General features: G+C 31.1%; 9 protein-coding genes across 23 annotated transcripts; 2 read left to right on the plus strand and 7 right to left on the minus strand.

Annotated features, from left to right (window-relative positions):
- Positions 1 to 1,756: 1,756 nt before the first annotated feature.
- Positions 1,757 to 4,028, minus strand: LOC137829779 (uncharacterized). 7 transcript variants are annotated; one of them, XM_068636686.2, is made up of 7 exons: positions 3,928 to 4,028; positions 3,728 to 3,831; positions 3,519 to 3,640; positions 2,988 to 3,123; positions 2,827 to 2,882; positions 2,544 to 2,742; positions 1,757 to 2,008 (listed from the first exon to the last, which is right to left on the minus strand). In XM_068636686.2, exons 2-7 carry the CDS (start codon positions 3,786 to 3,788, stop codon positions 1,899 to 1,901), a joined length of 684 nt encoding a protein of 227 aa, XP_068492787.2. In that variant the 5' UTR covers positions 3,789 to 3,831; positions 3,928 to 4,028; the 3' UTR covers positions 1,757 to 1,898. The 7 variants fall into 7 exon arrangements, with proteins under 7 accessions (XP_068492787.2, XP_068492786.2, XP_068492791.2 ...); XM_068636685.2 differs by having other exon boundaries at positions 3,920 to 4,028; XM_068636690.2 differs by having other exon boundaries at positions 3,728 to 3,794; positions 3,882 to 4,028.
- A 3,525-nt stretch (positions 4,029 to 7,553) lies between these two features.
- LOC137829793 (phospholipase A1-Igamma1, chloroplastic) lies at positions 7,554 to 10,827 on the plus strand. Its single transcript, XM_068636708.2, has 2 exons — positions 7,554 to 9,068; positions 10,433 to 10,827. The coding sequence occupies exons 1-2, from the start codon at positions 7,759 to 7,761 to the stop codon at positions 10,674 to 10,676; spliced, it is 1,554 nt and encodes a 517-aa protein (XP_068492809.1). The 5' UTR covers positions 7,554 to 7,758; the 3' UTR covers positions 10,677 to 10,827.
- A 1,238-nt stretch (positions 10,828 to 12,065) lies between these two features.
- Positions 12,066 to 17,614, minus strand: GR (glutathione reductase). Its single transcript, XM_068636707.1, has 11 exons — positions 17,184 to 17,614; positions 16,203 to 16,428; positions 15,814 to 16,092; positions 15,555 to 15,731; positions 15,017 to 15,070; positions 14,772 to 14,920; positions 13,589 to 13,652; positions 13,311 to 13,481; positions 13,090 to 13,227; positions 12,594 to 12,689; positions 12,066 to 12,369 (listed from the first exon to the last, which is right to left on the minus strand). Exons 1-10 carry the CDS (start codon positions 17,534 to 17,536, stop codon positions 12,648 to 12,650), a joined length of 1,653 nt encoding a protein of 550 aa, XP_068492808.1. The 5' UTR covers positions 17,537 to 17,614; the 3' UTR covers positions 12,066 to 12,369; positions 12,594 to 12,647.
- An 8,874-nt stretch (positions 17,615 to 26,488) lies between these two features.
- On the minus strand, positions 26,489 to 27,265 carry LOC137829795 (photosystem II reaction center W protein, chloroplastic). Its single transcript, XM_068636710.2, has 2 exons — positions 27,115 to 27,265; positions 26,489 to 26,885 (listed from the first exon to the last, which is right to left on the minus strand). The coding sequence occupies exons 1-2, from the start codon at positions 27,206 to 27,208 to the stop codon at positions 26,575 to 26,577; spliced, it is 405 nt and encodes a 134-aa protein (XP_068492811.1). The 5' UTR covers positions 27,209 to 27,265; the 3' UTR covers positions 26,489 to 26,574.
- A 707-nt stretch (positions 27,266 to 27,972) lies between these two features.
- On the minus strand, positions 27,973 to 34,482 carry LOC137829794 (putative galacturonosyltransferase 5). Of its 3 annotated transcripts, XR_016522887.1 has the most exons (9): positions 34,093 to 34,482; positions 33,932 to 33,966; positions 33,373 to 33,414; positions 33,104 to 33,251; positions 32,708 to 32,990; positions 31,624 to 31,981; positions 30,674 to 30,898; positions 29,554 to 30,069; positions 27,973 to 29,047 (listed from the first exon to the last, which is right to left on the minus strand). XR_016522887.1 is itself a non-coding variant. In XM_068636709.2 (8 exons), the coding sequence occupies exons 1-8, from the start codon at positions 34,202 to 34,204 to the stop codon at positions 28,784 to 28,786; spliced, it is 1,758 nt and encodes a 585-aa protein (XP_068492810.1). In that variant the 5' UTR covers positions 34,205 to 34,475; the 3' UTR covers positions 27,973 to 28,783. The 3 variants fall into 3 exon arrangements, 2 of the variants coding, with proteins under 2 accessions (XP_068492810.1, XP_090160393.1); XM_068636709.2 differs by lacking the exon at positions 30,674 to 30,898 and having other exon boundaries at positions 34,093 to 34,475; XM_090304267.1 differs by lacking the exon at positions 30,674 to 30,898 and having other exon boundaries at positions 32,695 to 32,990; positions 34,093 to 34,403.
- A 3,704-nt stretch (positions 34,483 to 38,186) lies between these two features.
- Positions 38,187 to 43,446, plus strand: LOC137829780 (E3 ubiquitin protein ligase DRIP2-like). The gene is made up of 8 exons (XM_090305208.1): positions 38,187 to 38,429; positions 38,540 to 38,771; positions 39,425 to 39,524; positions 40,846 to 41,176; positions 41,321 to 41,763; positions 41,898 to 41,948; positions 42,803 to 42,875; positions 43,046 to 43,446. The coding sequence occupies exons 2-8, from the start codon at positions 38,654 to 38,656 to the stop codon at positions 43,217 to 43,219; spliced, it is 1,290 nt and encodes a 429-aa protein (XP_090161334.1). The 5' UTR covers positions 38,187 to 38,429; positions 38,540 to 38,653; the 3' UTR covers positions 43,220 to 43,446.
- A 3,018-nt stretch (positions 43,447 to 46,464) lies between these two features.
- LOC137829788 (PRA1 family protein F3) lies at positions 46,465 to 47,412 on the minus strand. Its single transcript, XM_068636701.2, has one exon. The coding sequence runs from the start codon at positions 47,256 to 47,258 to the stop codon at positions 46,680 to 46,682; it is 579 nt and encodes a 192-aa protein (XP_068492802.1). The 5' UTR covers positions 47,259 to 47,412; the 3' UTR covers positions 46,465 to 46,679.
- A 536-nt stretch (positions 47,413 to 47,948) lies between these two features.
- On the minus strand, positions 47,949 to 51,302 carry LOC137829786 (GABA transporter 1). 3 transcript variants are annotated; one of them, XM_068636699.2, is made up of 7 exons: positions 50,817 to 51,302; positions 50,279 to 50,401; positions 49,948 to 50,042; positions 49,566 to 49,752; positions 49,316 to 49,446; positions 48,828 to 49,043; positions 47,949 to 48,456 (listed from the first exon to the last, which is right to left on the minus strand). In XM_068636699.2, the coding sequence occupies exons 1-7, from the start codon at positions 50,980 to 50,982 to the stop codon at positions 48,067 to 48,069; spliced, it is 1,308 nt and encodes a 435-aa protein (XP_068492800.1). In that variant the 5' UTR covers positions 50,983 to 51,302; the 3' UTR covers positions 47,949 to 48,066. The 3 variants fall into 3 exon arrangements, with proteins under 3 accessions (XP_068492800.1, XP_068492801.1, XP_090161083.1); XM_068636700.2 differs by lacking the exon at positions 49,948 to 50,042 and having other exon boundaries at positions 49,566 to 49,748; positions 50,817 to 51,129; XM_090304957.1 differs by lacking the exons at positions 47,949 to 48,456; positions 48,828 to 49,043 and adding an exon at positions 49,074 to 49,203 and having other exon boundaries at positions 50,817 to 51,129.
- Positions 51,303 to 53,188: 1,886 nt separating this feature from the next.
- LOC137829785 (Pentatricopeptide repeat (PPR) superfamily protein) lies at positions 53,189 to 57,502 on the minus strand. Of its 5 annotated transcripts, none has more exons than XM_090304954.1 (5): positions 57,297 to 57,456; positions 54,865 to 57,119; positions 53,862 to 54,006; positions 53,734 to 53,781; positions 53,189 to 53,327 (listed from the first exon to the last, which is right to left on the minus strand). In XM_090304954.1, the coding sequence occupies exon 2, from the start codon at positions 56,965 to 56,967 to the stop codon at positions 55,393 to 55,395; it is 1,575 nt and encodes a 524-aa protein (XP_090161080.1). In that variant the 5' UTR covers positions 56,968 to 57,119; positions 57,297 to 57,456; the 3' UTR covers positions 53,189 to 53,327; positions 53,734 to 53,781; positions 53,862 to 54,006; positions 54,865 to 55,392. The 5 variants fall into 5 exon arrangements, with proteins under 5 accessions (XP_090161080.1, XP_068492798.1, XP_068492799.1 ...); XM_068636698.2 differs by lacking the exon at positions 53,189 to 53,327 and having other exon boundaries at positions 53,677 to 53,781; positions 54,865 to 55,075; positions 55,207 to 57,119; positions 57,297 to 57,435; XM_068636697.2 differs by lacking the exon at positions 53,189 to 53,327 and having other exon boundaries at positions 53,419 to 53,781; positions 57,297 to 57,502.
- Between the last annotated feature and the right edge of the window lie 11,921 nt (positions 57,503 to 69,423).

Genomic DNA, 69,423 nt, shown 5'->3' on the forward strand with positions numbered 1-69,423 from the left:
ATTGTAAGTTTTTTTAAAAATTTGCAATATAGAATTAAACCTAAGTCGATTCTCAAATTTCACGTATAGATTGTATTTAATCTTTAGTATTTTTTTTTCTTACAAATTAAATTTGGAGGTTTAATTGGTGATTTTTTTTTTTGGAATTCAGTATTTTCTCTTTAGTGATTTATGATAACTATTATTGTTATTAAGCATGCTAAAGAGACTGATTATAGACGTTTGTGTCTACTGATTATATCTTAGTTTGCCTTATTTTTTTTCTTCTAGACATTTCATTCCCTAGTCTATTATCGGTAGATGGAATATATGTTTGTCCTTTTGTAAAAATATTAAGTTTAAAGTATATTCTTAGAAAGGACAATCACTATGCTAATAAACTTGTTTCTTTAATATGGAGTAATATACTTGAATATGTTTGGTAAAACAACATGTCATCTAATATCTCTTTAGATTTTTTCACAATAAGAATTTTTTATTTATTTTCTGGGATGTATTTGGTCTAATCTTTTCATATTTATTTGTTATGTTTCATGTCACATGCCACATATAAGTGATGAAGTTTGAGGTATCAGTTATAACAAGAACAAATTTGTTATGTTTCATGTCACATGCCACATATAAGTGATGAAGTTTGAGGTATCAGTTATAACAAAAACAAGTTTCACGAGTGTTATAAAGTAGAAAAAAACATAAATAAAAGATAGAAGATGAAAGGTCAATATAAAATAGCACCTAACATATATATATATATATAAAAAAAAATTACTTCCTTAAGTATTGTCTTAATTTAAGAATTTGCTAAAAATATTTTTCACATGTAAGAATTTAGATGAACAATATGTTTTTAATATTATTCTCATCTTAGAAATTACTTCCTTTAACAACAGGCTTTTAGGTATAGACGATCAAGAACTCGATAATTTGATTATCGAACTATGACTTATAAACAATAAATGAGTTTATTTGTATAAATAAAATTTGAAAATATTTATTTGTATAAATTTAAAAAGAAAGTTTGTTTCAAAAAGAATTATGAAGACATTTAGAACAAATAAATAAAATACAATAAAGTAAATTCTACCAATTTTTAAAATTATTTCTTTTCTCTTCTAACCATTCTCTCGTCCCCGTCCTTTTTGCTCCATTTAACAAAACAGCATAATAGTGAATATAGATTTCATACACAGATATAACTTTACTTCAATTGAAAGTGTCTTATTATTTAAATCATAAAAAAAATATACTTTCGGTACCATGACAAAACTTATTAACATCCAAATCATTGCAAAACAAATTATGTCAATAACTAATATCACTTGATAAAAAAGAACATTTTAGTAACTGATTTCTACTTCTCTCTATTTTTATATATCAAATTCCAATATCTAAGAACTCACTTTCACCATCGAAATACTTTAATCTCTTAACTTTTAAGTTCTAAAAATTAAATTATCAACTATTTTAAAGCTCAAATTTAAATTTATCATTTTAAACTTCAAGGACCAAGCAATACCCTGCCTGAAGCCAGAATTAAGGTCTTCTGAACACACCTTTAATAGAAGCTTAATGCATCCTCAACCATACAGCAAACACCAGACAACAGAAAACTTAATACAAATAGTTTGTCACAACCTCGTTTATTCGTTAGGGGGACTGGTTCGAGGGTTTCATTGTATTTTCTTGGGAAAAGTAGGGGTGTGTGTGGGTGTCCGAGAGAAACCAGTTCAAATCAGAAAAAATAAACTCAGACAGATTTTCTAGCCTGAACTAGAAAAGAAAATTCAAGAATCAATATCTTTAAAATATAAGTACACCCTATTATTTTGCATTTAATAATGAGACAAACTTTAACATTTACAGATTTTAAGGTACTATGTTTATGTAGGATTACCAAATCAATCATATTTGACTTGGTTTTGGGGCTGCGAAAAGAATTCCTTTGCGTTATGAGCTACCTCTGCCTCCAAAATTGCTTCTAGAACTATGTCAGATCCTTTCACATCATCTGTTAATGGAATAACAAAACTTGTTTCATATCAGATATCGTTCTAAAACAAACAGATTCCCATCAATCATTGAGACAAGACAAAAAACTATCAGGCATTCATAAAGAAGAAAAAGGAAAAGCAATTTGCAATTTTCACAATGAAATAGGATAACATTTTCTATAATATCCTAGCCTATGCCAAATGTGCCATAGTATAAAAATGAATGAAGCTCGCAAACAATCTTTACTTCCGGGGGTCTTCGAGCAAACCAAATATAGTCCAAATGAAAAGAGTTTACAGATTAACAAAATCATATCTGAAAACGTCACAGTGTGTGTAATGTGTAAAAAGAAGCTACATATTTTAGTGCCTTTACATATGCCTGTATGGCTGGCATACATAGATAGGAAGCCAAAAACATCACATGACCAATGATCACAATATATAGTGCACAAACTGTAAACATAAAAATACCAAGTAAAAAATTCTGTAATCGTCCAACTCATTAGAAAATCTTGATAAGAAAAGCCAACAAAACAAAAAATATCATACCCCCTCGATTTGGTAACAGTCCAGCGCTTTCAGCAGAAATGGGTAAGACAGTAGTAAGCTGCAGGTTGTCATCTATCTTCTCCACTTTAGGACTACTTGCTGACAACTCATTCTTTATGGCAGGAGATTCTGCCAATCTGGCATAAATGGTTGCTTGATTTTGCATATTACATGAATTAGATGACACTGGAGTTGAATCCTGGAAATATATATAGACATGTAAGCACACTCAGTTTCTATACCAGTATATAATTGTATCATTTTGTGGGTTAGGTCCATAAACCTTGATAACAGTGGGTTTCAAGTGATTCTCCCCAGAATCTTCTGGTTTGCTATTGTCTATATTATCAACAAAAGATAACAGGATTAAACAAAATCTCAGCAGCTGCATCTGTAAAAGTTTATAATGCTACTACACTCCAAAACAAATCTTGTAAATAATACCTTTTGGCACAGATGTCTGGTCAGGATTATCCACAAAACTCCTCGTCAAAGGGCCAGGATTTATGATTGATATTGTTCGAATTTCATGACGAATAGCATCTAGCTGAGCCATTGTGTCTTGCAGTTCCTTATGAACCTAAGACAAAATAGGCAAATACAATTAAAAGTAGTTTTTCATCAGAACCAAGTCCTAGCAATGGACAAAGATTCCTCAATGAAGCATAGATATTTCGCTAACTTTTATGTTCATATTTGCATTATTGTCCAAGAAATTCAAAGTAAACCATATGTTGTTAAGATTATACAATGCCAAATCGTCTTTTCTCCAATTAAACAGAAGACATTTACAATCAATATTATGACTTTGGTGTGTGTTTGGTTTTCTGTGGAGAAAGTATTTAATGTGTATTTACCTGGAAGCAACTAGGTATTGCCTTCATGCAACAAAAACACACACAATCTATAAAACCCCAACGAAACTAACTCATGTGGGTTTTATAATACTGATGGTAAGTTGGAAAATGGAAATACCTGGCGAGCTTGGGATTGTTGCATAACATTTTCAAACTGGCCACGAGCCAATTGTACATATCCAATAGCTCTACCAGCAAGTCTACCTGCTGTTCTGGATATGATTGGTAAATCCTTTGGACCTATCACACATAACAATTCACATTTGTACTATAAATAATATAAAACTTTGCACATGATAAACAGACGTAAGAATAGCATGACCCAACCTATCACAGCAGCAGTGGCTCCAAGCAACAACAATATTTCTCCATATGAAAAGCCCAGCATTGCTCACTGTCTTCTTCAAGAAAAACTGAATTCATTCGAAACCCTAAAGAGTTCAATCAAAGGAAAAATTGGAAAGTTGAATTGCTAACTAACCTGAAAACATAAATTGAAAATAATAGAATTAGCATGACATTGTTACTGTTTCAGTGCTTCCCACAGGAGAGTTAGATGATGAATGAACATTGGTAAAAGAAAAGACGAAGAAGAAACACCTTGGGGAATTAATTTGTATTCCCAGCAGAATAACAAATCTGGGAATTAAACAGCCCACAGCCTACCAGATCAATTGGGCTTTCTTTCATATATTTTCTTTTTACACTCCCGTCTGACTAAGTTCACTCTACCCTTTCAGACACATGTGTTTTTACCTTCCTTTATACAACATGTTTCGTTATTAAGTTTATTGAAAATAATTAGTTACTAAAAAGAGACAAGGAAATAAGTTATTAATCAGTGAACTCATTTTGTTATTCAATTTGGTAGAAGATACAAATACTTGGAGAAAATTGTTGCAATAATGAAATGCAGAATAGAGTAACTTTTAAATTTTATAAATTAAAGGTCTTAATATTCAATTTGGTTGAGGTAAATAAATATTTTTTTCAACAAAATTATGTTCAATGAAAGCTTCCAGGAATATTTTGATTTCACATGTTTGTAGGATAAAGCTTAAGTAAAAAAAAAAAAAAAGAATTCACAAAAATTATAAAAGAGGATATCCAAGGAAGATATTTGTAGAGCTCTTTTGGTAACAATTTGAAGCAGTTTCACGTTATATGTTAAAATTGTTCAAAATTTATTTCATTTATTAATTTCAGACCAGTAAAAAATATTATTTTATTTATTAAAATAAGAAATATTATTATGTACAATAATTAAATTTAAATTAAAAAATTAAAATTGTGATTTGTTTTAAGTTTTTTAAATTTTCTTCCATTAAAATAAAATTAAGTATAACTTATTTATTAATGATGTCATAAGGACCATAAATTATATTTTCTAATATTTGAAGCAATTCTTTGAGGATATTCATTTATTCCATTGAATAAAATTGAGTATAACATTAAGAACTATTTATAATAATAGAAATTAATTTAAAAATTAATAATTTTTTTAATTTTTAAAATGATTTTTAATTTAATTAGTATATAAAATTATTTTATATTTAATAAATTTATTGCAGTGATAGAGGGTTTGAAAGCATTAAAGAAACTGGAATGATACTTCCGACCAAGTTTAAAGTTAACTCGTATAAGATGAATAGTTTGCCATATTTGTATTATATTTTTGTTAGATTTTTTTTATTGTTTAAAGAATTAATTAATTAATTGTAACATTTAAGGAATACAAATGTTTTTTTTTTATCAGCAATAAAAAATAAATAAATGGGAACCACTTCAGGGGTGGTCCAACCCTTGTATATAAAGAGTTAGCACCTTATCAACCTACTACAAAGGGACACCTTCCAACTTAAAAAAAAGGAACAACCAAACCAAACTCAAGAAAACATTAAACAACTAGCCTCATACAATCCACTCGGTTCAAAACCCTACCTGTACTAGTGCGAATACTTCGAGCACATCTACCACACCCCTGTCGAAGGTCACAGAGTTGGGTTTTTGACTATGATGGGGTTTTTTTTTTTGTTTTTACCAAAATGGGGTCCGTTTAAAAAAAAATACAAATTTAGGTAAGTCGTGTCAACTTGACACGACTTCTGTCCTGTCATACTAAAGTCGTGCCAACTTGGCAGGACTTCTGCCATGTCATACTGAAGTCGTGTCAACTTGGCACGACTTCTGCCACATCATAATTTTTTTATTTATATATTGGGTAGTAAGTTATGTAATGTTAAAAATTAATTTGATACATAATTTTATAAGAGTGTTAGATGTAAGGAACAAAAAATTGGATAATCGTGTATGGATCATGTTTGACGGTAATGTAATACAATAACTTAATTATTTGATTAATTAAAAAATGAAGAAAATTGTTATTGAATTTGAAAATATATAGATAAATGAAAATTTATTGTATTTGAAAAATAAATAGATAATTATTGTTGTGAATTAACAAAATAAATAGCTTGAGAAGTAATGATTATTAGCTGACTTGACCCATGTCGCCATTTATAATCATTACTTTTCAAGCTATTTATTTTACTAATTCACAATAATAATTCTCTATTTATTTTCCAAATACAATAAATTTTCATTTATCTATTTATTTCCAAATTCAACAACAATTTTCTTCATTTTTTAATTAACCAAATAGTCAATTTATTGTATTACACTACCGTCAAACCTGATCCATACACGATTATCCAATTTTTTGTTCCTTAAAACTAATACTCTTAGAAAATTATGTATCAAATTAATTTTTAACATTACATAACTTACTACCCAATATAAGCAATAAAATTTTAAAAAAAATTATGACGTGGCAGAAGTCGTGTCAAGTTGACACAATTTCAGTATGACATGACAGAAGTCGTGCCAAGTTGACACGACTTCACTATGACAGGGCAGAAGTCATGTCAAGTTGGCACGACTTCAGCTTGACATGGCAAAGTCGTGTTTAATTGGGACGATTTGTGCATATGTGGCACGACTTGCCTAAATTTGTAATTTTTTTTAAACGGACTCCATTTTAGTAAAAAGCAAAAAAAATAACCCCATGATGGTAAAGAAGCCCGAAGAGTTCCTATGTCTCCAAATTCCACTCACAACACCAACCCAAATCACCCCCCAACGTCATTAACCACATCAGAAGCCGAACACAACCTGAATTGTTGGAAGTTTACCGAAGGGTTCTTGTGAATAACAAACGACACTCCAAACCACTCAAAACAAAGACACCACATCCGCTAGCTAGGTAGACTCACAGACTGAAAACAGATGACTGAACGACTCTTCCACCTTCCCACACAAACCACACACCAGATTCTCTACGAATGTCTCTAATCCTTATAAAAAAACAGGTAAAGTTTTCAAAATACATGTAAAATTTATACGCATTCCTAAAAAACACATTTTATTCTGCTACATATAGGACAAATTGTTTTGTTGTCTGACTAAGATGAATTTATCCTCAAAAAAATAGAATGGTTAAAAGTTCATCTGGTTTGATTCTTCTGCCAACCTTCAGTGGAAAAACTTAGGAAACAATAAGCAGAATGTTTCAAGGTTGATCTGGTTTGGTTTCACTGCCAACCTGCAGTGGATAATCTTAGAGATCAAAACCCCCACTAGTAGCCTCCCCTAGTCTTTGAATTGGCCCATGTGAAATTGTTATGGATTTCACATGTATTCTTTAATTCCCCTCTTCTTCCATGCTCTATTTCCTACAAAATTACATTTAACAATTTGTCCCAGCTTTCACCAAGGAATTAACATTATACTAAATCCTAAATGATAAACCCAATAATTAACTAAATACTTGGGTAAAAATATTAACTTATTTGTTAATAAAATTTTGTGTTTTTTTTTTATATATATACTCTGTTTAGATCATCAAAAATTATTTTTGATTTTTGCTTCTGAACTTTTTTGTTTTAAGTGAAAAATCTTTTATGCTAAAAGTTAGCGATTGTTATCCATCTCTAAATATAATTAACCCACTTGTTATTTAAAATGGTTTAGAAGATAATAAGATTGGAAGGTGATTAGAGAGGGTGATTGACCATAAATATAGTAGTCTCGTGTTGTTGAGCAGTTATTTTCCATTTCCATTTGCTATATGAATAACACAAATTAATTAATAATAAAACCCACTCCAATCCGATTCTCCAAATCCACCAGGCTGTACACACTTGTATTATGAAAAATATTACAGGGTGGACTTTCCAGTTTTCATGTTGCAAGTAAGAAAATAAATAAATAAAAATACAAAAAGTGTCCATTTTAAGGTAGAAATAAATAAATAATATTATTAGTATAAAATATTTGTAGGGTATGAATAGTTTATATAAATGGTTTATAGAGAGGAAGGGTTCTTCTTCCCCAACAAGATGGCTGCACCTTCAATCTCAAACATGTTCATTTCCTTCAACAAACCGCACCAACTTACCTTCCCATTAGGGCACTCCAAATTCCAAACACCTTTCAGACGAACCCAGAACTCAATAAAACTAGCCACAGGTGAGAAGTCCTCAACTTCCACCGTGAGAGAGCAAGAGCATGAGGAAGCAACAACGCTTCACACGCACACAAGCAACTACAAACCCAAGCTAGAGGACCACCTGGAACGCCTCCCCGAAGCCTGGCGCCAAATCCAAGGTGAGAGCGACTGGGCCGGGCTTCTGGAGCCCATGGACCCTCTCTTGCGGATGGAAACCATCCGCTACGGCGACATGGCCCAGGCCTGCTACGACGCCTTCGACTTCGACCCCTTCTCCAAGTACTGCGGCAGCTGCAGGTTCACGCCCCGCAACTTCTTCTCCTCCCTCGAAATGCCCCTCGTCGGCTACACCGTCACGCGCTACCTCTACGCAACGGCCAACATCAACCTCCCCAACTTCTTCAAGCACTCGCGCTGGTCCAAGATGTGGAGCAAGAACGCCAATTGGGCGGGGTACGTCGCCGTTTCTGACCACGCCATGACCACCCGTCTCGGCCGACGCGACATCACCATCGCCTGGCGCGGCACCGTCACCTGCCTCGAGTGGGTGGCGGACCTCATGGACTTCCTCAAACCAATCTCGTCAAACGGGATCCCGTGTCCCGATCAGACGGTGAAGGTAGAATCAGGGTTTCTAGAACTTTACACAGATAAAGAAGAGAGTTGCAGTTACTGCAAGTTCTCCGCGCGGGAACAGGTTTTGACGGAGGTGAAGAGATTGCTGGAGATTTATAGAGACGAGGAAGTGAGCATCACAATCACTGGGCATAGTTTGGGGAGTGCGTTGGCGATTTTGAGCGCCTATGACATTGCGGAGACGGGAGCGAATACTATGAGGGATGGTAGGGGTGTGGGGGTTACGGTGATGTCGTTTTCCGGGCCGCGGGTGGGGAACGTGAGGTTTAAGGAGAGGTTGGAGAGGCTGGGGGTGAAGGTGTTGAGGGTGGTGAACAAGCATGACGTGGTGCCCAAGGCTCCCGGATTGTTTTTTAACGAGCAGTTGCCGGCGGCGGTGATGAAGGTGGCGGAGGGGCTGCCGTGGAGCTACTCGCACGTTGGGGTGGAGCTGGCGCTGGACCACAAGAAATCGCCGTTCCTGAACCCCAATGGTGATGCAGTATGCGCCCATAACTTGGAAGCTCTTCTGCATCTTCTCGACGGGTCAGTTTCAACTTTCAACTACTTTCATTTCTTTTGACCTTCTCTCCACTGCATGCATTTACGTGTATCTAAATGTTATTTTTTTAAATCAACTAACTATAATTATTAAACTCTGTAGTGCATTAGTTGAATGCAATTTTTAATTATCCAATTAAAATCCATATATAAATTTTTTTTAAACCATAAAGTCAAACTACAAAGTATTGTATTAGTTTCAATTTCACATTACGCTTAAATAAAATAAAATAAAATCGTGCAATATATATATGTTTTTTAATGATATATTATCGAAAGGAAAAGAGAGAGAAAAAAAGTTGTGTTGTCAGTTGAACATAGAATGGTATATAGTTGGCAATGGGACGAAATGAAAAGTGAAGAAAGGTAGATGAGAGATCAGCTGTTTAATCATGTTCGTCTCCGTTAAATCTAGGTCAAAATTTATTGTTATGATGCAGGTTAGGGAAGAATTTCAACATCACAAACTAAATTTTTAAAGTTCCTGTTTGCGTCGGCTCATGCATTGTTGTTGTAGATCAAAATGTGAGGATTTATGTAGTTTGTTTTCAATGAATTAAAAAAGAATTGTAAGAATAGAAGAGAGATCAGCTTTCATTTATTAAAGCGTGATATTTAAGAGGAAAAATAATAAATATAATTTTTAATATATATTTTTTTTATTTTGAAATATAACCTTTTCATATTTATTTATTTTTCTTTAAAATTGATTTTTATTGTAATAGTGATATAAATATATAATGCTGATAAAAAAAATATAAATATATAATGCTGATAAAAAAATATAAATATATAATATTTTTAAAGAAAATGAAAAACACATTTTGTAAAGAAGAATAAATAACATAATATATTAGTTGCAAGTTAGTTGCTATTAGGTGAGATAGTAATAGATTGTAGTGTGCATTGATTATTTTAACATGCAATAACTCATCACGATAAGAGCAACCTAATATATAATGGTAGAGACACTTATTAAAATAGTGATTTGGTGGAGGGAAAGGGATAGATTGGTATTGTAAGGATTCAATATTTGAATTAATCAGTGAAGCATCGTCCTCAACATTTTTTTGTCTTCATAGATATGTACAGTGGTAATAAAATAGATGGAAGATAAGAATCATAAATTAGTAAGTAAATAGTGGCATTGGCACGTCAAGAGTTTTTCCCAGTCAATATAATTTGTTGCCATTGGTGTTTATATTACTAGTTATAGTTGTTTGGTCAAACCTAAGAAACCACGTATTCTTACAGCCATAAAAATATTAGAAAAAATGATGTTGAGCAGAAGTGTTTTTGAAGAATTGAAAAGATAATTAAAGATGATGATGATGATGATGAATTTGCAGATACCATGGAAAGGGTGAAAGGTTCGTGCTAGCGAGTGGAAGAGATCCTGCTCTGGTGAACAAGGGATGTGACTTCTTGAAAGACCATCACATGATTCCACCAAACTGGAGACAAGATGCGAACAAGGGTATGATCAGAAGCAATGGACGGTGGATGCAGCCTGAACGACCAAAGCTTCAGGTTCACCCTCAAGATATGCATCACCATCTCACCCAACTCGGTCTCACTTCATCTCATACCTGAACATTATTAATGCTTCCAACAACATTCTGCTATGTGCCTGCATCATCATTAACAATTAATCTGCATAAAATTATCATTGTAAAACTGTAACTCAGCTTATTGCTATGTAAGTAAATATAAGTATTAAATAATAGTTTATATTTTTAAATTATTTATATATGAATTAAATTTCATATGAAAAAAATATAATTGAAATGTGTTATACATTATTTAATCATTCTAAATATATAAACATATATAAGATAATTAATTATTACATAATAAAGTATTATATAAACATATACAAAATAATTAAATATGACATAATAAATTATTATTATAATTTAATTTAATTTAATATATAAATTCAAAAAATTTAAACTATAGGTGTGTAATTACTTGGAAAAAAAGTTTGTAGTTACATACCAATATATCTTAAAATTAAAAATAATCATTTATAGTTTTTTCCTATTACTTGGCATGGGAATTGTGTCGAATACTAAATCATATACTTTAACTTGGTCAGATGCAAGAAGGATTATGAAGAAAATATTTCTCTCATTAGCTTTGTAAAACATTTGCTAAGGAATAATTAGTTGCTAAATTAAAATATTATTATCTGGACTTTATAATGGATTGGCGACAAAATATTTCTCTGACGACTTAACTACAAAATTGCCATCAAATGAATAACTCTAGTTAAATTAAATTCTAGAATTTAGAGATGAATTTGCAAGGAAATAAAAGTTTTACTGTGTATGTCATGCCTCTAGCAAATTCATCGCTAATGTGAGAAATGAAAATGTTATTTAGTTATGATTTACACTTGAACAACTTAAGATTATGTTTACTTATTTCATGTTATGATTGGATGTTTTTAATATCGTGTTTAAATATTTTTAATATATTTTGTTTAGGTGATTTAAGACTGAAAAAAATTAGTTTTGTAAAGGTAAAAATAATTTTTTTAGAATGTGATACCATGTCTAAACATAAAATATGGTTGTTGATAAATAAAATATGGCCAAAATGGATAGAAAAACTGTTAATACATAAATTAATATTTAAATAATGATCCAGAAATTAATAAAATAATCACGTGTTAAATCTGATCTCATAAAGGTTGAATTACAACATTGTTATGTGGTGATGGAGTTTGACAATGATCAAAGATTATTGCACTCATAATTATTTTAGTGTGAGGATGATTAATGCTGTTGACGAAGGGTGACAACCTCCTGAAACTAGAGAGGTTCCAGAGGTTGCAGAGGAAGAAGAAGTGCAGTGTTTGAGGAAGTAGTTGAGAGGCACCTATATCTAATAACGATGATCATGAAGATTTAGACAATGATAGAGGAAAAACATCATACCCATATAGAGATTGCAAATATAGAGATGAAAAACGTCATGTAAATTAGAAAAGAGAATTATTATTCATGCTGATCATTGTTTTTTGTCTCAATTCCCACTTACAGAAAGACTTTTAAAATGAAACTCTCTAACGGAATTTTCTCTTATTTTTGTACGTGAAGGGACTGGCAAAGGAAAAATGATTTAAATTACAAAATGGAAAAAAATGGCAACGAAAATTTCACTCTCCTTTTGCGGGGTCGATTCAATATTGGATGTACTATGCTGAAAACTCAGTTGCTGAAGATCGTCCTGAATTTCTTCCAACAATTTGACAATCACGATAATTTCAGTGACAACCAGCCTGGTTAAGAATCAGATCAAAGACAACTAACCCTGTCAGTTACTGAAATCACATCATTTCGTAATTTTTTTGTCCACGTGTGATATGGCACCACTGCACAAACAAAATACTAATATCTACTGACATTAAAATAGTGAAGTCCTAACTCACCATTAAAAAAAATTAACTCAGTACGTGCCTACGAAAAATATGTATTCTTTTAAGAAACAGAAATTCATTGATACCTTGAGTCACCGACTGGTTTTTCTTAAGTATAACAATTAAGCAGAGCACAATTGTTAAACTCCTGCTGCAGCTTTTACGTCAGAACCCGACTTTCCCTGGTATTAAACAGAACAACCATTACTCATACGGCAAGTTTATTATAGAAATTTACAAAACTAGCAATTCGAAATTGTTAGAAGAGCACGCATCATCAATGTTGAAAATTACAGACTTTAAAAGCCCAAATGAATGTCATATTGCCAGACCTAGGAGGGGAATACAACAGCCAGACTTTGGATTCGATAGTCAGTCGTGCATGGAAAAAACAGGGCAGCCCCAGCTATGTTTTATTGTTATTTTTCATAAATGTACTGTCCTTCAATTCTAAAGATCAAAGTATGGTTGATGTATTATTCATTACCACTTAAATCACTTAAGTATTCATTTTGTTGACCAAAATGCATGACCTTCTGGACAAGAAATCAATGAAACACAAGCTGAGAATCTTCTACTTACCTCAGATGATTGACTCTTTCTAATCTTCCTAGTAGGAGTCCTCATGGTAACAAATTCCTCAGCTGCACTTGGGTGAACGCCTACAGTGGCATCAAACTCAGCCTTGGTCAAGCCCGCTTTAATAGCAATTGCAAACCCCTGGGCATCAAGCAAATGCATATCAAGTGAATTGAAATTTCACGTATAACAAAGCAATACAGAGCAGCTGTAGCAACAAAGACCTGTATAATTTCAGGAGCATCTTCTCCACACATATGCAAACCCACAACTTGATTTGTTTTTGCAGAGACTAATAACTTCATAAACGCCCGGTCTGGAAGCCCAGAGAGAGTAGCTTTCAGCGGCCTAAAATTTGCAGTGAAGATGTCAATATCTCCATATTGCTGTACAGCCTGGAAAATCACAAAAAAAATCATAAAACATTAATCTGCACAACTGATTAAAATATGCACAAGGCCTTTTGCATGTATGAGAATCAGACACCACATAATTCTCTCACCTGTTCTTCAGTGAGACCAACTTGTCCAATTGGTGGTTGAGAAAATACAGCGGAAGGAACAGCTCTAGATAAAGAGGAAAGAAACAGAATCAGTTGGGAAGGTATGAATTTACTAAAACACCAGCAGTGTAAAAGCTACCAAGATTAGCTTCCGATATTATGTGCGCATTCAGGAATGAGTGATTCTTTACATTATGGAAACGGAAAGCTAGAGCATAATGTATGCACTAGTAAATTACTGAAGAGAGGATTTACTAGCAAGACAGTGTTTGGCATTTTTCTTTTTAACAGTTTCTCTATTATTAACTATTGGGTGAAATTCTATTTGGTTGGGTCCCAACAAATAGAAAGTATGCTAAGGAACGAAAATTTCAAACTGTTTGAAATACAATAAAGATTTTCGTTTCTTCACCTTTGCTGAACTACTCAAGCTCTATCCTCAATATTTACAAATAAGTTAACGGAATTCAAAGTAGTTTGACCTTTTAACAAATGGTTTCATTAATTCCATCAGAAATGTAATTCAGATACATTGTCAATTACTTCTTTTATAATCAAAGATTTATGAACAAGCTTTAAAACAAATAAAAATATTTCAAAATTGTAATGTGCAAGATTGGCAGAATAGATACCCATGATTCAATAGTAGGATTTTCTATAATGACATTCTCTGTGAACAGTCCCAGACCAGCTATATATATGAAGGCTATATATGAATTTCTTGCAATTCTAACACTGGTTTCTTAAAATATATCAGCAAATCTTGAAGATTCAAAATAGTAGAATATGGAGTCTTTTAGCACGTGTTGAAGGTTAATAATTACACTATATAACTGGCTAAATTGACATCTCAAAGAAATGTTTTCTGAAGTCCAGCGGGCAGGATATTTCATTGTGTTTTTAACATTAAAAAGTAAGCAGTTAAAATGATTATCCCAGGATTGAATAGCAATAAATGGACAGATTATATTTAATAGGTATGAAGCAATAGTAATAATACAAAAAGTCAAGCTATGTTTTATACAAACTTTATAAGCAATCGATATTGTCACAGGACTACTTTTACACACTATTCAGTTTTTTTACCAATTATTATCAATGATATTTTGTTTAAAAAATCCATCTGAGCTCCAGCATATTGCAAATAAATACCTAAAAACATGATGCATAATGTATATAATACCTATAATCAGGTTTTGTTGGGTTATCCTGAAACAGTGTTTTCACCAATGCCCCTCCCTCCATCAAAGCAACTGGGGTCAGATTTATTCTGTTTGTAACATCTCCAACTGCCCAAATTGAAGGAACTGATGTTTGAGAGTATTCATCAACCTGGGGCGAAGAGTGAGACCAGATTTAGGAAGTATAAGTAAGACCAAAATCATATGAATATACACTAAATAGAACAAATGATAAAGCTTAAATTACCTCTATTGCTCCATCTTTAGCTAGTTTCACACCAGCAGTCTCCAGCCCTAAGTTCTGCAGTGAAATTGCAGTTGATAAATATATTCACTATGCTTTTGTCTCTTTCTGTTCAATGTATAGAAATAAGATGTTTGCAAAGTAAAAAATTTAAATATTAAATTTGAAACATGTAACGTAACCCTTAAGAAAACAGGGCCAACTAAGGAGCAAGGGCAAATAAACCGGAGTTCAGAAGTTCCCAACCTTTAATAAAGACAGAAACTAGCATGCAGCAATTATTCAAAGAAAATTAAGCACATAACTTGGGGAAAATATTGGCACATAATAGACTAAAACAATAGTTAAAAAAAACTACTTCTATTGATCTATTCAATAATGTTAAGTTGTTAACATGATTTTCAAATTGAAAGTCAATATTGGCAAGGTCCATCAAATTCCTCACCTCTAAATCATTTTCTAATCTAAAATATATTGGCACATATTTGGATTTCAAACAGGTAGCTACAGAAAAGTAAAACTATATAATTGAAAATAATACCTTAGTATTAGGTCTTCGTCCAGTAGCAAACATAATATGTGAGAAACCGTCCACTGTACCTTTGTTGGTTTTTAAAGAGAATGTACCATCAGCTGACTTTGTGATAGCTTGGGGAGACTCCTCGTTATGGAATTCAATACCTCTCAGAGACATTTGTTCTGTAATAAAATCTCTTATCTGCGGACATAGTTTGCAATTTGAATGAGATAGTTTATTAAGCAGTAACAATTCTCCAATTATATCATTCATGATTGCATACCTCTTCGTCAAATCCCCTCAGAACCTTCTTTTGCCGTATAAAGACATGAACCTCGCTTTGCAAACCATTAAAGATACCAGCAAACTCCAAGGCAATGTAACCACCACCAACAATAGCTATTTTCCCAGGTTTTGATGGTAAATCAAGGGCAATATCTGAATCTATTGCATATTCCTTCCCAGGAATATCAGGAATGAAGGGGCGACCTCCGACAGCAACTAAAATGTGTTTGGCTGAATATTGCTTCCCATTAACATCAACCGTGTGAGAATCTATAATCTGTGGGTTCCAAAAGCAATATCACCATAAAATATAAACAAAATCTTCATTTTTTGATTAATATCTAGAAAGCTATTAAGTACTTCAACAAAGCCATAGCATTATCCTACCTTTCCATGGCCTTCGATCAGCTTGACTCCAGCATTGTTCAAGATATTTTTGTAGATGCCAGTAAGACGCTGCAACTCAGCATTTTTATTAGCTATCAAACTACTCCAATCATGCTTGGGCTCACTGCCATATCTCCAGCCAAAACCATTACTTTCTTCAAATTCATGAGCAAATTTTGATGCATAAACCAGCAACTTCTTTGGCACGCATCCTCGTATTACACACCTACAAGGAGAAGACAAAGGAAACATAAAAAGAAGCATTTGAATTCTTTTACAAAGGAACTAAAACTGAATACAATCAATGAATACAGTGAGAAGGCCATAATACAGGGAAAATTGACTAAATAGCTAACTTGTAAACATTTATTCATATAAAAACCACCACAGGTTGAGTTCAAGGCTCAGTCATTATTACGCTATCATAAAGATAATAAGCCGGCTTTGATAATTTTTTCAACAAGCAATTGTAGAATAAAAATAAAATGAGGTAAGTTTCTCCAATTAGTTAAAACTAGCTATATGCAATACTTCAAATAAGCTTTTGAAGAAGTTAACGCATAGGACTTCTACAAATAAGATTATGTAAGCTAATATGAGAGTAGCTTAATACATTTATTTATTTTCCTTATTATATTATCTATACAAGTGATTGTTTTTATTAGGTTTAATTAATAATCTGTTCATCATAGTTACAAAAAAAATCTTTTAGTATCCATACTCAAAGTATCTTTTTTTAATACCTACACTTAGTATTTTAAATCCCTTGTAAAATTTGAGGACTAAAAGAGGTTAAAGTGATATATGAGCATTTAAATATTTGTATTACGTTGCATGAAAAAAGCCAAATAAATATCCAATAGTGTGACTTATCAAAAGAGCTTGGTTAGCCCGAAATCAACGAATTCCTATCCTCCACAACAAGAAACCCTAGTTTAACAAATCGAAATTGTGAAAACTGAGGGAAAACGAGAATCTCACGTTCCGCCGACTCCTCCGGTGGTTTCGGAAGAGACGGTTGAGAAAGGAAGCTCGCAGATGGCAACAGAAGCACCGTTATTGGCGGCAAAGCGAGCAGCTCGAACGCCACCACTGCCGGCTCCGATGGTGAAGAGGTCGAAGTCGTAGTGGGTGGCGACAGCATCGGCTCCGTTTTGGGATTGGGCGCGCACGGTGAAGGTGCAGCGGCGCGTGGAGATTGAGATTAGGGATTTGGAAAGAGAGCGAGGGAGAAAGGAAGAGCGAGAAAATGGAATCGTCTTGGTGAAGAAGAGCGTATTCCGAGAGAGCGTATTCAGAGAGAGCGATGGCGAGAAAGAGAACGACGTTGCCATTGCTTTGTATTTCTGTTTTTTTCACTTCTTCTCTGTCTATGCAATTTTACTTCTCCCAGTATTACTTTATACTCTTCTTCTCACTTTTTAAATACAAAACCCTAAATAATATTCAATAAATAATATTATAATTATATGCCAATTAAATAAATTCATTATTCAAATATTTGTTTATCACAAAACTAAAGAAATAAGAAGGTGCAGTTCTCTTCCAAAAAAAATGTCATATTTAAAATACTATCATATTTGATTTTATAAGCTGCAAGAATTATTTTCAATAACTTTAAAATTAAAAAAATAAAATCAAAATTTTCATATTTATAAGGATTAATAAGTTAATTAAATTTCTATTTTATTAATTTATTCAAACCTATCTATTGATATTAACTTAGATTCTAACTCCTACAGAAAGAAAAACTGAGATTATAATAATGTTAATATAGGGTGTGAAATTATAATTATTTTTAATATATTATTATAAGTTCACATGGATTAAGGTACTGCTCAATAAATAAATCGGTGTGTGTGAATTATTTTAAATTTTGTAAGATGAGCCCAATCTTTACATATAAAAAAAATCTTTATGTAAATATATTGAATGTGTATTAATAACTAACTTATCTTTAAATATTTAAAGGTGTCTGATTAATTTTAAAACTAATGTACAATTTCACCTCATTTTTAAATATATTTTCTTTAAGTGATTAAAAATCATAGACATAAAAAATAATTTCTTTTTCTATTAGACTGAATTAAAATAACAATAAATGATACAGTTAAACCGAGAGTTGTAGAAACTAAAGGTTAATTTATTTAATATTTCCTGTTTATTTATTTTTAATCACAATTCTTTTAGTTTATATGTTACTTTATTTTCTACTTTTATACATTTACAAAAGAATGTTGTCACTATTTTTAGAAATCTCCAAAAACATGAAACAGATTAAAAATGATGTGATTATTTTTAATTAAAAATAAAATAAAAACAAGTCCTTAATAAAGTAAAGGGTCCTAGATATTTAAAAGTATTTATTACATATTAATTAATGTAATTAGTCTATACAAAATATTTGAAATAGGAAAACACATTTTAATGTACTAATTAGTCATCAGTTAAATAAATATAGGAAATTGAATGAAATCCAATTTAAAAAGGTAAATAATTACTATACAGTCAAAGACAACAACAAAATTAAAAGTTTAGTGTGCATAATAACATACACCAACCAAAAATAAATTCACACCCTAAGGTGCAACACCTATAAATAACTTTGTAAAAATGATAATTATTTTTGTTATAGTTATGAAAACAAAAAAATTATTATTAAATTTATAAAAAAAATATGCTCGTAATAATAGAGTTTAAATAGAATCAGTCACTCCTCAAAAAATTCATGCTTCCACATGTTTAGGCAAAAGGCAATTCATATGTTTGTTAAAGATCCAATAATTAATGCTAAATATAGAATTAGATGCAACTGTAGTAACAGGAATGTTCAACAAATCTCCAATATTAAAGTAAGATTTGAAAAGTGTTCACTGATATTCTTCTACGCCTTTAACGCATTCATTTGCTCAACAAAAAATCAAAAATCAAAGTTGATTTATTTAAATATCTTTCTAGTTTTATTAACTGTTTTTTTAATTTCTATTATGATGTAATAAGTTAAAAACATATATAATGCACAGGTGCAATAAAAACTAAAAAATTAATTGAAGTAGATTAAAGAAAGCAACTTATATTTTAAAAAAATTTATGATTTAGAAGTAGATGAGGATGAAGATTGTCTATGCTTACGCTTTTGAATATTTGTTGATGTTGTCAAACCTTTGCTAGAGTATTACTTGATTTCTTTTTCCCTTTGAACTTCCAAGTAAGTGAATCATTTTTTTCATAGCAAAAATCTCAATGTTTCTAACTTCATCCTTAGATCTAAAATTGCACTCATACAAGCACAACACTATATTCAACCCAATATTTTTCAAATTTGATTATCATCAATTTAGTCATATTCTTAATTAGTTTGTCCTCATTTTTTACATCTCCCATCAACAAACATTGAATTCTCCAATTTGTAAAAAATACAAGTTGGAAGTATGAAAAACTTGTGGTAGAAATCAAGGTAGTGATGTTATAAAATGGTAACAAGAACCTACAATTTTTGTCAAACTCTCTCTTACCCTTTATCTGAAGAACAATGTTTATAAGATTTATCAACAAAGTACAAGTTTTAAAGAATATGTTGATATTTAAGAGCACTTTTAAGCATCAAGTAAGTTGAATTTCATCTTATAAAGACATCAACACACAATCCACGTGATGCATAAATATCCCTAAACCTTTCAAGTCATAATATGAATCTTCACCAAATGCAAACAAAAAATACCAAATTAAATACAAGTACAAGACAATCCATTATTGCACTATCCAGATCATAATATAATAATTTATTAGATTAAATGCGTAAAAAAAGTCTTATTAAGAACCATAAATTTCAAATCATAAAATATGAAATTTCTCCATAAAAAATAAAATAAATTATGACAAGAACATGGTGAGGCGACTTGAGTGTGAAATTAAAGAGCGAGACAGAGATACAAGTAATGTATCATTATGTTATGAATTGTGAATCATATCATGAATATGAATTGTAAGATTCATAAACAAAAAAATGTAACATATACTTAAATATATAATATATATATATATAACCATGCAAAAATACAATTAATAACAAAACAACCTCTTATTTAAACCTAAGTGTGGTACGTACATGAATTTACCACACAATTTTAGCAACACAACCTAAAAAAAACAATGTGGTTGCCGCATAAGATTCCTATAACTAACACTGTAACAAAATTTTACTTTCACTCTTCTCGCTCCTCCACACCTCCCGTGCCTCCGATGGCTCCCACACCTCCTGCATTGCTCGTTGTCCTACTGTCTCGTTCCTCCCACAATTCGCTTCTCCGTCATTTGCTCTTGCCATTGGCGTCATCGCCATTCGCTTATCTCATTGCTTGATTCTTTATGTGTCGCAACTCCTTTTGGTTCTCACTGCATTTGGGTCATTAGAGGAGAAGAGAGGAATCATCGTTGGAGGAGAAGCAAATTCATGGTTAAAAAAGTTAGGATTTTTACCAGAGGTAAAACCCAAAACAAAATGCAACATGATTAAAGGCCTGATTCAGAATCGATTCACAATCCTACAATTTTTTGAACGATTCACACTTGTATCGTGCAATACAGGAACAAAAATGATTGTTTACACGACTCATATCATTTTGTACATCGTGAATTGTATGATTCGTATCATTAATCGAACGATACTTACTACCATGAAATGAATTACTTGATCGAAAGTGGAAGGGCGAGGACAAATAGAAGAAAACTTTGTGGAAAATGATTTTATTTGAGAGACTCTTTTCAAAATGAAGTGAGTGAAAGAATAACAAAATGAAACAAAATATAAGAGGGTTAGGTTTTTCCCTATGGGTTATGCGAGTTAACCCGTCCCACCCTATCATTGCCCCACATGGACTGCAAATTATGTACGACGAACTTAAGTGAGCCAGCGAATTAATATACTCAACTGTCCTATGTCTTTTTCTAGCAGGTAGCCCGCACAATCGGTCTCGCATTGTCATTCCTAATAAAAATATTCTCTTTCTTAATAGTTATAAATTATATAATAATATAAATTATTATTATTATTATTAGCAAAAATAAGTTTCATATTTCACTTGTGTATTCATATTTTTTAATTTTAATAATACAATTTAAAAAATATATAATTATAATTTTAAAAATATATATATTAGTTATTTTAAGTGAAAAAAAATAAATTTTCATACTTGAAAAGAGTAAATGTGAAATTAGTATTTTATTAAATAAAAAAATTATGTTAAAAATATATAACCTTTGATCAAATTATCAAAAGAAAAATTGATAAAGAAAGTAGTTAAAAAAATGTATGTGATAAAATATGAAAGAGGAGAGAGAAAGATTATTAATATTGATAAAATAGTCATAAAGTAATAATAAATTGTGAAAAATATTCATTTGTATAAAACATACAGACTAAATTAAATGTTGGGTCCTTATTCTTATTTATAACTTTAAATTTTTTAAATTTAAAAACATATTTTCATCTTTTATATTTCTAAATTTATTTGAATTTGATTTTTAAAAATAGACATTTAGATTATATGGTAGTGAAGTTCACATAAAAATATAAATGTGCATTGTGATACAACTGTGTAGCACTTGAGAGAAGGGAATATTTGATATGAAAGGTAGTGTGTGAAGCTACCTCAAAGTTCCACTTTATTCCATTTCTAAGGCAAAATGCTTTGAAGTTTTCAACAAGAACAACGTTAACGTTTTTTATTTTTCTACTATTAAGAGTTTCTCCCTAAATAGTGGTTGTTGCAATGAAGTCTCAATCCTCACCCATGTTGAACTCTATTGATAATTTTTTTTTTGGTAGTGTATTAACTATGTAGCACATAAACAAATACAACACAAATATGAATACAGAAATACGTATAATTTAAAAAAATGTAGAATGTGAAGACACAGATCTATATATTACATAATTATGAATTATATAAATTGATAATAAATATTTATGTGCATAAGTATATTTTATATTTTTTTATAATAAATATTTATGTGCATAAGTATGTTTCATATTTTTTTTTGAAGCAGGAAGATGTTTTTCATGACTGGTTCAAAATAATTTGTTCTTTATTTTTATAATCATAATAAAAATTTATACAATAAATTTGAGTTTTTGAAAAATTATTATATTTATACTTTTTAAAATTGTGTTAAAACCGTGCTAGAATTTTCAGAAATACAACAAATATTTTTTGAATTAAACACTTTACCGATAAGTGTCTTACAAATATCGTACTAGTATAAACACTGATACGTGTGTCCAACAAAAACACAATGAATGATTAAAATACGTGTAGAACCAAGAAAAAAAAAGTAATGATTGAATTAATGAGTAAATTGTGTTTGTTGCTAATAGGCACATGACAAATTAGTTTATTAATCTGCATTAAAAGCTAGGAGAGTAGCGGCGCATAATGGTGGATCTTCAGCTTTTCCTGTAATTAATTAGAGGTGTTTCATGTCAAACTTCCATCATTGCTCTTACTTTAACTTTCTATTATATAATCAATCACATTAACTTTTTACTAATTACCATTTGCATAATCTGTGATATGGGAACTAAATACGAGAAAAAAAAAATTAATAGAATGAGAGAGAGAAGCCACCGCAATTTTTTGGTTTAAAGTTGACAAAAGTGAAACTTCTAGAAATCATTGTAGTAAACCTTAATAAAAAAAATTCTCTAAATTATATTTTCTGAAAGAAAAGACTATATTTAATAATATTAGTCATTTGTTTCAACGTGTTTGAATTATTGATTAAGAAGAATTGATCACATGAGTTATTATAATTGTAATAATGATAGTGTATTACACGTGAATTGAGGAATATAACTTTAAAATTATGTTTTATATATCTCAATTAATCAACCAATATTTTTTCTTTCTGAAAAAAAGTTTACAAAAATATTTTAATGGTTCAGTAACTTTAATTTTTTTATTGTGTATTTTATTACTTTGTATAAATAATACAATTTTAATTATTAAGAAAATATCACTTTGTTATAAAAGACTTGTACATCCCTTCCTTCAATTTATGTTTTCTTATTTGTCAATTATCAAAGTATCATCATGCATCTTATCCCATATTTGTATATGAATAATTTTTCATTTAACTTGATTCACTTTCAAGTTTGAAAACTTGTTTTAGAATCTATTTCTAAAGCAAAATGGTTTGTTACTTTTATTATAATTGTACTTGTCTCACAACATATATTATGAAAAAGTAAATTTGAGATCTTTTAATTTAATTTTATTTTGTTCTATTAAAAGTCAATAGAAAAAAAATATCAAAAGAATTGAGTTTAGTAATGATTGTGAATATATGAATAAAAAATTATCCAAATTTTTGTCTTGTAATGATATTGTTTATGAATTAACATGTGTTAACACTTCACATTAAAAATAGTTGTAAAAAGTAAAAATCGTCATCTTTTAGAGGTAGTTAGAGTCCTCCCTTTTCATATTATTTGCTCCTAAAATTTATTGAAAAAAAATTGTATTAACGACCAGATACTTCATCAATAGACTACTCAGTCTATCTTAAATAATGTTAGTCTTATTGAGTCATTTCTATATTTTTCTCCTTCTAATTAATGTTAAATCTACCTTGTTGAGTTTTTTTTTATATATTTTATTTTGTTCAATTCCATAATCTTAATTGCGATGTATTATATCCTAAAGATCTTAAATGTGTATATATTGATTATTCTCAAATAAAAAGAGTATAAATATTATCATCCTAAAAGTCGTCGTGTATGTATCACCATGAATGTCACCTTTCATGAAATAGAAACTAGTCTTACGCTTTAGGGGGGAGAAAACACTTGAAGCGGAAGAGTTCTCCTTTTTGTCATTACCATATCTATCTTTAGAGGATGCTCAATATTTATGTGATGAAGTCACCACAAATGATATTGAACCAACCTATAGTAAGAAAGAAGAATAAGACAAATTATCTGGTAAAAAATATCAAAGATGACAATCCACTTTGACTCTAGAGAATAAGAGTTGTCTTACTTGGAGGTGAGGATTCCTAAAGGCAATAGTGAGGAGGTAAATATTACTAAGGATTTACCCATTGTATTGAGAAAGTAAAAAAAATCTTGTGTTAAATATCCTATTTCTCAATGTGTTTGCACTAACAATATTTCTAATAGACATCAAAGTTTTATTGTTATTGATGCCATAAAAATCCCTACCTTAATCCATTAAGCCAGGAAAAGTATACATTAAACTCAAGTTATGAGAGAGGAGATTAATGAATTAAAAAAAACTCAACATTAAATATTGTTGATAAACCAAGAGACAAAAAGTCAGTAGGATGCAAATGGATATTTATAATGAAACACATGGTAAGTGGGTCAATAGACAAGTATAAAGTTAGAATGGTTGCAAATGGATATATCCAAACTTATAAAATTGACTATGAGGAGACTTTTTCTCTTGTAGCACAAATAAATATAGTTCAAGTGGTACTTGCCTTTGCAACTCATTTTGGATGAAAATTATGTCAATTGAGTGTAAAAAATATTTTTCCTCATGGAGATTTAGAAGAAGTGTACATGGAATATTGAATGTTTCCTAAAGAAGACCTTATATGGTCTTAAACAATCTCGAAAAATATGGACCGAGAGATTTAAAAAAATAATTATTTTCTTATATATATGCAAAATTAAAGAGATCATACTTTATTTATAAAACATTTCTTTTATAAGTAAAATTACACTATTTTTGGACAATGTGGATGACATTATTGTTTAAGAGATAATGAAACTGAGAAAATGACAAAGAAAAATTGGTGGTCGAAATTGAAATGAAAAACCTAGGAAAACTTAAGTATTTTATTGGAATAGATGTTGTTTATTAAAAAAAGAGGATTTTCATCTTCCAAAGAAATAAACTGTGTACTTGATCTTCTTAAAAAACATGTAAGCTAGGATGTAGAACCTTAGGAGTTCTTATTAAACAGAATCATAAAATTCCAATTGAAGAGAGATCTCCTATAAAAAAAAACTCAATATAAAATATTAATAGGAAAATTTACTTATTTATAACATTGGAGACCAAATTTTTTTATGTAGCTATGTGGTAAGTCAGTTTATGCATGATTTAAGAGAAAAACTCATATTAAATTTAAACCCAAGAAAGAAGTTATTCTACAAGAAATAAGACATTTTTATCCTAGATATACATTGATGCAAACAATACAACGTTTTGTTACCGACATAAAATCTACACCTGATATTGTATTTTTCTTGAAGAAAAAAAGTCTGGTAACCTAGAAAAACAAAATAACAAAATATAGATATTTTTCTAGTGTAGAAGTTGAATTTCGAACCCTTGCTAAAGGTGTGAGAAGAGTATAAAAATCATATTTAATGACCTTAAAATAAAGATTAAGATCCATATACAATTGTATTATAATAACAAGTCAAACATAAGCATTACCTCCAAAATATTGAAATTGATAGACCGTATAGGATTTTAAATCACATACATTTTTACTAAAAAAGTTCTTCAGAACACATTCTAAAATTTTGTAAGCAAATTGATGATAATTGATATTAAACAACTTGAAGAAAGTGCTGTAAATAAAATATTATTAAAATAAAAAATTCATAATATCTCCATGGTAATTAGAAAAAAAAGTACCAAACTATGAATATGGTGGGCTAAATATTTAAATGCACTATTATCAAAATTGAATCTTTAGGCTGATAAAACCACTTTGGTAAAAAGATAAATAAAATGGGCCGATAAATACTTTCTTCAATTTAGTTAATGGATCAGATATGCTATTCAATGTTGCGAACACTAGATCAAACTATCATTGAACTGATTTGCAACCCCAAAGACCTACAAAATGAACGTAGATGTATAATTTTATTTGAAATTATTACGATCAACCGCTATGTGCACATCTTTTTTTCTTTTAAGTCACATAATTTTATCTTCCAAACCTGAGCCTTAGCGTAATCCCATAAGATCACAGACCTTAGCAATTGCAGTAGTCGAAAAAACATAAGCAATAGGTGTACTGATTGTGATTGGGAGGATCAATACAGAACACTTGCTTTTTGGTTAATTGGGTTTTGGAAAAAAATTAATTCAAAACATTGGTTCTAGCTTTTCTTATATTGATTCTTTAAGCACCACCATTGCTTCTTCCACTCGTCCACTTTACACTTAGACCGAGCGCTTCCTGTTATTTAGTGTTACGAATTGAACAGACAACAGAAAGAAGTAGGAGTGATGAAGATTGTGTTGGAGTTGAAAGAAAGAAGAAGAAATTAAGCACACAAGTTTGTTTTAACACAACAGAAGATGAGTGGAGTCTTCGCAATATCTATCTAAAGAGACAATCCAGACTCTTCATCCTCTTCAAGAGTAGAAGTGTAGACAAAGAAGAGAGCCCATATAAGACCAAAGACACCGAACAGGATCCAACCAAGAAGGTTGTTGCTAAGCCCAAAGGGAAGCCCGGTTCCTTCAGTGCTCAGTCTCTCATCCACCAAGGCCATGGCTGGGCTTGACATGACTGCAGCACAGGTAGCTGCCATCAAAGATGCTCCCATCCCCATGCTTGAGCTGCTTTCCTTCACACAAGGTTTTTCCTCCATGGAGCACCTCACTCTTCCCACCTTACCCATTGTTGGCAATCCTATATAAAACAATTTAATGCTTGAGAAAAGGATTGATTCATCAAACTATATTATTCTAAACCTAACAATCAATTAAAACATGTATCTTAAAATTCTCATCCAGGTAACCTAAACTCATTCCTCCTTTTCTTATTTACTGTCTTGTTGCATGGCATGTTGAAGAAATCAGGCATGAAAGAGCTTAAAGTCATTATTTACAATGGCAAATTAGGATGAGAAAAGACAAACCAAGAACAGGAGATGAGACCCCAAGAGGCCGCTTTTGCACAAGACATGCGCGGGTGATCGATGGGGTGGTTGTAGCAGCGGAGATGGTTGCCATTTTTTTTCAGTAACTATGAATGATTACAGAGTGTGGAAACTGAAAGGATAGAGTATACCAGCTTAGTACCTAACCTAACGTTAAAATTAATATCATCGATCCAAAGAGTGTCCTATGACCACAAAACATGGATAGATTCGTGGCCCCTTGTTAGATATCCTTATCTGCAGCAATCCAATAATTTCCAGCCATGTGTCAAATAATCGTTTTCATGATCGATATTCTCCTCACTTCATATAGGTTGATTTTTAGGAAGTTGGAGCAAAAATTTCCAGGAAAAATAATAATTATTATTAAATGTTCTTGTATGAAACAAGAAAAAATAATTATTTCACGTCTTTCAAATACATCTTCTTTCGTCTCTATAGAATTAATTGGAACCAAAGAGAATACCTAGCATTTTTCGGGCAGTGAGGGTAGTTCTATATTAACAAATAAGAAACTCAAGAAATCATAATGTCAATGGGATGTCTTTCAAGAATACTGATAAAAATCTAATTTTTACACACTGATTTTTCTACAACACATTTTTTTTCTGACAAAGTCTTGCTAATTAAACTCCTTATTTAATAAGAGAGAAAAAAAAAAGAACAGCAGCAATTATCATCCAATAACAACTAGTTATATTAATAAATTTGTTAATTTTGATAGGAATAACTTTAGAAATCATAAGAGCAAATCAGTTTTCTTTTACAGACTGAACATATTTATTGCAAATTAAATAATTCTCACACATTGTTTTATAAATATTAATCAATTTCAGATAATAATGAAAATATTTTTAAAATATATTAAAAATGTATAATTAACATTGCTCTCAGGAAAATTTCCCAAATGTACCTTCCAAAACTAGAGGGGTCGTCGATACACAGACACATGAAAAAGAAACAAAAAAAATCAGCATTTCAAGCAAATCACTCAATGTAAATACTAATAATAAGCTATCTCTTCCTCCATTGTGATTTCTGAGCCTTCCGAGTAATACCCTCGTGACCAATTTAACTTCTGATATTCCATAGCCACCAGAGAAAAGAGAATGAAAAACAGCTAGATTTTGGCCATTGGAAAGACTAAGAGGTCATTCCTATCCACTTTGCAAAACACAGCCGTCATCCCTGATTTGCAATTTTGTTCTTCTCAGTAAATAAATCAGCACCTAAGCGACGATGGAACTAACTGACTAAGATCCACATTTGTCTCCAAATTCACATTAAAATCTCTCATAACACAGAAGCAAGTATGAGCTGCTTCAACATGAATCACATCCAGGTCTTGTGACGCCCCACCAAATACACAACGAATAGCAAAGAATGTCGGCATAAATTAAGGGACACCAAAGATTTATATACACAACAACCAATTTTATCTGCAAGTACCTTCTGACTCTTCATCATGACTATAAATTTGCTAAGTTTCTAGAAAGAAGCGGAAAGAAATTTGGGGTGGTCAGAGATGTTGAAAACTTTAAAGAAGAATTGCAGAAATAATAACGTGAAGGTAGCTGGAAACGAACCATCGAGCATGTCAACAACAGAAGCCCACTCAAATCATGTAGAGGGAACTTCGAATTTTGAACTATGCCTGGAGATTGCATTGTTGCAAAAAATGGTTGTCAAAATTCAAATATTTGGTCCAAAAGCTTTTATATCTGCCCATGGCAATATCCAACCACGGCTTCCTAAGCCCATCATAGTGTATAACGGCAGCCCGCTCAATCTCATTTCGATCGACATCCGAACTATAACCAAGGCCAAGAATATGCCATTGTCTATTCAACAACTCTGTCTTGTTATAGAAAGTGAGCCAGCCTAAAGGTAGACTTCCAACGTTCCACAACCCCTGCAAACATTATCCCAGACAAATACATTAGACAATTATTTCAATATAATTTTATTTTTAAAACAAGACTGGGTGAAAGAAAAGAAAAGTTGCTCAAACAAATTAACATTTGTGCTCCATCTTAAACAGTAATTTCAATGATAAGACATATTCCCCAAAATATGATTCAACCACCAAAGAAAACGCCAAATTTAAATACACATCCAAAAATTCTATGTTGATATCAAATCTTTGCCTGATAATAGTCTCCGATTCAGGTAATTCATAATCAAAACTCAAACTACTTGGTTAAGGATGCTAAAATGCAAAATAGATAAATGCAAATGACAATCAATACAATTGAAGTTCAAGAACTTGGTTGCCAACCATTGTTCTTCAAATTGCCATTAACTCGTTAATGGCAAGAGTCTAACTGAAGATCGAATGAAATTTACATTATAGAAATTTGGTTGGGCTGTAAAATATTGAAGCGTACAAAATTAAATAAAGACATTTTTTAACCATACCATTTGCAAATAATTGTGATAGACAGCAGTTAAATTGTGTCTCCTCCACTGTTGCAAATCAAACAAGTTCATCCCAAATGCCCATGTGCAAGCATTGACATCAAACCTCTTTCCAATTAATGGATCTGAAAAGTTTAAGAACGTGTCAATCCTATGAAATGGGATTTTTCCTTCCTGACAAGTTCCAACTGCTCCAATCACGCTTCCCTTCATATCCATATTCCAGAGTGCACTGAGATCTTGTTGCACCACCACATCATGATCAAAGAGGACAATCTTATTTAGAGCAGGAAAAATGTCTGGAAGGTAGAAACGCAGGTAGTTCAATTCAGAGGTGTATCTTGGATCACTGGAGTTATTTTCCTGGAAGAAATTGTACTTGGACAACCATTCAATGTTGTCTATGCTCTGTATGTGGACTGTAGCTTTGCCAGGAGGATTTAACAAGAACCACATTGAGATTGCTGGTAAGTTGGGTGATTTGGTCAATACATGGAAAACAACTTTCCCCTGTTCCTGCAATTTGGAGTTCATTGTCAACCTTTCTTGCCACAATATATACACAATTAATGAGAACTGTTAAAATTTATATGTTTATGGAGTAATGAGAGAAGAGAAAATAAAGCAAATGATAACACTAAGTATATTGTTGATAATATATATAATTTGTTACAGTACCTTAAACTCATGCTCCTATTTATACCAATAAATTGGTCATGTACTTGTATTACTAGTACAAAACCAGCCCATTAACAAACTAAACGAAATAAGGAAATAAATTGTGAGGTTAAGTTAGGCTTAAAATTCCACTTTGATAAGATGGTATCAGAGTTTATCTAACCGAAATTTGTTGGGCTTATGTGTCACCAACTAGTGGGTTCCCATATAGTCCTACAGTCAAGATGTTCAGTCCTCGGCATGAGGGGATTTGTTGGAGATCAACATCGATCGGAGATAAGGTCAAATTATAGTATATAAGTTGGTGCAAATCTCACTTTATTAAGTCGGTTATGAGATTGAGTTAGACTTAAATTCCACTCTCTTAAGAAGATGATTAATTTGATTTTACAATATTTTTAAATACTTAGAAACTAATATAAAGATGAGTTAAGTAGCATACTTTTTACAATAATTTTCTCAGAAATTTCCACAATAAACTATCCATGCTGCAGCTAAATTATAATGAATCCACCATTTAACAAGATAAAGAGACAGGAATAGAAGATGCAGAGAGCCATCATTCTTCTAGAAAAAAACTTATAGGGGAGCTTTAGAAGGATTTCTTCTCTGCCTCTCATCATGTACGTACTTCAAGTTAGACACTTCAATACAGATGCTGAGAAATCTGACGAGGTAAAATGAGCAATGTTAAACACTTCAATACAGATGCTGAGAAATTCGATGAGGTAAAATGAGCTCCCACTAACTGGAAATGACTGTTTATGAGGGAGTGACTAACAATAATTTTCTTTTAGAAAACATATCAATCCAGCTAAACATGAAAGGTGAGGTAATGTGGAAAGAAGTTGAAGGGAGAATTTTATTTTCATAACATACTACATTGAGATAGATAGATCATAAATCATCTTAGGTATTTACTGACTTGGCTTCTTGATTCTGAAGTAAGATCTGTAGCATTGAAATCTGCAACTAGAATAACTATTTTAATTTTCAAGTAGTCAGGGTCAACTTGAAATTACAGTTAAGTATAAAATGTCATATAACTAACTCCCATGGTTAAGGGGAAGGATTATAAAGATAAATCAGGTTCTTACCACAAGTTCCTGTATTCACTCTCTCGAATGTGAAACAAGCATTTTCAAGAAATATGAAGGAGAGGGACATCAAGTCATCAAACACCAAAGCAACTGCTAACCACTAGGAACTTGTCTACTTGGGAATAGCGTGATAGCTAAACTTACTAGTATTAGTTAGTATTTCTTTTTCTTTTTCAGCAGTTACATTGGGAGTCACAACGAAAACACTAGCTCAAAAAATATTAGAGTATATCTGTGTTAAAAGAAAAGACAATAAAAGTTAATCCAAATAAAAGATAAGGTATTTATTTACCTTGGCAGATGAGATGGTAGAGTTAACAACTGCTGCACATGCCAGAACATTGTCAGAGAAGACAACATAATGATAAAGTTCTGGGCTATGAATATTATTTTCATTTGGAAGCTTTCTCTCCTCCTGCCTCAAGGCAAAGTACGCTGCAGTCAACTGCATAGAAAGACAGTGAATGCCTTTTGGGGCAGTCCTGGCAGCAAGATGTACAAGATATGTTGCTTGATGTCGCTGAGAACGGACTTGCTCTTCAACCTGACGCTTCATTGTATTGAGCTTTGCAGCCATATTAGAACAGTCTGGGAAAGCACGGTAGACTTTAGACAGTGAAGCCTCCATGTGTCTCATTTTCTGCAAAGCACTGTGAATTTCACTTGTTTTTAGATTGAAAAATATTGTCAATTTCTGTTAACAATTCATATCACATCAAATTTCTACACGGATTTCTTTCTACATAATTATGTTTGAACGCAAGATAAGTGGTCACTACTCACTAGTTTCTCACTTAATATAATTTGAAATTTTGAGAAATACTCGTGTTAGTCAATGAAAAATAAAAGGCTTCTTAATGTGATCTCTCCATTTCTAAGTCTCTTAAACTACTAATGTTTTGATTCTTGAAGAAAGCAAGTACGTTGTGATCCTTGTAGTCTCTAAGACTCAGTGATGTGGATGAGAGAACAAGCTTGAAGTAAACTGCCTATGGTATCAATCATAGCCGATCCTAAGCCCGGGTAAAGGATGAGTGTGTTAGGCTATTGATAAACAATGTAAAACCCATTAATATACGAAACATGGATCAAAGATAACTCATAACAGATTTGATTATTTGATCTTTAACAGAACCAGTGACACTGTGATCCATGTAACTGATCTCACCTATTGGAATAAGGCTTTTGTTGCTGTATTCAGTTCAAAAAAATAGCAATTAACAATTGTGGTTGTGGGACAAATTGAAGTGTCATACTTACTTTCTTCAAGGATCAAATCATTAGTAGTTTTGACTTGAAAGTTCTGTACTACTTAAAGCGTTAAACAGACTATTTTCTGAACTAAATGCAAGCATAGACTTACATGGAAAGTTTACCTCATTGACAGATCTGAATCCTGGGTGGCTTCACCAACTACTAATTCCATCTCTCTTGATAACCGCTCCAAATCTCTCAAGCGCAAATTGCTGCTTGGTGGTGCAATTTTCAAGTACGCTTTGGCTAAAATAAGTTGATCCTTAATCTCTTGAACCTTCTTAGTTGTTACTTCAATATTCTTTTCTAACTTTCTCTGTGAATCATGTATATTCCTACCTTGAGACGTGAAGGATAATTCATTCTGCTGAGTTCCCTGGTGTTGTCTTTCGTGTTTATTGAATCCTGAACTCGACAATGGTGCAAACTTCAGACAGTCCCACATAGTTGATCACTTACGTGGCAATATGTAAGCCCAAAATTAAATAATAAAACATAAACCTATATATACTACCAACCATTTATTTCCAAAGTGGCGCCTCTGTATCCCGCATTTCTAGATTCCTTAGAATCATGATTGTTTTCTGAATCGTAACCAATTGTTGAAACAAAATCTTTTTCCGTATAAACAACTTGATTTGGTTCTTCTAATTCTTCAGCATCTTCCTGAAACTCAAACAGACCGAAAATCAGAATTCTAATTTAAAAGTATTATATGTCAATTCACTCGGAAAAGAAAACAGGTATTATCGCAATGAGGAAAGTTCGTTATCAAATCTCTTACTACCTGTTCTACAGCATTTAACTTCAAAGTATCCGTCCTGTATGTCTGCAACAAAAAATAAAATAAAAAAAAGAGACAATTTAATTTAAATACAATTCCAAAGGTGTTTTTGGTATTGTTCTCAAATCAAAATTGAAGTTTGACCTCGAGAATGAAAACCTTTATTACACAAATAACAGATATAAAACTCTAGTTGTAGTTGGAAAAATACACCAACAGCACGTATCAAACTGCATCTAAGTTTATCCTAAAATAAATTCAAGTTACAAAGCGGAGCATAAAAGCTGGTATAGTTCAACTAGCTGCTTTGAAAAGAGAACAAAATGTTCCCCACTTAAAACAAACAAAACAAATCCGAAGTGTTACGATTATCCGCGACTGAATTCCGAGAAAGCGCGAGAAATTCCGTTGACTAGTCCACTCACCGACATCAGAATTTAAAATCCAGTACTAAAAAGCAAGCAAAACTACATTTCCTCCGGCTCAAACTCTTTCGTAGCAACCAAAAGCAAGAAGAACGATAAACATGTTTCAACAAAACAAACCAAATCAGGAGACTTACAGCGCGATATAAATCTTCGAGAAACTCTCTTCTTCCTGAAACGACGGTCATATAAAGGCGCAGAATCAATTGAAGGAGTCACAAGCAATGGCGAAAAGCAAAGCGACATTGCACAATTACAAGTAGCAAACAAGCACGTGATGAGAGAGAATTGAATTTACCGAGAAGAGTGAGAAGGTTGAGACGGTGAGAGACGAAGACGAGGGGAGCGACGACGGAGAGAGAGAGAAGAGAGAGGATGAGAATCCTCTGGCAGCGCCGGATTTTGCTCATTGATGAGAGTGTGGTTCTTCTGGATCCTTCTGGAGAAGTAGTTCACTACATTACATTACGTAGATTCAGATCTTGGAGAGGGTATGATACTTCCACCCGAAGGAACACGCACGTAGGGTTTCACTTACAGTTTGCGCTGATAGTTACTGTCAGCCAGATAGAGAAAAAAAGAATCAGAAGCTGAGCTTTGGCCGTGTTTATAGTTCCGACACGGCTGTGTCAACTACATGTGAGTGACAGAGAACGAGCCAAGTCAAGTAAAATTGACTGCGAAAATTATTTTATATATATGTATAAATTCTCAAATTATCATTTATGTTTTAGAGGTGTAAATTCATAATAATTTAGTTTTTAAAATAATTAATCTATTAATTTTTTAATTTTTAATGAGACTATTTTTAAAATATAATTTTAACTTTCTATGATCAATTTAACATTAAGTTATTTCGTAAAACAAGTTTATGCTATAACAAAATCTAATTGAAATATTTTTATACATTTACATATTAAATGATTATTTATTTCTGAAGGTATTACAATATTTTTATTTCTGTTTGAATATCTATATATAGAATAAAAAATATGTTTGTTTTATATTTAAAAAATAATAATTAATGTTTTTAATTATAATAAACGACGAAAACAAAATTGGATTCGTGTTATATATATATATATAAATATATATATATATATATATATATTTTAAATCCTTATATATGTAAAGTAATTATTGATTTTTGTTAGAAAATAAAAATTTATATCAATATATATTTTACTTGTAATAAAAAATATTTTTAAGGGTAACTTTTCTATGATAAAATATTTAAAATATTCATGGATTTAATCAGATTTTAAATCTTTTATGTTTTCCTTATTTTGAAAAGTTAAAATAAACATATAGAAATATTTAACATGTGTTTTTTTTTTAATCAAAGGGTATTAAACAAGTCAACTATATGTTAAAGAACCCAACTTAATTTAAAGAAAAATACTTTTCTTTTCTATGATCCAGACCAAATACACGATTTTAAGTATCCTGAATTATTAGTTTAAAAAAAAGACTGATTGAATTTTTAAGCAAAAATTGAAAATATTATAATAATTATTTTACAATTTATTTCTACATTGATCTAAGTAAATAAAATGTAAAATATCAAGTGAAATAAAAAATAAGTATAAAAAAAAAGAGATATATATTTAATAATTTCCCTTTCCGAGCAAATTAAACTAAGAATAAGAAATTTCAAAACAAGTATGGACAATATGAAATACAATAATAAAATGATAAAGTTTTGATTAAAAAATGTAAAATTAATACATATTGTGATAACTAATTAAATTTATTTGATTGTTCTCTATTATATATATATATATATATATATATATATATATAAAGTTATAATATTTCTACATGCATTAACATTTTTTCGATCTTACTTTTGTATCTAATTTTGTATCTAAATAATTGGTGAAGAGTTTAAGATTTTCTTTAATTAGTAAAATTTGTACATGAATATTTTTTTACTTATTCAATAGAAAATTTATTAAAATAAATAAACAACAAAAAAATACAAAAGTTTTTTATTACAATTCACAAATACATAATGATATCTGCAATGCTTATTTGTTTAAAAGCTACAAAATAATTTTGTTAAGTTTTTATTTTAGAATATTTTTTAAAAACATCTATGGATACAAGTTGAAATAAGTAGATTTGAAAATATTTTATATAATTTAAAAGAAATATCTATGCACGTTACATAAATTATTAAGTTTTTGAAGCCTTAACAAATGTTTTCTTGAAAACATAAACTCTAGCCTTTCAAGTAAATTAGACTTCTATTTAAAAAATAAATAAATAAAATAACTGAAAATTCCCATGTTTAAGTTTTTGTTTTTTCATAAAATCTTTAATCATTATATTTCAAACTCCTTAACAATAAATAAGTCTAGATAGTGTTGACAAGAAAAAAAATAATAAAAACAGTGTTGTGATTAATAGAATTTTTTTTTAAAAAGTAATAAATCAAAAGAACAACATAATGTATAAAAGTAAAAGTCAAAAGAAAAGAACTATATTTTCATTATGGCCCAATCGTATATAATAATAGTAATATAATATAGAAATTCATTACAGTGAACAATAAATTCAAAGAGTAACACAAAACAATTACTTAAATGTAGAAAAGAAAATTGAAAATTGAAAAATAACTTATTTTGAACGAACAAACCTTGTTCAATAATATCAAGTTCAACAAAGTTGTCTAATTTGTTTGCAACAAATTTTACACCATTATTTGATCAATGCTTAGATTTAATCTCTTTATCTAACACACTTGAACAATTAACTAAAAAATATGGCTATTGCATTTGAAATGTTCCATAAAATAAAAATCTTAATATTCAACAAGAACTATCACAAAAAAAAACCACTATACTAATTGAACATCATTCTAAAGGCTAAACCTTTATCATGGTATATAATTAATGAAAATTTAAATTTCAAATTTTTGTTTTTCACATTTGGATCCAAAACACTTAACTTTAACATAAAATAACACTCATTTATATAATTTAATTAAGTTGCATTTAATAAAATAAATACTATAACAAATTAAATGAAAAAACACAATCTATACAAATTGTATCAATATACTGCACCTTAGTTGGCTTATTCCAAAAGGTTACAAAAGAAATAAGTCATGGTGGTGACCGGAAAAAGTTAGCAAAATAGAATATCATCATCCAATACAAATTCATAATGATAATATTATTGAGAAATTAGTTGAACTAAAATTTAATTTTAGTATACCTCACATTACATAACTTTGAAAAACTAACATTTCGACTTATATTATTATAAAAATAAATCTTTATATATTTACGTGACCAATGATTGTTTCTTTATTTCTTATTCAATTTTTCTTTATTTCTTATTCAATTTGTTCTTCTTATTACATCTCTACCTATAATTAAGAACAAAAGCTTTTTTTTTTATCAATAATTTAAATATTACTTTCAAATATTTTAAGTTATTAAAAATAAATTAAAAAAATTCAATTATCTTTTTTTATCAATAATTGTTGTACCAAAAAATTTATTTGCATCTACCTAAATTTAACTCAGCTTTCATATTTTGAATTAATATTTAATATTCATTATCATTGCATCTATTTATTTTATACTATAGTTAATGATGAATATTTTTTTTTATGTTATGCATCAAATAGAGTGCACATAATCGTACGTAAGCGACAATGATTTAAGCATAAAAGAGAGAAAAACAAAAAAAAAATAAAAAAAAAATCTTATTTACTTGTGTTTTAGAGAGTAAAATACATGGTGTATATATAATAAAAAGACTAAGACCTAATTGAAGAAAATAAAAATTAGACCAAACAAACAAAGCTTTTCAATAAAAATAGAAAAACTAAATATCTTATATTATAAAATATTTTTGTAAGATAGTTTTATTATAATGATAATTTAACAACATTTTTATTATTTATATTATATTTTTAATTTATTGTACAATATAATTTTACTTATTAATTCTAATATGAAATGAATAGATAAAAGTAAATTGTCTCCCAAATTTCAATTATCTGTATTATGAATTTATCCATGTGCAAAATTAAATTTTATAGACATCATTCATCATAGAATCATTAACATCAATCAAAACAATCCACACCTTCAATTTAAAAGAAGAAGTAGAAGATTTAATTTGAAGTTAAAAAAAGTAAAAATGGAATAATTAAAAAGACCACAATATACTAAAAAATAGATGGAAGCTAATGTAAATAAAAGAAAAAAAGAAAAAACTGAGTTGAGGAGCGAGTACACTAACCCTGGGATGCAGGCGAGCGCAGAGAAGAGAAACCCCTGCCAACGGAGCGATTACACGTAATATAGAGTGCGCAGTTTAAAGGAGGAGGGCGCAACGGTGCACGTTATCTCTGGTTCCGACATCACAATCCATGTGTTCGAAGAAATCGAACAAAATAAATGCAAGGTTTGATTGAGAAAAAAAAAAAAAAGAATAAAAAGACAAAAGAGAGAAAACCAGTTTGGAGCGTTGGTTAAAGGCTTCTCTCCTTTGGATTGAGATCAAGCTCAACAACACCAACTCTGTTCGAATCCAACAAGCTCTACCTAAATCCACGTCCAATCTCACCGACCCATCTCCTTTCTATAACATTCTTCACCGATCCACACTACCTAGGTCCCTTTCGCTCCTTCTTTCTCTGCACATAATATCTTACTATTCGCCCTTTGATTCTTGATTTTCGGAGTGTATATGTGAGGTTCTTTGTCATGGTGGTGTTAATGCAGGTGATTCTAGCGAAGTGGACGTAAATTTGCATGCACTGTGGTGGATAAGCATAGGATACACACACCCATACATACACACATACCTACGTGAGGTGTGAGAGTGAAGATTGATCCATGACGATGAAGAGGCTGGTGAGAGTCAAGAGGGATGCGATTGCAGCATGCATGACTTGCCCGCTTTGCAACAAGTTCCTCAAGGAGGCCACTGCCATTTCTCTTTGCCTTCATACGTGTAATTAATCGCTTCCTTCTTAATCTCTTCTCACTCCGTCCCTTCTAATATTCGTTCCCTTTTGCCTTTTTATCCAATATCATCTCAATTGTCTCAAATTTTGATTCTTTCTGCGTTTCCCATTCATGGGGTTTGTCCCGGTTTTTTTGCGTTGTTCATTTGGGTTTGTTGCTTGTTTTACTCACGATGGGGCGTATTTGGTATTTGTTTAATTACAGATATGGGAGTTTTGTTGTAAATACTTTTGAAAATTCTATTTTTACTCCTGTGATTATACCCATGTCACACACCATCCAGAACGTGGTTGTTACACATTAGGAAGTTCTTGTTTCGATGGGTTATTGTATCAGCAGCTAGTTTTTCTTTTCTGTGATAGAAATATTTCTTGCGTCTGACTTCTCTGGTTGTTTTTTAGCTAATAAAAATTCTTATGTTTTTTGAAGGCCTAAATAAAAGTATATTTAGGAATATCCAGGTCTATAAACCATTCGAAAATAGTCTTTCTTATGTTATTAATTGGGGAGGTTTATACTGTAAGTAACTATGCCTCATGGTTTTTCTCGATTCTCATGGACATTGTGATGTGAAATTTGTATATATTAAGAATGCTTCATGGATGACCAGACAAGTTGATCCCATAGAATTTTATGCAGTTTGCAGGAAGTGCATTTATGATAAAATTACAGATGAAGAATTGGAAAATTGTCCAGTATGCAACATTGATTTGGGCATTGTTCCGCTAGAGAAAATGAGGTCAGTTCCCTCGGATAATTGTGACCAATCCCTCTTTTGTTGTATCTTTTCTTCAAAAAGAAGTGGAGGGGGAAGAGTAACTACAAAAGCCAATGTAGTTGAGTTGTTAGATATGCATGGAAGGTGTTGATTTACCTTGGTCTGTTGTTCCGACAAGAGATTCTGTTTTGCATGTCAATTTTTTCAAAGCTGCTAAAATAGAGATACAAGATAGACCATTTCATTTAAGAACCAAATTTATTGTTGATTGTCTAGATTTGCACTGAAAAGCTGTCTAATACTGCTGAGTTGCTCAAACACTTATTGAAACCCATTATGGAAAGAAAAAGGAAACAAATAGGTGTATTAGATCAATCATGCTGCAATCAGATCTTTCTCTAGGTTGGTATTACGCTGCAACATCATGCGAGAAAGATAACTGTTGATGTTATGATGGTGCCATCAGATAAAGTCATTGATGTCTTAAATTTTTGGAAACTTGCTCCCGAAAAATCCACTTGTGGCATCATAATAACTCGTTGCAATGTACATGCATGTGAACTATGACATCCACGGAAATAAAATACGTTCAGCTTGTCATCCATAGATAACATAGCCAATTATTTCTATAGTATGTTTGCAGTTTTTCTGAAGTTTTCCATTCATGTATACATTTTACGCGTCTAATGTTTGGCATAGAAAATACCAAAGTATTTAAAATGTGTAAAACAAAAATTAAGGCAAGAGAAAATTTTAACAATTGTTCTTTACCTCCATCAGACTGATTTAATAATTTTTCATCTGAAATATTAGCTGGAATCAGAATAAGGACTAATCATAAAAATAGTTGTGTTCCAATTAATAGATGGAATGGCTGACAAGGGGGGGTTTAGAATATTCTTTAGCTGAGTATATTTAAGTTCAATTTATTAGTTTTTCTTTGTCTGTAGAAGATTTAATTTCAGTTTATCCGAGGCCGGGTGCTATTGTTTTCAGTCCTTGTCCAAAATTGATGTATTTATCCTATTAGCAAAGGAGCTTGATCATAAAAGACTAAGGTACTGAACTATAAGAGCATATAATGTTGAACTTGGATCTCAAACACTGAAGGCATTAAGATTGGTGAATTAGTTAGAGACAATGCATGATAGTTTGCAAACTGTCTCCTGTCTCAACCAGATGTGAAAATTTGCAAAACTTAAATAATAATCTATGCTTTACATTAATTGCCTTCGTCACTATTCTTTGTATGATGGTTTTGGCATTGAAGTATGCAACTAAGTTTTTTTCTTCTGAAATAGCTTTTCTCTTAAAATCTGTTGCACATCTTTCCAATAACCAGGCCAGATAACAGTTTGCAAGATTTAAGGAACAAAATTTTCCCTTTCAATAAAAGAAAGCAGAAGGCACCGGTAGCTATCCCCTCAGTACTATTACCAGCTAGAAGAAAGGAGAGATCACTTTCATCTTTGGTTGTCAGCACTCCAAGGGTATCTACACTGTCAACCATGACAGGAAGAAGAACAAAACCTACAAGAAAGGCACTAGGCCTGCAGGGATCTAATTTCTCTGTTGAAAAGCTCATTAAAAAAGAAGAGGAATTACTGGAAGATCGTCAAGATAGTTCATGCTCACCTGACGCTTCAAACAAGTCTGCAAAGAGTGCGGGACAGGTAGGAAAGACATTCATGCTCTCTTCTCGTTGTGCTTACCATATATGGTTCTGTTGACTTTGGTTTTTTTGTTTTATCTTGGTTCATTTGTTTTCCTGGATGGTACCGGCCCTAGTTTATAATGTGTTTTTCTTATTGGTTTAGAGTTTGTCACCTTGTAAAAATAGTCAATCCATATGCAATAGAGGACCGCAGAATGGTGCTGAAACACAGGAAGCAAAATGGGATCTTTGGAAAACTTTAAATTATTTAGCAGAGGCTGCAAGTAGGAGTAAGTCTTTCAAGTCTAATGTGCAAGCGTCTAATGCTAAACCCGAATCCGTGAAAGTAACTGACAGTGATACTAAAGTGCTGAAAGCCAAAATTAAGGAAAATAAGCGCAAGGCAAAAGTTGAAGATGAAAAGATTAGCACTGATCATGCCTCTCTAGATACAGCAAAACCCAACAAATTGCGAAGAGTTCGCCCAAAAAAGGAACCTGTTTTTGGAGAATCTAGAATATCACCTCAGGCTGTTCTGGATGCTAATGACAGTAATCTCTTATGGAATGATTCAATTTGGTTCTCCTTAGCAGCTTCTGAAAACCAGTGAGAAAACATATCTTTGGAACTTGAATTAACAAATTCTATCTTGGCATCCACTAATTATTATATTTATGAAATATTACATAAATCATATTTTGAATATTTCTTGGTGTACTAAGTTCCAACTAATGTTGCAGGGAAGGAGATGCACCTTTACCCCAAATTCCTTCAAGTTATGTAAGAATAAAGTAAGTTCCTTGTCATTTCTGGACCAATGTAGACAGTGTTACTACTTTATTGTATGCTTTTAAATGAAAATATTCTACTCAGCTATTCATTAATATTTATGTCAAGCCCATCCACACATAGAGTATAGATTTGTTTGAATAAACTTTTTCATAAGCCCCATTAGGAAAGAAAAATAAAAAGAAAAAAAAAATGAAATTAATTTCTTCATAAGCTAAAATTAACTTATGCACAATTAAAACAAAAATTTAGAAAAGTTATATGAGAGAACTTCTATAAGTTAGTTAATACATAAGCTAGTTTGAGCTTTGAAGGAGTTTATGTTAAAAGTTTGTCCAAATAGACTCATAATAAACTTTCATGCAACTTATCAAATCACACCAAAGGAAGTGATTGGTTTGACCTTTGGCTGATTATACCTCAGTAGTCAATGATATATCATTCCATCAATTAGACAGGAGAATCAACCACAGAACCTATGCTTATCAAGGTAATATGTTAGCTATTTTAGCATGACACTGGAAAAAGTAAATAGCAAAAAGACAAGATTAAAAAACCGTGACTGTCCATAGAAAGGAAAGAGGCCATGAATGCACAAAATGATTGACCACTTCAATTTTAAAGATTCTTTGAACAATTCTACTACTGTGTGGGGATGCTTCCCTCCCTTCCCTCCTATGAATAACTGTAGTAGCACATCACTACTAGCGTATAATGTCTCTTTCTCTCTCTGTACTAGTTTCTACTTATCCATCTGGAAGAATGCTATGCTTAATATGTGCTGCTCCTAATGCTTTTCCAATATAGAACTAACAGACCTCTGATTTCTCATGTCTGTCTATTCATTTTGCTCAAGGGACGGAAGCATACCGGTCTCATTTATCCAAAAATTATTAGTGAAGAAACTGGGCCTGAAAAGTGAGGATGAGGTAATTCTTTGTTGGATATGTAAAATACATTCATGCAATGGGAATCAAATTGGTTCTTCACTTGGATTAATTTTCATTGAACCTTCTGGGGTTTTAGCCTTTGCAATTTTATTATCATTAAAGTTTTCTGCTCTTCTGTAGCTTACAGGCTGAAGTTACTTTTGTTGCAGGTTGAGATTAAATGCATGGGACATCCTGTGCTTCCTTCACTACAGGTACAGAATTTAGTTGAATTGTGGCTTGATACGGCATCTACAGGGCACAGAATTCCTGCAACCATAGGATCCTCAGGGAAAGACTTTGTGATGATCCTAACCTATGGTCGGAAGGTCCTACACCCTTGATCATGAGTTACCAGTAGCTGTACTACTATGTAGCAGGATCATAGGTTGAATAATTATGAGGAATCTCCTCTCCTTGTAGAATGCTAAATGTGGATGTGGAGTAGCATAGCATGATGTTGAGTTGGTCCTGGTAGTAATTGATTTTAGAGAGCATGCCACAGATGATTTCTTGGATATTTGGCATTTCAATTTCGATTTCTTTATCTTATTATTTTTCCTTCTGTTCATGATCTACAAGCCAATCAAGAGCACAAAATCACATTATATATCATCATCCTGTTAAAGCAAAAAACAGTGCCGTGTCTACAAATTAAGCAAAGGCAGAAAATTTAAAGGCAAAAGAAAATCTTTTTGTTCATGGTTAACCCGTTTATAGACCTTTTGCATTAAGATTCAGAAAAATGTCTATTGATATTAACTTTTCAAACACGCAACTTTTTCTATGGTTATACATTTTTGGAAACATTTATATTAACTAAATCTAGTGTTTCGATTATTGATATACACAAATATTGATAAAAAGATGAATAAAAATGTCTACTGGAGATTGTAAATTGTCACATCTAATTGAACTATTTTTTATTATCAGATTTCTAATTTTTCATTAATATTTGTCGATTGTCATGAATCATAAATATTTTTTCGGAACTTCGCTTTATGTGTTCTCATGTACAATACTTACTCCCAACAATCTATTTTTATTTAAATATTTTTTGTTTTTCTTGCTCTTTATTGTACTATCAATATTTTCAAAATTATCCATAGACGAATTGTTATATATTTTTTTTATGAAAAATAACAAATTCATCCAGAGCATTGTGCTAAGATTCAATTAAATTATTTATTCTTTTTAAAACCATATTGATATTTTCTATTTGACATTTTATATTATTCTGGTTCTCTAAAATATAAAAATCTATAAAATGAAATAAATAATTGAAATGTTGGGTTATGGTGACAGCGGGATAAAAACAGCTTAACAATTGCTTCCTACACCCCATATTTTTTACATGCACTCCTGTATATTTTAAAATCAAAATAGTACCCTTGTGAGTTTTATTTCACACTACAATGGAATCAAGTGAATATGTGAGGCTTTTTTCGTTTGCTTTAATTGATTTCAAGAGAAAAAGCCTAGAAAATGAGTTTGGCTGTGGTAAAGATGGTGGAAAAGAAAAGAAAGTCTTGACTTGTAATGATGAAAGAAAAATAAATATGAAATATATATACATATATAATAATAATAATAATAATAAAATAAATAATGTGAAATGTTATTATTGGAAAATTTACGTGCATACACCTCCCTACTTATAAACCCCTCTCCCAGTCCATTGTTTTGTTCTAACCATAAAAAAATATTGAATGTATGCCAAAAAGAGTTTAGTCATAATAATGAAAAAAGACTAGTTGGAACTCAGTTGTGGTTCCAAAAAATGCAATTCCAAATCTCTTCCACGGAAGCACGGTAGCAATAAAGTGTTTGAAATGACGTGAAGGTGTGCTGGAAATAGAGGTGTAGGAAGAATTCAGAGTGGAAAAAGGTATTTTGGTGTTTCACAGAGGCAGGGACCATGATGGAAGGCACGAGTAATTGCCAAACAACTTTCTTTTGTCCATCTATAAACTCCTAAAGTCATGTCCTGCACATACCAACTCCTATCCTATTTCTCCTCTTGGCAAGTGTACACCATAACTTCTTATTTCACACAAGAGCTTCTAATTAACAATCTTTATTTTCACCTTCATGTCCAACAGCTCTATAGTTAATCATTACTATCCCACTTTTCACAATAAGTAGAATTTCAGCACAAGATATAGAGTAAGCAGGTGCATACACGTACTGGACACATACTCGAATAGATGTGTGTGTAAGATATAAAACCATTCCATGTATATTCACCTTTTTATCTCTATGTGTGTTTGCATTACTTGCATTTTAAACCCTGAAGTCTAGAAACCAATTCCCCAAAAGCTTAAATTAGGCAAAAACATGTTTATTACACTCCTGCAATGCCCTCTCACACAAACTGATGACCACTTGGTTACTTTGTTACCATCTCAAATAAAGTCTCCAATGACTAATGCTATTAGATGATGACAGAGAAATGATTGAAAAATGCTAAATTCCATCCCAAGGTGGATAGTTGGAGGGAAGCAAAAGATAGAAAGAAAAAGAGACAAGTGATATGATAACCAAAATATTACATGAAACATGGACATATTACATATACTTTATATCTGAATAACCAAGAAATATTTGGGAATTTAAGAGCCAACTTTAGTTGGGGGGCAAAAATGTTATATTTCATTTCCTGTTTTAACTCATCAATACAAAAGAACTACATCCTTTTCATCAATTCATTGTTTCTGAATATTGCACGATAAATAGTGAAAACAATAAAAAGTTGTTTGCACCATTTCCTATAGAGATATTTTAAAACAAAGTGACAAATTTATAGTTATTAGTAAAACAAGAAATGAAAACAGATTTTCTTTTTTCATATGCAATTTACCCAAAGTCTTGAGAACTGCAGATCCAAATGCCTCCTATGATCAAATCAGGAAACAACATTTCAGAAAAGAACACAAAAGAGTACTAAAGAATGGATGAGTGAAGAGTTTCAACCTCAGGCTGATTGAGTAAGCTTTACATTCTGTCCTTACATACATGTTTGTGAGATTAGATCTCACAAAAAGAGGTAACTGGCATTGATTAAATTAGGTGTCAGCTAAACATTTTGGCAGTTACTTTGACATATGGTTTAATTAGACAATAATAATTTGGCAATATGTGGTTCTCTTTTCAATTCTCTCAAATGTTGGACACTAACAACCCAGCAACTCTCGATACTTAATTCACACAAGGGACCAGAAGAGGCTCTGTAGCGCATCATCTTCACAGCATAACAAAAGCCAGTCTATCAACAAAATCAAATCTCAAAACAACAGCAATCAAACCACTCCAAAAAGCACAAGATTACACAAGAGGAATGCCATTAAGGAACATATGTTCTTAATTTGATCATATGATATACTCACAAAAAGAACAAGAATAGCAAACTGATACGATCACCACACGTAGAAACAACAAACGAATAACCAAAATGATCCACTCTTCAAATCAACGAAAATCTCTCTACACTCCCTCGACAAAAAAACCAATTCTTATCCTCTATCGCTAACCAATTACAAATGCAAGAAAGCACAACAAACCAGACCATAAATCGAATTGGAACTCAAAATACAGAAATTGAATGCGAATGCTTCAACCAATGAGTACCGATCCAAGAATTTACAAAGAGTTCAGAGAACACGAAAAAAAGAAAGGGTCACCATCGAACCCATTCCATGCTAACAACACGGTAAGTGAAACTATCATATGGACACAATTACATTTCCAATTGACCAAAACCTAAAACGCCTAAACGAAACGAATTATTGTATATACCACAGCTAACTACATTCTAGTGTACCCTGTTCGTTTCGTTGGGCTACCGTCAACAACCGAAACCAAACCTCCAACCGAAACTTCCAACTCATCCACATATAAATCCTCGGTGTTCCGAAACGACGCATGCAGCAACACCGCCGCCGTCGCAACGAGCAGCGCTACAACCACGTTCAGCCAAACGCCAGTGAGGACGAGGGCCGCCACGGTGAGGGCAGAGAGCGCGGCGAGGACGAGGCGATCGTCGAGCGCGCGGTGGAGCACGACGACAGGGCCGTCACGAAAGAAGTAGAGAAAGAACCACGCGGTGAACACGGCAATAAACACGATGAGGGAAATCGGTTGCCAGAGGAGGCTGAGGAACAGGACTAAGAGCCCGATCATGGCGTAATTCACACGGAAGTGGCCAAGATTGCGCCTGACACGGAGCATGGCTTCGCCGAGGGAGTAGATGAGTGTGAACGAGCGCATCGCGAAAAACTCCTCCCATGGACGGCGCGTGGAAAAGCCTGCGGGAGCGGTGGCGCGTGAGAAGGAAGGGATTGAACTGTAACCAGAGGGGAGGGTTGAGGGACTAATAGACGACATTGCGTGGAAGTTGAAAACCCTAACCCTAACCGGAACGTGAAGACGAAGTTGGTATTCTGTTCCGGAGGAACGTGTTTGAAAGGAGGTGCTTCGTGTCGTTTCGGTGTAATAACAGCTTTTGTGACTGTGACGAACCTCTGTTAAGTACTTATCAACTATTCAGTGTGAACCCAAACGTCGGTAGTAACGGGTTCTTGCCATCTAATGGCGCCAAAAAGGCAAAACAATTAATTAAGTAACTTTTATTTTACCATAGTTTCTGCTATCTCAACAAAAAAAAAAAAATCCTTTTCATATAGCTTTTTATGCCTTTTTTTCGTAAGAAATTGGTGACTAAGTGCAATGTTAAGATTTTAACTATCTTAAGAAAATAATAATAGGATCTAAATAATGTAAAAAAATGCGTCAATCTATAAAGTCGGGGTATGAAAGGATGTTGACCAGTGAAGCGTTACGGTCCAATTATCTAACATTCATATTAAATTTGGTGCTGGTTGAGACAACGAGTAAAGATCCAGAAATAGGAAAAAAAATGAATTATGTATGACAAGAAAGCTCCAGAAAACACTGTACATGACCAACCTCTTCATCACCACTTTAATGAAATTATCACCAACCATTATGTTTCTTAATCTTTCAAGCGGGATAAAGATCATGAAACTTTACATGCACACTCTAAAACTGCTGATGTATGGAGTGTATAATTTTATAGTTGCTGATTTGAAAGGAAAAAAAAAATGTATGATAAAAGTACAACTTACCCAAAGATAAAAAAGGTGAAAACAATGTTTGGGGCAGCCCAAAATTCTCACATATCATGGAAGAAGTTGTAGTTCTTAATATCTTCTACTATGAATCTGACTGCACCAATGCAACCCAAGATAGCAACTAATGAAAACAAGGTAGCTACTAAAATATTGAATAGTCGCAGGTAAGGGCCAAGTTTAGAGTTATTAGCGGTTCTTGTAGCCTTAAGGTATGCTAAAGCAGGGAACACAAAGTCCAAAGGAGTAAACCCAACTGCCCCACAGATGGAAACAAAATCTCCAAAGAAGGGAAATGCCGCAGCAATAAGAGTAACAAGAACCATGTATAAGGAAGTAAAAACAAGTCTTTTGAAGAGAAAATAGCTAGTAGATTTGTTAGACTTGGACCCTGTTCTTTCCTCAAAATAGGCATATGTTGGCCTGCAGTATATCTGACAAATGATGCAAGCAAAGAACTCCATTAGTAAAGGAATTTGAACCATGGTAGAGGTTTCGCACCAGGAATAACAAAAAATTAGGTGATCTCATATCATCATAATTTCTATCACAATATATAACTGCGTAATATTATTAATTCTTTCTGGTAAAAAGTGACAAAAGATTGATTGACCTTAGAAATTTTGTTACTGAACTACCAAATAATTTCTCTAAAAATAACCTGGGGATTTAGATATGATGCATGCTTATCTACCGCTGCCAGTGATGACTAAAAAGAAAATACTAATATTCACCACTCTTGTCTAGACTTTGCCACAAGATGTTTCAAAGAAGTACTCTTATATTGAAGTGCTAGAGAAGGTACCTGAAAGCATCCACATATTTGAATTGCTGCAAACAAATTTGCCATAACAATAGTCCATTCTGGAATAGACAGTGAAGCTAAAATATAAGGTTGGACTTCTGATCCAAAAGCCCAGTATCCAGAGAAGGCCAATTGCCAGTAAGTCAACACAATGACAGTATATGCTGCTGATATGCTTTTGTACATATTCCTCTTAGCAGGTTCTCTCACCGTATTCTGGAAAAGGAATACAGTGTCACAAAAGGCCCAGTGACCATTTACAATCAAGGTTTTTTAAAGAACTGTCTGTGCCTGCTGTTTCAACTACTACAACATCAAGGTTTTTTGGAGTCAATGAGCACAATTGTTGTTGGCCACATTTATCCATAATTTTTCACTACAACATCAAGGATCATGATGAGACCACAACCGCAAACTAAAACCTTGTTTACAATTGAAAGGCAAAAGAACACGTGTAACAATGTAAGAGACTTAGAAGTAATGGATACCTGTATTTCTGGAAGCATTGCATCACCAAATGAAAAGGCAATGGTCCCAAGGGCATTGAAGGCTTTGAAGAACTTAGAAACAGAGCTACCCTGCAAACTATAACTTACTGAAGTCCTATCAATCTTCTTCCCTAAGAGATGTTGGAAACCAAATAGTCAAACATTTTATCACCGTGAAATCAAGAGGAGGAATCAACAGTATTGAGGCTTTGACAGACAGGAAGAAGAAGATCCATCACCACCAGCTTACCATTGTAAATGGTAACACCAATGGTTGTACCAGCAAAGCCAATTGTGCTGAAAGTACACAATGCATTTACCCATCTCAGTGAGTGAATATCCGGGAGCTGGGAGAGAAGTAGTTCAAAGATTCCAAAGAAAATAATAAAATGCTGCAGGGTCAATGTTCCATTATGGTGACAGTGCTTGTAAACTGCCTGTATGAACATGGAATTAGAACATATCCACATCTTCAAAATGGAAACAAATGGTCTTTGTTGTCCATAAGAAGATTTAATATGAAAAGACTTGAAGTTAATGAAAGAAGGTTACTAGAAACAATGGAACATATATGATATATGTCCTATCAGGCTATCACTATTTATTCAACAAAATCTGGGTAGATGCATAACCTTAAGGCTGCTGCCAGCTGCAATTTGGATAGCAATGTTATTTCCCAGAGAAGCCACCTGCTGAAAAATGGCAATAGACCAGTACCCCCAGAATCCTTCAGGAATCAATAAACAAGAAGTCAATAATATATATATATATATATATATATATATATGGAGTGCAGCTAGCACAAAGCTGCAAAGAAAAATTAGACTATTGAATATGACAGTCATCATAAATATTGTGTACATATTAGGGGGCTAACAGTACTGTTCTTATTACAAATTAGTTAGAAAAAAATTAGGAAGATGTGGATAAGGTGGTAAGGAAGCTATCTGCAGTAAAACCAACCGAAAATACTATGTGCAAGATGTCTGTAGGTAAGGTGCTTCTCTCCGTTCCATTTCCACAAAGAAGCGATCAAAAAGCTAGAGTAACAGGTGGCTAGTGTTGCAGTCACCAGACTACTCACACCTGAAACCATTCATAGAGAGAAACACAGACAAAAAAACAGTTAACTAATTATTCAACATATGCAGAACAAAACATATGAAACTGGCTTCACTTGAAATGAAAAAAATTATAAAAATTGACAAGGACTCTCAGACTACTCTAGAATTTAATAATTAAGTAACCTGATTATTATATAAGAAAAATTACTATATTATTATCAATAACACAACTACAGTCATATGATTCTTTTATATAACTATATTATTCATATAAGATAACCAATTTTAGTAAGATATCTCTTTCCATTCATGTTCTTCCTATACCCAAATATGTGCATGTCAAATATCATCTATAGAAGGTGTAAGAGACCTCAATTTCTGCTAAGAACAATCAGAAAAGAAGAAATAATGAAAGAGAAAGAAAAGAAGAAATTTACCAAGAGGCCAACCGAGAGAAGCAATAGCAAAGGGCAAAGGGGCATAAGCAGCAGGGGTGGCAATGGTGGTGGCAACATGGAAAGCTGCGTGCTTCCATGTTCCTTTACCACTCACTGCTTCTTCTGAATCACTTTCCTCTATCTCCAAATCTGTCGTTGAGCCCATTTTTTTCTATGCTCCTATTACTTTGTTTCTTCCTTTTTCCCACTCTATGTACAAAAGTATTCTAGTTGATTCATATTCTAGTAGGAGCTTAAACTATTCTTCTCCAACTTTGTTGACATTTCCTTGCCTGTAGCCCAAATCATTGACACACAGAAAGCGACATAGTACTACTACAACCTTAGTGGCAGTTAATTCAACGTTTATTATTTCAAACGGCACACACTATTTGAAGGCAAGACCCTTAATCTATGAAGCTCAGACACTCCTCCTAAATGACGTGTCGGTGTCCGATGTCCGATATTTGTATGGTATACCGACACTCGTATCAGACACTGACACTCGTATGACACGTATCCGTGAAGTGTCCAATTCAAAAAGTATTTGTTAGATTTCTGACAATTCTAGTATGGTTCTAACACAATTTTAAAAATGAAAAATACATTAATTTTTTCAAAATTCAAACTTTATTGTATAAATTGTTATTATGATTATAAAAATAAGAAACAAATCATTGTGAACCAGTCATGAAAAACATCTTTCTGTTCCAAAAAGAAATCTGGAACATACTTGTGCATATAAATTTTTATTGTCAATTTATATAATTTATAATTATATAATATATAGATCCATGTTCCCGTATCCTACATTTTACAGATTTTACGTATCTCCGTATCCGTATGTGTCGTATCAGTGTTTAGTGTCTGTGTTACATAACCCTTAATTAAGCAAAATACATGTTCTTTAATCAAAAAATTAATTTGATAAGTTGTGTCAAACATTATTCCACCTTATATTTTTATAAATATACTTCAAAAAATGACACAAAGGTATACATTTATTCTATCCTATGTTCTTATAAATACACATCAAAGAGACAAAGATATACCTTTAGATACCATACCTCCGAGACCTGAGACTGAAGACTATAGCCGAAAACCAAAATCACCATCGAGACTACTACTTCCAAGCGCTTAAGAACAATGTAAATTCATCTTTCTTCAAAAACTACTTTTAAAACTAATTAAATTTATTATAAAATTCTTGATTCAACGTTTTCAATTTCTAGTCAATCACTTTTGTGTGCTTGTGTACAGGTGCAACATGCCCAAGTTGTTAAGGCATAAGTGCGCTTATTTTAAAGGTTATTAAGTAATAATAATACTATATTTTAAATTAATAAATAATTACATATTTGAAGCGTCATAATTTTTTAATATCCTTTTTACTTTTTGTGAAGCTCTCTACAATAGTTAGACCCACAAAATGAACGATTATTAAGAGCATGTTTAGTCCTTTAAACAGCGTCATGAGATGAAAAAAAAGCAAAATCATTTATTTCATAGCAACCGACCAAACCACCATTCATTATGCGTGCAAGTTTCAACATAACAAATTTGAATAAGTATAAAACTCTTTTGGTAGTCATTACATCACAGATAACTTAAAAAAAAAATTACAACGATAATTATGATATTAGTAATTCTATTAATATTAGCAGTATTAATAAAGCTAATAACAATAACAACAGTTTATAACAATAATAATAATAATGAAAATCGCAATAATAAGTAATAAATGATACATGACAATAATAGTAAATAAATAACTCTAACGATAATGATGATAATAGAAGTGATAAGGATAATGATGAAAGTAATAATAGTTATTATGACAAAGATGGAAACATTGACATTACCACTAAGTGACCCTGTAGAGATATTTGCTACTATCATAACATGATTTTCAAAATATAAAACAAAGTTGTGTTTAATGACGTGATTTTCAAAAACAAATGAAATCATGTTTCTAACCACGATTGCTTTAGAAAAAATAAAACCGTGTTTGAGAGCACAGTTTCAATGTTGGAGACTTATGAGAGCCAATGTCGTGCTTATAAACATAATTTTTAAAATCGTGTTCCAAGTAGGATTTATCCATTTCTGTAAAAAAATTAACATTTACCCATTTTAAGACAAAATGACACCACTCTCTTAAATTGTCCAAGAATTATTGAATTGAGCAATGCAAGAAGTATAGAAGACGAATAAATTCCTGCCGATCACTTTTGACCTAAGGAGAAATGCAATTGCATGATCCAAAAGTCACTTACATACACCCCTCCACTAGTGCTAACACATTAGTGTCAGTAGCTGATAAGTTATAAATGAAATCGAATCAGGATAGTAGGAGATAATTAAGATGATACCTTATAGTCTGACACTTCAATGAATTCTGGCGAGACAAGAAGAATAATCTTCAAATCAGTGTGGATCAGCATAAGGCATGCATAACTACGGATGAGGGACAGTAAATGACTTCAAGATACAATTGGTGAAAATTATCCACTGTGTCAATTCAACAAACATTTAGTTTAAATATTTAAGAATTTTATTATCCATAAATAAATGACTTGTTAACTTAATATTGTACATCATAAACTCCCAACAGAGTATCAAATACACAAAATATAATTTAGTAGTACAAGATATGTACACACACGCTACAAACTCCAAAAGTTGTCTGCCAAACTCCCGAACAATATCAATAGGACAAGAATGATAGCTGTTTTTTGTGGAGAAAATCGCATAATCTTGGTCCAAACACCTCAAGTACAATTTTTAACAGCTTTTCTCAAATACATATTGAAACCATTTTAATCCATCCACAAAATTTTTAACTCACAATACTTAAACATGATTGAACGGACATTCTTGTCATTTCATCAAATTAAAAATATCAATAAATACTTACAATACAAATATGTTACAATAGTCAACCCAACTCCGTATTTGTACACATCTGCAAAAATGAAACCAACTTATACCTCAATAACTTTTAGCATTTATAACAAATACTGAAAGACAACCAGAAACGCGCACCATCAACATCATATCTGGCTAGCCTCAGCAAGACATGAATTTCGGTCATTCAGCCTCAGTACTAATTTATGGAACAAACTGTTTTACTTGCCACAAATGTCTTTCTTTTCATAAGCAAAACATTCCAAAACTTGACCAAAAGCTCCTGCATAGTTTTAGACAACCGCCTTAGGCCAACGCTCTAAGAATACATATTAATGTAATAGATCTAGAAAATGCAGACTATTGAAATAAAATTATTGGAAACCAATCATTCGTCCCTTCACCCATTTTACTAATAACTTTGTCTGCAAAAACAACAAAGATTTTTTTTTAAGAAGAATTGCATTCATAAAATAAGCATGTAACTAATAGCAGCTATGCAAACATGTCAGACAAACTAATCCAAACTAACACACATTAAGTTGTTGGAAACAACCATTCATACTCATGCAATGCAACAATTCTAAATAGACTAAATAGGGGAGGGATTCTAACAAACATCACATTGCTCCGGATAAAATTCAAAATGAGGATGAATCACCATAAAATCAGGCCTCCAGAAGTGATCCATTGCAAGTCATTCTCCCATAAAACATAGATGGATAAGCATGATGCGGAACCACTATATTTCAACCTCCTGGGTGGTCAGAAGAAGATGCAACAGCAACCCCTCACAAATTAACATTTCAAAACTCAAGCAAAATGTTTCCTTCGCTTAAGGTACAAACCAAGATAACAACACATGCATACACGGTAACCTCAATGTACTTATAAATCCACCCACACAGTGTACCTGTTTAAATATGAGACCTCAATTTAATTTAATTTGTGTTTTAGAACAAAAAAAGGCTTATCGTTGAAATCCACCCAGCTTTATCATTCCTACACATTAATCAATTCAAATAACATTGAATTAAGAACACACAAGGCCACTTATGCAAAGAAGGTAAGGATCATTCATGAATTCAGTGTTAAAATGCAAGGGGGAAAAAATCATGCAGAGAATAAAGAAATAAAAAACCTTAAGAGGAGGAAGAGGAGGCATATCCCAAGTTATAGTAATAATTTTCTTCAATCATATCCCATGATGTAGAGCATCTTAACTCTTAATGCATGTTTGTTCCCCTTCCATTTGATCAGCTACATATACCTTTGCCTTTCCTCTTATCCTTTTGATGTCTATTTTATACAAATATCAGGACCAGTTTGGTAGCATCCAAATGCTGGAGCAGCTTCTCATCCATAAAATTACGGAAACGATAAGTTCACAAAATTCACATGCATGAACAACCCACATACAACCGTAAAAGAAGTTGCATAATGCTAAATCTCACCCACACGTAATGACTAAAGTTTAGATTACCTTGCATCTGAAATATTCATACAAGCTACGTTGAAGAATTATAATAATAGTAAGAAACTCAAAATGCACCAGTTAACCGTAGCCCACAGATTTAATATGTGCTATGCAGTAATGAAGTGGTTTCCTCCACATATTTGTCAAAATAGAATAATGAGAAAGTATTATGATAAACAAATAGCTACTTCTTCAGTCACTTTCTATGTCTGTCTCGTCACGTCTCAAAGTATTATTACGAGCTGCTCTATTACCAATCATAATATTTGCCAATTCTTGAATTGCATGGGAACTGCTCTGCCTCATTTTATCAATCAGTATTTCAATGTGATCTAAAAGCCCTAAACCCAAGAGTCGATTCCTCAGTAGCTCAACAGTAGTAACATAAGGTGGTATTCCTTCATCAATCATCATTTCAAAATACTTACATGCCTCCTCCAGCTTTCCTTTCTTCTTACAAAAACCATGAATCAAGACAGAATATGTTGAGACAGATGGAAAAAAACTTTTGTTCACCATGTTCTCCCAAACTTCAGTTACCTTATCAAACCTTCCTATCCTGATCAACAATTTGAGGACCATGTTATATGTATGGCGATCAGGAAGACAGTTATCTTTTTCCATTCTAAACATTAACCTCAGGGCCCTATTGACCTCACAATGATCACAATGGTAAGCTTGTATTGCATTATAGCTCCAAATGTCTGGTTTAACTCCTATAGAAATCATTTCATCCAACAATTGATAAGCTTCTTCCACAAGTTCATTCTTACAAAGTCGTTTTATAATACAATTGTATGTAAACACATTAGGCAAAAGGTTGTACCTTTTCATTTTATCAAGAACCCTGAAAGCTGATTGCACATTATTTGCATTGCAATAAAAGTGAATGAATATTGAATAAGTAAAAGCATCTGGCTCAACTCCTTTTAATAACATATCATGAAAAAATTTCTTAGCTTCATCCACACAACCACTTTTGCAAAGAGCGCCTAACAAATTATTATATGCAAGCAAATCCAATGGACATCCTTGTCCAAGCATTGCTTCAAACAACTCGTGGACTTTATCTGAATCACCAATCTCACCCCATCCACTTATCAAAATGCTGTAAGTTTTAGCGGATAAAGAGAAGCGATTCTTAGCTTTGTCAAAAAATTGTTGAGCCTGCTTGAGATGCTTCCTTTTGCATAAAAAGTACAACAGCTTATCCAAATCATGAACAGTTGGCGTAATTCCAAACTCGTCCATTCTATTGAAAGACCGAATTGCACCATCTGGTAAATTAGCCCGGCTATATGCCTTGAAAATGAGCCAGAAAATGTCAGCGTTGATTACATACGAACGAGAGTCTCTCATTTCTATGAGAAAATCCCATAGTATGGCAAACTGTTGGCAACTTCCCAAGATTTCTACCAAAATGTGGAAGCTCAGATCACTGTGCTGAAAACCTGGAATTGATCGAGCCCAAAGAAAGAATCTGTGGGCCGAGAAGCCAATATTCTTGCACCTTTTCAGGACCTGTTCAACCAAATTAGTAGATATTTGTGGTGAAAATGGCTTGAGAGAGAGTTCTAGATCATGGTGAGGGTATCGGTGGTCACTGAGTAGACGGGATATCTCATTGACAAGGTCTGGTAACAATGGCGCTGACACTTGTGGGTTTGGGAAAGAATGAATGTGGTGGTAATTGACTTTGTGTTGGACAAGGGTGCAAAAGAAAGAAGGTAAGGTTTTATACTTTGAAAAGAGCGACTGAAAAGCCATATTGGACAATGTGATATCAATTCCAGCACGGGAAGGATTCACTTCGTTAAAGCGCCTTCAATCCAACATTTTCCATTGCTCAAAATCTGGGTTTCTAAAGACGTGATCATGAATGTGCACAGGGCCAGAGCATGCACAGCTTGCATTCTTCCCTGCTTAGACAAAAATTATAAGAAAACACAACTTCATATGCAAGAACAACAAGAGGGAAAAAGAGTCTAAATTTTCTTTCACTATAACAGATACATCAAACTATCCAAAATTAACATAAAACGTATTCTCATACAATTCAGACGGTTTCAGCTAACATAAATAAAGCAATCTAGTACCTCCACGCTGTGCTTAATCCGCGCATTTAGAGCATAGTAATTAATCGCGCGCACTGCATCTCTACGGCCACTGTTGAATGTTCCGTTGTCAGAACAAAGAGATCACCCAATACACAACCCTAACTCAAAACGACACCAAATTGTTTTTTTTTACATCAGTGATTTTTTTTTCTTTCCACTTAAAAAAATAAGTTTATTTGATGTGTAGGGAGAAAGAAAAATGGATAAAGAAAATATGCGGACAATGAAATGAAAGTTAAAAGTATTTAATTTATAAAAAAAAGTAAGAAGATTTTTATCTATACTATTATTTTAATATAAGATGATTGAATTTTTGTAATTATTTTGGTAACATCTTTTAATAAGATAATTTTATTTTTTTATTAATCTAAATTTTCATCTATACTATAAATAAAGAGATTTTCCTTATAACTATTTTTTTAGTGTCCATATTTATTTACAATTTTTTTTCTATTTTATAATTCTTTACTTTTATTGATTTTATTTATTTCTTTTAAACTCAAACAACCTTTTTTTTACTAATTTTACTATCTCTACAAAAAGCTACTCACAATGAGACTATAAATATAATTTTAATTTTAATAACTTTAATATAAATTTTAATAATATTTTTTATTTTAATAATTATTATAATGACTAAATTTTTAATTTTTTTTTATCATCATAAAAAAAATAATAAACTCTCCGCTACTAATAGTACATAAATCCACAATTTTCTTAATATAATATAATGTTATTCTTACATGATTTTCTTAATTTTAATTTTTGTATGATTTATTTCATATTTATGAAATCTACACATTTTTTTTGTTTTGGTTGATTTGAATTGAATTGTCTTTGTTCGACTAAAAATTATAGCATGTATTTATTTGTAGTATATAAATAAGTGCAAATTTAGTAGGTTTAAAGTTTACTTTTAAAAACATTAAAATCTATTCTATTGAGTATTCATTATGTTTATCAAGTTTCGTTATCAAGCTCAGACCATTCATAATAATATAGTTTCATGCACAAATTACAATTTCCCATGAGAAAAATTATAAAGATATTTTATAAGGTTGAGTCCACCTCTTCCTTTTTAAGTATAGAAAGGTATGTATTTCCTTTCTAACTATAGAAAGGTATGTATTGTTCTTCTTTTGTGCTTTAGGTTTGAATGTCATTCTCTTTCCCTATAGAACTTGATAGATTAATAGTTTCAACATTTCAAATTGTTGATGCTCTCTGTGATCTTTTTCAACAGAGTTCAAATTAATTACCTTGCTACTTGTTCTAATCTAATTCAGTCAAATAAGGATTCCCCCGATGTGATTGTTATGTAACTTCTTTGGCTTTCAATTTACAGACACTGCAGTAGACGAACTGTTCCATTTAAATTCAGCATCTGTATTTTTTAAGCAAGCAAAATGTAGCTGCAACGTCCTTGTTGATTGACCGCATTATAATAGGGATGACGGCATTATGCTATCTCTAGGAATTTTCACTAGTGAAGGAATTAATTCAGTAGCACCAGTTTACTGAAGCACTAAAATTCTTTATATTCTTTGGGTCCTGGTGATGGATGGAAAGTTGCCCATTATTGGTGGTTCTGACATGTTCCTTTTCTATTACGATGCCAGAGGAAACTACCTTTACCAAATGGAGAATCTTCGTGCCCATCATAGTTTACACAATCCAAAACTTGTATTTGTAGTAGGAGGATGTGTGTAAGCAAGATGTGATTCCTTGCATTATGAATTTTGTCATCACTACAGTTTTTTTTATAGAATATAATTTGTAACTTGTGTGAAACCAATTGATGCAACAATATGTCCTAAGCATATTACATGCACTCGAAAAAAATCTTTCTCTTCTCTCCCCATTGTTGTCTCGGTCACATCCTCACAAAATGTTCCTAAAGTTTATTGTTATTGTTTTTGACCAGTGTCTGAAGAATAAGACAGACCAAATAGTCTTCATGAATCTTAGGAAATCAGTAATGACATGCCAGATTGGAATTACCTTTTTTTACCATTGCTTTCTGTTATTAAATGTTACCTTCAACACTGGTTTTCTGTTGCAAATGTCAATATCGTCTATTGTCTGTTGCTTTCTGTTCCTAAAGTAATTTTTACATTCTGGATTTTTTCTGGGAATGAAAGGAAATGTGACTACAAGCAGCAAAGTAGGATTTGAACCAAACATTTCTGGGGCTTTCGAGCTCTTTGTTTCTTACCATTCAAGGGAGAATTCCTTAATCTTGTCATGGGCCTTCATGTGAACTTGTCTAGAAATTAATGGACTCAGCTTGTGAGCCTTTGATTTGCTTCAAGCCCTTAGTGAAGTGTTTACTAAGAAACCTTAACCAGTTAACTAATTGACATTGTTGTACTCTAAATATGATGGAATTTTCTTCATTATGAAAAGTTGCTTACACACTGTAAAACAAGTTATGACACTTCCTATTAGTATGCATGTGAGTTTAAAGTAAACCAAAATGCAGACCAAGAACTCAGGTAAACAAAGCATGTAAAATCTTCAATTGAAGCTAATAGTTTTGTTGTACAAGCATTGATTATATATTTTGCTCCCCAATCTTAAAACAAATAACTCAAACTGATTAATTGTGGGTCATGACATCAGTGTTCACAGGGAATTATATATGCATCTCACCACGATTTCAGGTACCAATCATGTTCGTACCTGAACAGTCTTGAACCTGTTTCACCAGATCCCGATGTTGCGTATTTGCTTTTATATGTTTTGTTGGCCCATTAAAAAGCAAAAGCGTTTGATCCATGTGCCATGAAAAAAGCTTGTAAACTTATCCTTTTTCCCCCTCCCATGAAAGATTATAAAGTTACAAAGGCAATTGGAAAATATTCTTCAATCAAGTAAAGGAAAACAGATGGACAGAATGTTTTCTTGGTGGGTAATGAGCCAGAACAAAGTGTTGCATAGCTTTGCTTTTATTTTTCTTGTGTTTCGTTCCAAAGTCAATGGGGGCCTCATCTCCAATGCCGAGGGGACTTTGGCCACTACTAGTAGCTTAGTATCAGCCATTGTTACTTCTCTATTCCAACTGTCATTCTGTAGTGTATGGTGTCTGCTTATGCATCATTCAAGGCTAGGATGTTAGTGCACAGAAAAGTTCCTTGATCCTGCTGCAAGAAGATTGCAATGACGAGAGAGAATTCAATGTAGGAATCAAGGCTTTTTGGATCCCTTCCAAGTGTAAGAGAATGTGAGGAAAAAGAAAAAGACTGGTAGGAAGAAGCTAATTGTGATTTACTTGGAAGGAATATTAGAGACTATCCTTGATTTTGAAAAGAATAATGATCAAGAATATGCCACTTTTGGCCACAAATAATAGAAAGAAAGGGAAATTGAGAATATGCTACTCTAACTATGGATGATGTTGAGCAATGGGTGAATAACTCAGCATGCAATGGTAGTGCTTAAAGGCAAAAAATATGTTTGTGTCAGTTCTCACATGGTGAAGTAAAAAAGATTTAAATCTTTCATCACTGCACTTTTTAGTAAAGTTACCTTTTGGATTTTATATATCTAATTTTATCTTAACTAGTTCAAAAGACTTGGATGTGTCATTGTCTTTGTTTTCTTATCTGTTAATCTTTCTATTGACAATTTGAATTCTGTCTAGGAATCCACCACTGAATGTACTTGGTAAGAATCTTAAAAATATCTACATGAATAGGAAGAAAGAAAAACAGGAAGGAAGTTCTTTTTTTATTTTTGTTATTTAATAATGGTAAGAGGGTGAATGATAAAATTAGATTTACCTTGTGTTTCATGAAATTATAACTTTATTTTTCATGAAATTAAATAATTATAAAATGATCTTCATCAAAATTTTAACTATAAGTTTAATTTGGAAGGAGATTTTTTAAATTAAAATATTGAAATGAAAACTTCAACTTCATTATCAATTAGTTAGGATTTTATTATAGAACAATTTTACTACAGTAACAAAGTCTTTAAAGACTACTTCCAAATATTTTTCAGCATAAAATAAAACCGAATTCTGAACTTGCAGAATAAACAGGTCTATTTTAGGAAATAAAATGTGCAGATCTATTTTGAAGATTTTTTTTATTTGTTTATTTTATGAAGAAAATAAAATCATGGTCCATGAATATCTCCATTGTTGATTTGGTTTGTTTTGCATTGTAAAATTTGTTTTGAATACAAACTATATGCATAAACTATTACAACTTTTATGTTTGCATAATTGAGAAATGAGTTTTAAATGAGGTCCATCTGAGACATGCAAAAAGATCCTCTCTATTTTTGTTTTTCTCAGTAATGTACTTTTTTTTTTTGTGGATCTACGTCAAAATGTTTTTCTGCATATTCTTAAACGGGAGTTTAAAACATTAACAATGATAATTTCAACAAAAGTATTTTTTAAATTTAATAAATTTTAATTAAATCTTGAAATACCACATTCTTACACTTTTTAAAAAAAATATTAATAGAGGAATTAAATTGAGCAAATAACAAATCATATAATGAAAAGGTAATTTAAGTCTTTTTTATTAAATCACATAGCACAAAATGTGAGTGTATAAGTTTATTAAATAAAATAAAATAAATATACTTGATACATAGGAGAAGTAAATATTTATTTAAAAATTAAAAAAAATGTATATTTCATTTAAAGTACTTCAAGAATAAATGAGTGTGTTTTTTTAAAATAATATTATATAAACTTGGAATTAAATATTATAATCATAAATGTAGAATAATAATATTTTGGTATATTTTAAGTATCTAATCAAAGTATAAAGATAAGATTAAACAAATACAGCAATATTACAAATAAACCATGTTATGGCATCGTATTAACTTACATTTTAGAACTTATTCACTATGAATAGGTAAAAACATATCTGATTTAATAGATGAAAGAAAATTAAAAGAAAGAAAACAAGTTTCAGAACGTTGAGCTTTCTAATCTAATCCTCATATGGATTAATATTAAGAAGGAGATAATGTTGATAAAGTGATGGCATTAGCATGTGCCATTTTTCATCAAGTTAGAAGAAAAGTAATGAATGATACAATGATTAGTTGAAGCATAAACATGATTAATTAGACAATAATAATAACAATAATGAGACAAATATTGCTTGTATTGCACATAAAATAAACTATTCATTAATTAATAATAGCATAAATAAAGCCATGCAGAAATTATTCTCTCGCTTTCCCTTCTCATGTCAGATAAATATAGTGACCGATTCGAAATATGCCATTTAAATTCAACCATCCAAACAAAATAATCATATAATATTTTTACTAATATTAATATGCATATATATATAATAAATCCGTATTAATATATATAATAATTAAATATATACATGTGAGTATTTTATATAGTTGTTTTAATACTGAGACTTCTTAATTTTTTAAATTGAGTGGTATATTCTCATCCTCGTATCGACTCCGTTTGAAATTAATAAAATATTTTTAGTTTATTTGGTATTATATTATGTAATTATAACTTTTATATTATTATTTGATATTAAAGTGAACAAATATATTATTTTAATATTAAATTATTTATAATATCATGTCAAAGTTGTTTTAATTTTTATTATTTTATAAGAAAGTTAGTTAATAAATATTTACAGAGTATGAACACAAGTATGTAATAGGAAAAGGATCGAACACAAATTATACTTATTAAAATTAAAAATAAAAATATTTATGAACTTTTACCTTAAAAATGAAAGTAGTGTAGTAAAAAAGTCATACTCATCTTTCCATTGTCATGTGAATATATTAATTTTACTAATAATTATTTTTTATCATAAAACAAAGGTATTTCAATAAATTTTCTCTCTCAATACTTTTTATTTGCAAACTAAAATTAAATACAAACTAAAATCCGCGGAAAGCAACAACTTGGGTATTAGTATTATTACGCATCACATACGTATAATCTTAGTGGTTAAGTATTTTGTTTTGACAAACTGCAAAATGCAATCCGTAGTTTTACTAGCGTGGTTGTTTCCTGGTGGGACATAACTAGCTAGCTTAATGATGCCACCAAACTTTCTTCCTTTACTTTACTTAATTAATTAAATTTAACTATACACACAACAAAATATCTTTTCAATTATTATTAAATATATCATAGGTACTACAAATCTCATTTTATAAATCATTTTTTAAGATTAAAATAAATTTAAGGTTCACTTCTTTATTTAAAGTCTATCTTGGTGAGAGATTGTTGGATCTATTAGGTTCAGAGATGACAAAACGAGTAGATCACAAAACTAGGGCAGATTGACCCACCAAGATTATACGGACTGAAATTAACAATTCAATCTGTTATAAGATGGGTTAACGGACTAACTCGACACTTTTCATTTTTTTATTTATTTACTTGGTTATAGTATTTGATATTACTTTTTAGACAATAAAATTGAATCAAACTTTAATATTCTAATAATAAAAAATTTAATAACTAACAAAACCGACAATATTTAAATGATATAAAAAAATATTTATATAAAACATTAATCATCACTAATTTTAATTCTAAAAAACATGAAAATCATTTTTAAAAATGTTAAAAATAAACTCACCCGTCCCGCTTAAATGATATGAGACGAACTAACGGACGAGTACACTGTACTAACCTACTTTATCACCCCTAATGTATAATCCTTAAATTATCCATAAATATCTATATCTCACACAAGTCCACAAAATTCAAAAAAAATATCTCACTATAGCTAACTATTATAATGCATGAAAAAATTGTTAATTTTTAATAATATTTAACATACAATTTATAATTATTATCTAACCATGGAATATGTTTACAATTAAAAAAAAGGGAAAGTGAGTAGTGAGAGGATGAGTGTGCAATCACTAAGAGTTAGTGCAAGATTACACTAATGTGTGGTGGCATTGGAGAATGGAGAATGGAGAATGTTGAATGTAGAATGAAGAATTTGGGGTTATATTATTATAATAGATAATTAAAGTAGTTATCCACTTGAATATAGAAGTTCATTTTAGAGGTTGTGTTCATAAAAAAGTCAACGACTGGGTCCTAATTTTGGATACGTGTTAGCGTATTCTCACAACGCACGATAGCAGCATGTATAAGGTGATATAACACATTAATGATGTTTCTTTCTTTTTCTTTTACACTTCTTTTTTCTCAAGACATATTCTTTCCTACACATTTTTTAAGACCAGGTTTCAAAAAGTTCATTCACACATTCCGTTCACACGTAACATTAACTTAATAAAGAAATTATATAAATGGTTAATGAGTAGAATTTAAAGTCAAATTATTCTAGTATTAATTATTGAGTTTGATTCTTGAAAAATAATCCTTGACTTTACTTATGAGTTGATACCAAACTTTGTATAGTGATACTTGATTGAATTATACGTGTAGAAATCATTGAAAATTAGATAGGGTTGAGGAAATAGTAGATAAATATAAAATTGTTGTGCAAAATTCGCATTCATGAATTGTTTAAACATATGAAAAGAGAGATGATTATCTTATTTTTATCTTATATTTTCAAAAATAAAATTTAAGATTGATGTCTTGGAATATGACTAAACTTGTTGAAACATTAGAGAAGATTGAGAGTAGAAAGTTCTCAAAATAATTTATTTAACACGTTTGATTTTTATTGTCTTTGTACAGATTTTGAAACCATCACCTAATAAACAAAATAAGGATGGATTATTTTAAAATAATTATTATAAAATTAACGATAAAACCATCACACATAATAATTTATAATTAGATAAATGTATAAAAAAAATTATAATGTTTATATATTCTACTTAAATTTTTATTTATATTTTTTAATATCAACTTTGAAATTTCTAATATCATAATTATCATTTCATCATAAGTGTTTTATTACACTTTAAATATTTTTTTTTTTTTTACTAGTTAACTTAGAGAAAAGGTTGGCACACGATTTTTATTACATGAAGAGGTACGTTAAGTTAAGATTATCAAAAGAGTCTGCCAAAATTTTAAGTATCAAGATAGACGAAGATTTTGAATTTGAAATTTTACAAAAAAAATTGATATATGATTAGAAATTTATTATGATTATTATATATCAAAGATTTGTATCACCTCACATTTTATTTATGATCATTTATGTAAATTTATATTAACTTCTTTTCTACGATGATCCACAATCTCTTAATTCTAAGACGAGATAAAAATAATAATATACCAAATTTATATACATAAATCACCTTAAAAAATTGATATTAAACTTATAGTATTCAATCAAAATTAAAATTCATTATTCTTAGTATCTAAAATCTTATATAAGATTGATTTTTTATTTAAAATTTGAGATTGAAGGATTAAATTTGAAAAGAAAAATATTGATAAAAAAAAACAACTTTGTTTTAGTATTTATTGTATTTACAAATAATTAATCTTTATTGAAAAAATGGTTCACTTTTTGTAACAACATTTAAAACAAAAAAACCAGAAAGGCTCCCCCACGCAAAGTTTTTTTCTTCTTCTTTTTCTTCCTTATCTCTATCTCTCTCTCCTTTTTTTTTCCCTATCTCTTAATTTTCTCTCTCAATCTTCATCTATTTTAGAATCTGATCAGACCACGTTGTAGCTGGCGAGTTAAGGAACATTTCTACCCGATCAGATTTTCAAACAGAGTAAGTTCATTTTTACTCTAAATATCCTTTGTTCTTAAATATCCTTTGTTCTCTGCTTTTTCTTAGGATTTAGTTATCAATCTTGATGGGGTCAGTTGAGAAGTTTAATCCTCTCAACTTATTCTACTATATACTGAATTTTTGTTCTATTTGGATAATTTGCATTAAGTCCATAAATCTTGAAGCTTATCCAAACGGTGGGGAATAAAATTCTAAAAGTTGCTTGAAAAACAAGCAATTGAGGTAAGGGAAGCTAAATTTAATTTTTAATAGCACCCTAGGATAAAAGATCTGAATATGAAAGGGACGTGGTCCCAATATTCAATTTTCTTGCAGGGATGTTGTGTGTTTATATATTGAGTTGTTTGTTTATATATTATTTAAATTTGTAAAAATATTATATTTTGATGGTTTAATATTTAAGTGTTGTTCTTTTATGTTAATTACACTTTTGAATGTTTTGGATCACTTTTTGAATGATATTGTATGACAGAATGGTATGAAATTGAATTCATACATTTGGGATAATGTATGGACTGATGTTTGTTATGTATTAAGTATTGATGCCTATGTGGTAAAAGAGATCTCCGAATTTCACTAATGATCTAAGTCACATAGACTAAGATATCAGATGGTGAGAAGCTGATGGGGGAGTTCATACACACCGTGACATATGAGATGCACGGCTTGGGTTGTATTGAACTTACCCTGATCCTTTCTGTTGTAATCTTTGGATCAGGTGTTAGTCTCTGGTAGGACTTACTTAATACGGGTCTTCCGGAAGACGTTGTTTGTTGAATATTCTGGATGTGTAGATCCATGTGAGATCTATGTGATTGTTTATTGTTGTGATTTAAAGAAATTTGAATAATTTGATAAATTGATCATGTAATTTGGTTTTCTCTTTTGATTTAATTGTGTATATTATAAAATTCTATTTTCACTAACTTACCCTTGCTTTTCTGGTTGTGTTTGAACTACAATGACGGTACTATGTACACGAGCATATGACCATACAGGTGCATGAGAGCCTTAAAGGGTTCAGAGTCTTATTTTGAGTTGTGGATATGTAAATATTTGTATTTCTATAAATCTTAATCATGTATTAGGAATGTTTTTGAAAAATTCCAAATTTATATAGAAACTGGTAGAACTTTTATTGTAATAGTTATATGTAAATTATGGGTGTTACACCTTCATATGTTCTAAATTATTTCATGCATAATTCTTCTTAAAAGTTGGTTGAGTTTATTATAATTTAGATAAACTATTTTCATAATCTATTTTGCATCGTTTAGTGTGACACAAGAGTTGATATATTATTGTATTTCTATTATGATGTATTCTTTTTCGTTATTTTGTAGTACAAACAATAAACGGTATTTATACTTTAAAGTATTTTTATTAACTAGTTATATAAAAAATAATTTATTTTAATAATTAAATTTTTTAAAAAGTAGTGGTCGACGACCAAGCCTATTTGTTCCACGTTTCGTCATAGTTGAATTATAAAAATTTCACTTCCAAATAAAAAAATTGTTTTAAATTATAGTATTATGATACTAAATTCATAATTCGGATATCATACCCTAAGAATGCAAAAATAAAATTTTATTTTACAAATTTAGAAAAAATAAAGATGAACTTTTAAATGAGTTAACTTCAACCATTTTATTTTTCTTTTTTTCTCTGCCTTTTTTGTCACTCTTTTGAATTTTAACACTTAAAAACATTATACTCAAGTATCTTATTAACTTTAAATATTTAAAGTTTTATTTTATATATTTTATTATAGTTTTAAGTAATTTTTAAGATTTAAAAAATAATGTTAAACATATAACATATTTTTTAATATTTCAATGTACTTTATCTTATTCCTGGAAAATATATTTTTCATAATAAAATATTAAAGTAAATTCTGATTGGAGCATCAGATTTCAAATGATATAGTATAGTTATTTCAAAACTCTAGAAGATCATTATCCACTTTTAAAGCCTTTGTTATACATGTATGTGATTGGCATGCCTCTTTTTTTTCCAATATTTTTTGTTTCTCTTATCATAAAGTTTATTTTCTTGGATAATAGTTAAGACTCATTTGAATTATTTCAATTTTCCTGACATAAAGTGTTTTCTGTCTGCATGTCTTCCATGTGTGTCTGCCTAGTTTCTATTTGGAAAGTCAAAAGCATTATCAACTATATTTGAATTTCGAATTAATAATTAAAATGTACTTGTTAGTTTATGATAATTAATTTTGTTTATGAATGCTATTGTGAGTGCAAAAAAAGTAAGTGTTTCACAAATTTATCTTCAATTTTTATTTTTGGAAGTGTCTATTATCACTTAATTGAGGAAAGTAATGTTAAATATATAATTAATGTATATTATGCATGTTATTTTAGAGATGTTACTCTTACTTTATTTTTGTGATTTCTTTTAGTATGATTGTACTTTTTGTTGCTTTATGAGATTGAACAAATGAGCAAATCAAAGCAATTTTAATCAACTAAATGAGACATGTGTCTTCTTGTAACTATTTAACAATTAGAATTATTTATGAGTTGGGACAAAATAATGTATTTATATGTATCATTTTAAAAGGTTGGTTATTTTTTTAGATAACTTAAAATATTTTATAACACATATATTGTTTAGATAAGATTTAAAAAAAAAAAACTCTAATCTTTAGAGTAATTGATTTTTTAAAATTAGAACATTTCAAATTCTACCTGAAAAGTAAAAAATTTAAATTGTTATGATGTCAAATTTATATTTTTTTTTCCTCAGTTTAATTTCGGTTGAAATGTTATTGGTCTAAATTTGAGATAATTACTTTTAATTGATAATAATTACTTTTTAATTGATATCAGTTATAATTTTTTTATACCATTATTAATATTTCTCATTCAATATAATTATGTTTTCTCATTAAGGTAGAGATATTAAATATCAATTAACTTTTTTTTCAATTAGCATCGTCATGATTTTTTTTCACTACAATATTGATTATTATTTTTATCATCAATTCAGATGTTGTTTTTTTTAATAGTTTGCTAGATTTTTTTTGTCAAATTTAAGTGACAATAAACTACCATCAATAACTACACAATGCTATTATAAAAAATAAAACACTCAAAACTCACTCATATAACCATTAGTCTATAACATTTTCATCCAATAATAATAATAATTATTATATAATTATTAAGAATACTTATGATAAATTATTTATCACGAATAATATAGAATGCAAAGCATACATTTTTTTTATCAAATTCTTCGTGCATACAAAGCACTGTATGATAAAATTATTTGTATTATGGACCACTAAATCATAAATAAAACAAAGATTGTACTACGACTCTCTGCTTTGTCTTTTAGGATCTCACTAGTTAAGAGAAGAATAATAAAATAGAAA

This window comes from Phaseolus vulgaris, chromosome 7, assembly GCF_051622355.1.
Source record: "Phaseolus vulgaris cultivar YP4 chromosome 7, ASM5162235v1, whole genome shotgun sequence".
NCBI classification, from domain to species: Eukaryota; Viridiplantae; Streptophyta; class Magnoliopsida; order Fabales; family Fabaceae; genus Phaseolus; species Phaseolus vulgaris.

Coding starts and splice junctions, on each gene's coding strand:
- LOC137829779 (XM_068636686.2), bottom strand. CDS start 3,788: ATGCTGGGCTTTTCATATGGAGAAATATTGTTGTTGCTTGGAGCCACT. Junction 3,641..3,727: donor AGCCACTGCTGCTGTGATAG/GTTGGGTCATGC, acceptor TATGTGTGATAG/GTCCAAAGGATTTACCAATC. Junction 3,124..3,518: donor AACAATCCCAAGCTCGCCAG/GTATTTCCATTT, acceptor ATTTTGTCTTAG/GTTCATAAGGAACTGCAAGA.
- LOC137829793 (XM_068636708.2), top strand. CDS start 7,759: ATGGTTTATAGAGAGGAAGGGTTCTTCTTCCCCAACAAGATGGCTGCA. Junction 9,069..10,432: donor CTTCTGCATCTTCTCGACGG/GTCAGTTTCAAC, acceptor ATGAATTTGCAG/ATACCATGGAAAGGGTGAAA.
- GR (XM_068636707.1), bottom strand. CDS start 17,536: ATGGCAACGTCGTTCTCTTTCTCGCCATCGCTCTCTCTGAATACGCTC. Junction 16,429..17,183: donor ACCGGAGGAGTCGGCGGAAC/GTGAGATTCTCG, acceptor TTCTCCTTGTAG/GTGTGTAATACGAGGATGCG. Junction 15,732..15,813: donor TGAGGGGATTTGACGAAGAG/GTATGCAATCAT, acceptor CTATGTCCGCAG/ATAAGAGATTTTATTACAGA.
- LOC137829795 (XM_068636710.2), bottom strand. CDS start 27,208: ATGGCAACCATCTCCGCTGCTACAACCACCCCATCGATCACCCGCGCA. Junction 26,886..27,114: donor GGTCTCATCTCCTGTTCTTG/GTTTGTCTTTTC, acceptor TGTTTTATATAG/GATTGCCAACAATGGGTAAG.
- LOC137829794 (XM_068636709.2), bottom strand. CDS start 34,204: ATGAGCAAAATCCGGCGCTGCCAGAGGATTCTCATCCTCTCTCTTCTC. Junction 33,415..33,931: donor TCGAAGATTTATATCGCGCT/GTAAGTCTCCTG, acceptor TTTTTGTTGCAG/ACATACAGGACGGATACTTT. Junction 32,991..33,103: donor CGCCACTTTGGAAATAAATG/GTTGGTAGTATA, acceptor TGTCGAGTTCAG/GATTCAATAAACACGAAAGA.
- LOC137829780 (XM_090305208.1), top strand. CDS start 38,654: ATGACGATGAAGAGGCTGGTGAGAGTCAAGAGGGATGCGATTGCAGCA. Junction 39,525..40,845: donor GTTCCGCTAGAGAAAATGAG/GTCAGTTCCCTC, acceptor TCCAATAACCAG/GCCAGATAACAGTTTGCAAG. Junction 41,764..41,897: donor TTAGCAGCTTCTGAAAACCA/GTGAGAAAACAT, acceptor CTAATGTTGCAG/GGAAGGAGATGCACCTTTAC.
- LOC137829788 (XM_068636701.2), bottom strand. CDS start 47,258: ATGTCGTCTATTAGTCCCTCAACCCTCCCCTCTGGTTACAGTTCAATC.
- LOC137829786 (XM_068636699.2), bottom strand. CDS start 50,982: ATGGGCTCAACGACAGATTTGGAGATAGAGGAAAGTGATTCAGAAGAA. Junction 49,447..49,565: donor TGGTGTTACCATTTACAATG/GTAAGCTGGTGG, acceptor AACATCTCTTAG/GGAAGAAGATTGATAGGACT. Junction 48,457..48,827: donor AAATATGTGGATGCTTTCAG/GTACCTTCTCTA, acceptor ATCATTTGTCAG/ATATACTGCAGGCCAACATA.
- LOC137829785 (XM_090304954.1), bottom strand. CDS start 56,967: ATGGCTTTTCAGTCGCTCTTTTCAAAGTATAAAACCTTACCTTCTTTC.